The sequence below is a fragment of the Oncorhynchus mykiss genome, chromosome 2 (genome assembly GCF_013265735.2).
Source record: "Oncorhynchus mykiss isolate Arlee chromosome 2, USDA_OmykA_1.1, whole genome shotgun sequence".
Taxonomy (NCBI): domain Eukaryota; kingdom Metazoa; phylum Chordata; class Actinopteri; order Salmoniformes; family Salmonidae; genus Oncorhynchus; species Oncorhynchus mykiss.
This window is the reverse complement of record NC_048566.1, coordinates 43,187,369-43,259,457: the sequence shown is the minus strand read 5'-3', so window position 1 is coordinate 43,259,457 and position 72,089 is coordinate 43,187,369. Positions and strand designations below refer to the sequence as shown.

At 42.5% G+C, this 72,089-nt stretch overlaps 2 protein-coding genes across 3 annotated transcripts; both read left to right on the top strand.

The window, feature by feature from the left end:
* Positions 1-22,639: 22,639 nt before the first annotated feature.
* Positions 22,640-31,516, top strand: rrp15 (ribosomal RNA processing 15 homolog). 2 transcript variants are annotated; one of them, XM_021563364.2, is made up of 6 exons: positions 22,640-22,782; positions 23,396-23,700; positions 23,966-24,063; positions 27,132-27,321; positions 30,951-31,127; positions 31,262-31,513. In XM_021563364.2, exons 1-5 carry the CDS (start codon positions 22,734-22,736, stop codon positions 31,107-31,109), a joined length of 801 nt encoding a protein of 266 aa, XP_021419039.1. In that variant the 5' UTR covers positions 22,640-22,733; the 3' UTR covers positions 31,110-31,127; positions 31,262-31,513. The 2 variants fall into 2 exon arrangements, with proteins under 2 accessions (XP_021419039.1, XP_021419030.1); XM_021563355.2 differs by having other exon boundaries at positions 30,951-31,516.
* Positions 31,517-34,252: 2,736 nt separating this feature from the next.
* LOC110490140 (transforming growth factor beta-2 proprotein) lies at positions 34,253-61,870 on the top strand. The gene is made up of 7 exons (XM_021563342.2): positions 34,253-35,547; positions 55,096-55,259; positions 57,851-57,983; positions 58,103-58,213; positions 58,911-59,079; positions 59,424-59,577; positions 59,772-61,870. Exons 1-7 carry the CDS (start codon positions 35,202-35,204, stop codon positions 59,928-59,930), a joined length of 1,236 nt encoding a protein of 411 aa, XP_021419017.2. The 5' UTR covers positions 34,253-35,201; the 3' UTR covers positions 59,931-61,870.
* The last annotated feature ends 10,219 nt before the right edge of the window (positions 61,871-72,089 follow it).

Genomic DNA, 72,089 nt, shown 5'->3' with positions numbered 1-72,089 from the left:
GCATAGAGGCCAATGTCAAAATGAAAATGTATCTGAAAGAATAATACACTCTTGTTTTTAATTCAAATAGTTGTTTGTTACAGTAAAATATATGTTCACAATTACACCATGAAGGTTCCACGTACAATAATAACAGAAATGTCTATAAACAATATAGTCTATTTATTAGAAACATTGTAGAATTATTTGCAACTTACTCTTAACGTTCAGTTTGGTCGTTTGCCACAACATGTACCACAGTGATTTAAACATGAGATTGCTCAAAAACCTCTCATCCACTAAACTCACTGGTCCGTGAATGGCACAAGTTGACAGAATGTCAAAACAAATATCAATCACTACCTTATCATACAAATTATCCATCATTTAATGTAACCATTCAATTGTTTATCGTCATTTTTGTTAAACTCTTTTCAGAGAGAGATTATATTTCTATTGATTTGTTATAAACTATGAACAATCTTACAGTGGGAGTTTAAGATTTGCTTTCAAATAGTTTTACCAAACTCAATAACATTACAATTTCAAACATGAATCCTTACCTTACTGATCAACCCAGCGGATGTATCTTTGTGTACACAAAAAGCTCAATAGAGATGAAAGATTTAGCACCAGGAATCATCCCATACTGAACATGTCATCACAGTGATTCCTAGCCTGGTCCCATTTCTCAATTCAATATCCATCAATGTAAATTTAAAAAAATCATGACCGCCTTTATTCCAGGATCAGCTGTATCGTGTCCCAGGTAACTCGGGACTTTATAGCTCCTGCATAAGGAGTCTTCCGGCGCCGACAGAGATGGCCGCCTCGCTTCGCGTTCCTAGGAAACTATGCAGTTTTTTGTTTTTTTACGTGTTATTTCTTACATTAGTACCCCAGGTCATCTTAGGTTTCATTACATACAGTCGAGAAGAACTACTGAATATAAGATCAGCGTCAACTCACCATCAGTACGACCAAGAATATGTTTTTCGCGACGCGGATCCTGTGTTCTGCCTTACAAACAGGACAACGGAGTGGACCCTATGCAGCGACCCAAAAAAACGACTCCGAAAGAGAGGGAAACGAGGCGGTCTTCTGGTCAGACTCCGGAGACGGGCACATCGTGCACCACTCCCTAGCATTCTTCTTGCCAATGGCCAGTCTCTTGACAACAAGGTTGATGAAATCCGAGCAAGGGTAGCATTCCAGAGGGACATCAGAGACTGTAACGTCCTTTGCTTCACTGAAACATGGCTCACTGGAGAGACTCTATCCGAAGCGGTGCAGCCAACGGGTTTCTCCACGCATCGCGCTGACAGAAACAAACATCTTTCTGGTAAGAAGAGGGGCGGGGGCGTATGCCTCATGGCCAACGTGACATGGTGTGATGAAAGAAACATACAGGAACTCAAATCCTTCTGTTCACCTGATTTAGAATTCCTCACAATCAAATGTAGACCGCATTATCTACCAAGAGAATTCTCTTCGATTATAATCACAGCCGTATATATCCCCCCCCAAGCAGTCACATCGATGGCTCTGAACGAACTTTATTTAACTCTCTGCAAACTGGAAACGATTTATCCAGAGGCTGCATTCATTGTAGCCTTTTAACAAGGCTAATCTGAAAACAAGACTCCCTAAATTTTATCAGCATATCGATTGCGCAACCAGGGGTGGAAAGACCTTGGATCATTGTTACTCTAACTTCCGTGACGCATATAAGGCCCTGCCCCGCCCCCCTTTCGGAAAAGCTGACCACGACTCCATTTTGTTGATCCCTGCCTACAGACAGAAACTAAAACAAGAGGCTCCCACGCTGAGGTCTGTCCAACGCTGGTCCGACCAAGCTGACTCCACACTCCAAGACTGCTTCCATCACGTGGACTGGGAGATGTTTCGTATTGCGTCAGATAACATTGACGAATACGCTGATTCGGTGTGCGAGTTCATTAGAACGTGCATTGAAGATGTCGTTCCCATAGCAACGATTAAAACATTCCCTAACCAGAAACCGTGGATTGATGGCAGCATTCGTGTGAAACTGAAAGCGCGAACCACTGCTTTTAATCAGGGCAAGGTGTCTGGTAACATGACCGAATACAAACAGTGCAGCTATTCCCTCCGCAAGGCTATCAAACAAGCTAAGCGCCAGTACAGAGACAAAGTAGAATCTCAATTCAACGGCTCAGACACAAGAGGCATGTGGCAGGGTCTACAGTCAATCACGGACTACAGGAAGAAATCCAGCCCAGTCACGGACCAGGATGTCTTGCTCCCAGGCAGACTAAATGACTTTTTTGCCCGCTTTGAGGACAATACAGTGCCACTGACACGGCCTGCTACGAAACATGCGGTCTCTCCTTCACTGCAGCCGAGGTGAGTAAGACATTTAAACGTGTTAACCCTCGCAAGGCTGCAGGCCCAGACGGCATCCCCAGCCGCGCCCTCAGAGCATGCGCAGACCAGCTGGCCGGTGTGTTTACGGACATATTCAATCAATCCCTATACCAGTCTGCTGTTCCCACATGCTTCAAGAGGGCCACCATTGTTCCTGTTCCCAAGAAAGCTAAGGTAACTGAGCTAAACGACTACCGCCCCGTAGCACTCACATCCGTCATCATGAAGTGCTTTGAGAGACTAGTCAAGGACCATATCACCTCCACCCTACCTGACACCCTAGACCCACTCCAATTTGCTTACCGCCCAAATAGGTCCACAGACGATGCAATCTCAACCACACTGCACACTGCCCTAACCCATCTGGACAAGAGGAATACCTATGTGAGAATGCTGTTCATCGACTACAGCTCGGCATTCAACACCATAGTACCCTCCAAGCTCGTCATCAAGCTCGAGACCCTGGGTCTCGACCCCGCCCTGTGCAACTGGGTACTGGACTTCCTGACGGGCCGCCCCCAGGTGGTGAGGGTAGGCAACAACATCTCCTCCCCGCTGATCCTCAACACTGGGGCCCCACAAGGGTGCGTTCTGAGCCCTCTCCTGTACTCCCTGTTCACCCAAGACTGCGTGGCCACGCACGCCTCCAACTCAATCATCAAGTTTGCGGACGACACAACAGTGGTAGGCTTGATTACCAACAACGACGAGACGGCCTACAGGGAGGAGGTGAGGGCCCTCGGAGTGTGGTGTCAGGAAAATAACCTCACACTCAACGTCAACAAAACTAAGGAGATGATTGTGGACTTCAGGAAACAGCAGAGGGAACACCCCCCTATCCACATCGATGGAACAGTAGTGGAGAGGGTAGCAAGTTTTAAGTTCCTCGGCATACACATCACAGACAAACTGAATTGGTCCACTCACACAGACAGCATCGTGAAGAAGGCGCAGCAGCGCCTCTTCAACCTCAGGAGGCTGAAGAAATTCGGCTTGTCACCAAAAGCACTCACAAACTTCTACAGATGCACAATCGAGAGCATCCTGGCGGGCTGTATCACCGCCTGGTATGGCAACTGCACCGCCCTCAACCGTAAGGCTCTCCAGAGGGTAGTGATGTCTGCACAACGCATCACCGGGGGAAAACTACCTGCCCTCCAGGACACCTACACCACCCGATGTCACAGGAAGGCCATAAAGATCATCAAGGACATCAACCACCCGAGCCACTGCCTGTTCACCCCGCTATCATCCAGAAGGCGAGGTCAGTACAGGTGCATCAAAGCTGGGACCGAGAGACTGAAAAACAGCTTCTATCTCAAGGCCATCAGACTGTTAAACAGCCACCACTAACACTGAGTGGCTGCTGCCAACACACTGACACTGACTCAACTCCAGCCACTTTAATAATGGGAATTGATGGGAAATTATGTAAATATATCACTAGCCACTTTAAACAATGCTACCTTATATAATGTTACTTACCCTACATTATTCATCTCATATGCATACGTATATACTGTACTCTATATCATCGACTGTATCCTTATGTAATACATGTATCACTAGCCACTTTAAAGTATGCCACTTTGTTTACATACTCATCTCATTTGTACATACTGTACTCGATACCATCTACTGTATCTTGCCTATGCTGCTCTGTACCATCACTCATTCATATATCCTTATGTACATATTCTTTATCCCCTTACACTGTGTACAAGACAGTAGTTTTGGAATTGTTAGTTAGATTACTTGTTATTACTGCATTGTCGGAACTAGAAGCACAAGCATTTCGCTACACACGCATTAACATCTGCTAACCATGTGTATGTGACAAATAAGATTTGATTTGATTTGATTTGGATTTGATTTGAGAGGTTGTCCATGTACAGTAGATATGTCATTATTGATGGAAACAAAATATCCAGAAACAACATGTTTTCAATAAGGAAATGTAGATCCCAAATGTCCATATGAGCTCTAGCACATACGAGAGAGGCTATTTTGACCGAATGTAGAGTCTAGTGTTGACCGAGGTTACAAGCATGGAACAGTTTTTCACTGAAGCTAAACTGTGCACTAGAGCTTGGCAACATTCTCATATGAGAACGGTGATCTGAGGTTTTTGTACTGCCGTATTTCACTGTGTGGATGGAAATGTTTCACTGTGTTGACAGTAATACTGAGCTTCGTCCTCTGCTTGTACTCCACTGATAGTGAAGGTGGTGAGAGCTCCAGTATAGGAGACACTGAAACGACAGGGTGTGCACAAATACCTCTGGTTACCATCATAAAAATCATTTTGGGTGCCTGTCCAGGTTTAAACTGGTGCACCTCCATATCATTGCCAATGTCTTGTGAGGCTCTGCAGAGAATCTGTACTGTCTCCAGGCTGGGCAGAGAGGACCGGAGGGGACTGGTCCACTGTGATGATGCCCCATGAACCTAGACACACAACAAGAAAAACAGTGCTGAAAATCTTTGAAGTGTAACAAAGACAAAACACATAATGCTGTTTAGAAAAGAACATGAACTCATCAAATAAATCACTGCTTTATTGGAAGAGAAACATATCAACTATATTAGTAGGTTTAAAGGGACAATCAGCAGTTGCTACATCCATTTTTGGACTTCTAAATAAACAAACGTACCCATTGATTCTTGAAGAATATAATTTATAGACGGCCGCGACCGGGAGACCCATGGGGCAGCGCACAGTTGGCCCAGCGTCGTCCGGGTTAGGGGAGGGTTTGGCCGACAGGGAAGTTCTTGTCCCATCGCGCACTAGCGACTCCTGTGGCGGGCCGGTTGCAATCCACGCTGACACAGTCGCCAGGTGTACGGTGTTTCCTGCGACACATTGGTGCGACTGGCTTCCGGGTTAAGCGGGCATTGTGTCAAGAAGCATTGCGGCTTGGCTGGGTTGTGTTTCGGAGGACGCACGGCTCTGTCCCTTCACCTCTCCCGAGTCCATACGGGAGTTGCAGCGATGGGACAAGACTAACTACCAATTGGATACTATGAAATTTGGGCGAAAAAAAAGAGTATAAATAAATGAATAAATATATATATATCTATATATATACACAGTGCCTTGCGAAAGTATTCTGCCCCCTTGAACTTTGCGAACTTTTGCCACATTTCAGGCTTCAAACATAAAGATATAAAACTGTATTTTTTTGTGAAGAATCAACAACAAGTGGGACACAATCATGAAGTGGAACAACATTTATTTGATATTTCAAACTTTTTTTAAAAATCAAAAAATGAAAAATTGGCCGTGCAAAATTATTCAGCCCCCTTAAGTTAATACTTTGTAGCGCCACCTTTTGCTGCGATTACTGCTGTAAGTCGCTTGGGGTATGTCTCTATCAGTTTTGCACATCGAGAGACTGAAATGTTTTCCCATTCCTCCGTGCAAAACAGCTCGAGCTCAGTGAGGTTGGATGGAGAGCATTTGTGAACAGCAGTTTTCAGTTCTTTCCACAGATTCTCGATTGGATTCAGGTCTGGACTTTGACTTGGCCATTCTAACACCTGGATATGTTTATTTTTGAACCATTCCATTGTAGATTTTGCTTTATGTTTTGGATCATTGTCTTGTTGGAAGACAAATCTCTGTCCCAGTCTTAAGTCTTTTGCAGACTCCATCAGGTTTTCTTCCAGAATGGTCCTGTATTTGGCTCCATCCATCTTCCCATCAATTTTAACCATCTTCCCTGTCCCTGCTGAAGAAAAGCAGGCCCAAACCATGATGCTGCCACCACCATGTTTGACAGTGGGGATGGTGTGTTCAGCTGTGTTGCTTTTACGCCAAACATAACGTTTTGCATTGTTGCCAAAAAGTTCAATTTTGGTTTCATCTGACCAGAGCACCTTCTTCCACATGTTTGGTGTGTCTCCCAGGTGGCTTGTGGCAAACTTTAACCAACACTTTTTATGGATATCTTTAAGAAATTGCTTTCTTCTTGCCACTCTTCCATAAAGGCCAGATTTGTGCAATATACGACTGATTGTTGTCCTATGGACAGAGTCTCCCACCTCAGCTGTAGATCTCTGCAGTTCATCCAGAGTGATCATGGGCCTCTTGGCTGCATCTCTGATCAGTCTTCTCCTTGTATGAGCTGAAAGTTTAGAGGGACGGCCAGGTCTTGGTAGATTTGCAGTGGTCTGATACTCCTTCCATTTCAATATTATCTTTTTGTATCCAAATCCGGCTTTAAACTTCTTCACAACAGTATCTCGGACCTGCCTGGTGTGTTCCTTGTTCTTCATGATGCTCTCTGCGCTTTTAACGGACCTCTGAGACTATCACAGTGCAGGTGCATTTATACGGAGACTTGATTACACACAGGTGGATTGTATTTATCATCATTAGTCATTTAGGTCAACATTGGATCATTCAGAGATCCTCACTGAACTTCTGGAGAAAGTTTGCTGCACTGAAAGTAAAGGGGCTGAATAATTTTGCACGCCCAATTTTTCAGTTTTTGATTTGTTAAAAAAGTTTGAAATATCCAATAAATGTCGTTCCACTTCATGATTGTGTCCCACTTGTTGTTGATTCTTCACAAAAAAATACAGTTTTATATCTTTATGTTTGAAGCCTGAAATGTGGCAAAAGGTCGCAAAGTTCAAGGGGGCAGAATACTTTCGCAAGGCACTGTATATATATATTTAAGCTTGTTTTACTCCAATGTTTGTAAACAAAGAAAATGGAAACAAACACTATATAGCCTCAGAACATGGTTAAAAATAGTGCTGTCTATGAATTTCAGAATGGTTACATCTTTCCAGCCCCATCCTCAGCTTATTACAGAGCCAGGGGTGGGGCAACCGCTTTACTCTTGTTTCTACTTCTGATTGCCGCTTTACGTTTTGTAACTTGTATATGTACTTTTTGTCCATAGGTTTAAAAGAAATAGGAGCTGAAATGTTGACATCATGGTGATCACTGCTCAAATAACACTGTTGGGCGAGTCTGAAGTAGTTTATTCTGTTATTGAAGACCTATAGAATATATACTTTATTGTCCATTGGTTACAGTGGAAATTTGTCTCCTGCCTTTCCCATACCCACAGATATACACTTGTAGAAAAAGGGTTCCAAAAGGGTTCTTCGGCTGTCCCCATAGGAGAACACTTTTTGGTTCTAGGTAGAACCCTTTTGGGTTCCATGTAGAACCCTCTGTGTAAAGGGTTTTACATGTAACCCAAAAGGGTTCTACCAGGAACTAAAACGTGTTCTTTAAAGGGTTCTCCTATGGGGACAGCCGAAGAACCTTTTTAGGTTCTAGATAGCACCTTTTTTTCCTAAGAGTGTACACACACACATGTTGAGAGGCACAGGATGAGCTGTAGTGCAGTGCCCCTCGGCGAAGAGCAATTGTGGGGGGTTGAGTGCCTTGTCCAAGTGCACAAGGGCAGGAGATGGTACATGGGATTAGAGACCAGCAGCCTTCCAGCTGCCAGTTCAGTTCCATTCCCATGTTTGTGTTGCCTTGACTGGCTAATACCACCCTACTGCCAGTTATTTATGATTGTGATTATGCTAACAGTACAGCTACAGCTATGATGGAAAGAGGTCATTGAACCCTGACAGTTCTCGGATGCTTGGCCGGGCACTCTCACAAACTCACTGATGTGAAAGAAGCTAACAGAGTTTTTTTGTACGGCCATATTTCACTGTGTGAATGGAAGCTGTTCACTTTGTTGGCAGTATTACTCAGCTTCATCCTCAACCTGGACCTCTGTGATAGTGAAGGTGATGAGAGCTTCATTCAATAAGCCACTGAACCAACTAGGTGTGTAAGGATACTTCTGGTTACTTTCATGAATGAGGCCTCTGGGTGCCTGCACAGGTTTGAACTGGTAAAGCGTCATAACATTACCAATGTCTTGTGAGGCTCTACAGAGAATTCCCACAGTGGAACTGGAGGGGACTGGTGCACTGTGATTATGTCCCATGAACCTGCAATCAGGACAAGGAGGATACAGAGACACATTAGGACAATTAGGACACATGGTATAAAGGAGACGGACCCACTGGTTTCCCTCTAGGTTACAAATAGCTGGTAGTCCCATCCACCAAACTACCAGGTGTGAAACAGGGAAGAGACTCAGGTGGTATGCTAATTTGGTATAGAGCAAACCTAACCCACTATTAAATTAGTCCAAACAGGAACATTTTACTTCCGGCTCGAAATTAATAAGGAAATTATCTCAACAGAGAAAAATGTCCTCATGTGTGCTACCTATATCCCCCCAATAGAATCCCCATACTTTAACACTGACAACGTCATCCTAGAGGGGGCAATCAACAATTTCCAGGCCCAGGGAGATGTACTAGTCTGTGGTGACCTAAATGCCAGAACTGGACAAGAACCAGACACTCTCAGCACTCTCAGTATTCCCTCCCAAATATGTCCCCCATAGACACAACTATTAAAAAAAACGGGTCACAACTAAATAAAATTAAAACGGGTCACAACTCCAGCAGCTCTGTCACATTCTGGGTCTGTACATAGTCAATAGTAGGCTTCAAGTAGTCTCCTATGGTAGGTACATCTACAGCTCATGGAAGTAGTACTGAAGATTACTTCATCACTAACCTCAACCCAGAGTCTCTCAGAGCATTCACAGTCAGCCCACTGAAACCCCCATCGCAGCAAAATCACAGTCTAATTGAACAGAGCAATCCTCTATAATGAGGCATCAAAGCAAAAGGAACTGCACAATATTAATGCTATAGATGGAATGAAAGTAGTGTAGAAACCCACCAAAAAACTATTAGGCAAGAACAAAATCAATCCCTTTTAGAAAACTTCCTGGACAAAACATTTCACTGTAATAGTAAAGGTTTTAACCTGGCTGTATAACGTTTAAACAGTATATTTAACATTTCAGCTTTCCAATCACATCAAAAAAAGGTCAAGGTAACCTAAGAAAATTAAAAACAATGACAAATGGTTTGATAAAAATGCAAAAACCTAAGAAAGAAATTAAGAAACCTATTCAACCAAAAACATAGAGACCCAGAAAAACTGAGTCTACGCCTTCACTATGGTGAATCACTAAAACAACACAAAAATACACCACAGAAAAATCAGGGACAGCACGTAAGAAACCTTCCGCACAGACGTTTTTTCAAGCCTGTTTTCTCCACTACAATGCCCGATTCCTGCCGTAAGCCCTGGACCATTATTCCTGATCATCACAGCTAGCTAGCTGCCACCGAGTGACCCACCCCCTAGCTCTGAGCCAGGCCTACCTCCCGGGCTACTCAGTGATCACACGGCTACACAGCTGATGCCTCCCGGACTCTACCCCAACACGGCTAGAATCCACTACTCCCCCGGATCCTTGCCATAAGCTCTGGACCTTTGCATCGGATCATCGCTGCTAGTTAGCTGCTACTGAGTGGCTATAGTGGCTAACGCCCCTGCCCCGAAGCTAGCACCAGTTAGCCGCAAGCCAGGCACATCTCCCGGCTAGCAAACTAAATTACTACAACTACAATACCCCTTTCGCCATCTGGCCTGTACCCTTTGTCGACACTGCGCCCCGCCGTACCACCCCGACTGTTCTGCCGACGGAACTCCATCCGCTGTGCCATTCCCGGTTGTCGGAGCAGACGCTTCTACTAACCCCGGCCTGCTAACTTTAAATGCTGTGTCTCCCGCGTGCTAGCATAGTAACGACTACCCCGCGGCTTCCCTGTTCCATCTACTGCTGTTCACTGGACCCTATGATCACTTGGCTACATAGCTGATGCCTGTTGGACTGTTCATTAATCACGGTACTCCATTTTGTTTCTTTTTTTGTTTATCTGTTGGCCCCAGCCTCAAACTCAGGCCCTGTGTATAGTTAACCGACCTTCTCTACCCATTCATCGCCATTTTACCTGTTGTTGTTGTCTTAGCTGATTAGCTGTTGTTGTCTTAGCTAGCTCTCCCAATCAACACCTGTGATTGCTTTATTCCTCGCTTTATGTCTCTCAAATGTCAATATGCCTTGTATACTGTTGTTTAGGATAGTTATAATTGTTTTAGTTTACTATAGAGCCCCTAGATCCCACTCAACATGCCTCAGATACTTCCTTTGTCCAACTCCCACACATGCGGTGACCACACCCAGCATAACTAGCGTGCCCAGAAATGCAACCTCTCTTATCATCACTCAGTGCCTGGGTTTACCTCCACTGTACCCTCACCCCCATCTGTACATTATGCCCTGAATCTTTTCTACTACAACCAGACATCTGCTCCTTTTATTCTCTGTCCCCAAAGCACTAGACGACCAGTTTTGATAGCCTTTAGCCGTACCCTCATCCTACTCCTCCTCTGTTCCTCGGGTGATGTGGAGGTTAATCCAGGCCCAGCATGTCCCCAGGCATTCTTATTTGTTGACTTCTGTAACCGAAAAAGCCTTGGTTTCATGCGTTTTAACATCAGAAGCCTCCTCCCTACGTCTGTTTAACTCACTGCTTTAGCACACTCCGTCAACCCTGATGTCCTTGCCATGTCTAAATCCTGGTTTAGGAAGGCAACCAAAAATTCTGAGATTTCCATACCCAACTACAACATTTTCCGTCAAGATAGAACTGCCAAAGGGGGAGGAGTTGCAATCTACTCCAGAGATGGCCTGCAAAGTTCTGTCATACATTCCAGGTCTATGCCCAAACAGTTCGAGCTTCTGATTTTAAAAATGAATCTCTCCAGTTTCTTATTGTTGCTGCCTGTTATAGACCCCCTACTGCTCCCAGCTGTGCCCTGGACACCATATGTGAATTGATTGCCCCCCATCTATCTTCAGAGTTCGTTCTGTTAGGTGACCTAAACTGGGATATGCTTAACACCCCGGCAGTCCTACAATCTAAGCTAGACGCCCTCAATCTCACACAAATTATCAAGGAACCCACCAGGTACAACCCTAAATCCATAAACATGGGCACCCTCATAGATATTATCCTGACCAACTTGCCCTCCAAATACACCTCTGCTGTTTTCAATCAGGATCTCAGCAATCACTGCCTCATTGTCTGCATCCGCTATGGGTCCGTTTGATCACTGTCAAATGCGAGCAGGCCTTTCTAATCGACCTGGCCCCGGTATCCTGGAAGGATATTGACCTCGTCCTGTCAGTCAAGGATGCCTGGTCGTTCTTTAAAAGTAATTTCCTCACCAATTTCCTCACCATAAGCATGCCCCTTTCAAAAAATGAAGAACTAAGAACAGATATAGCCCCTGGTTCACTCCAGACCTGACTGCCCTCGAACAGCACAAAAACATCCTGTGGCGGACTGCTCTAGCATCGAATAGTCCCCGCGATATGCAACTTTTCAGGGAAGCCAGGAACCAATACACGCAGTCAGTCAGGAAAGCAAAGACCAGCTTTTTCAAACAGAAATTTGCATCCTGTAGCTCTAACTCCAAAAAGTTTTGGGACACTTTAAAGTACATGGAGAATAAGATCACCTCCTCCCAGCTGCCCACTGCACTGAGGCTAGGTAACACTGTCACCACCGATAAATCTACGACAATCGATAATTTCAATAAGCATTTCTCTATGGCTGGCCATGCTTCCACCTGACTACCCCTACCCCGGGCCAACATCTCAGCACCCCCTGCAGCAACTTGCCCAAACCCCCACTTCTTCACACAAATCCAGACAGCTGATGTTCTGAAAGAACTGCGAAATCTGCATCCCTACAAATCAGCTGGGTTAGACAATCTGGAACCTCTCTTTCTAAAATTATCCGTCAAAATTGTTGCAACCCCTATCACTAGCCTATTCAACCTCTCTTTCGTATCGTCTGAGATCCCCAGAGATTGGAAAGCTACCGTGGTCATCCCCCTCTTCAAAGGGGGAGACACTCTAGACCCAAACTGTTATAGACCTATATCCATCCTGCAGTGCCTTTCCAAAATCTTTGAAAGCCAAATTAATTATCAGATCACCAACCATTTCGAATCCCACCGTACCTTCTCACTATGCAATCTGGTTTCCGAGCTGGTCATGGGTGCACCTCAGCCATGCTCAAAGTCCTAAATGGTATCATAACTGTCATCGATAAAAGACAGTACTGTGCAGCCGTTTCATCAACCTGGCCAAGGCTTTCGACTCTGTCAATCACCTTATTCTTATCGGCAGACTCAATAGCCTTGGCTTCTCAAATGACTGCCTCGGCTGGTTCACCAACTACTTCTCAGATAGAGTTCAGAGTTCAGAGTTCAGGGCCTGTTGTCCGGACCTCTGGCAGTCTCTATGGGGGTGCCACAGGGTTAAATTTTCAGGCCCTTTTCTCTGTATATATCAATGATGTCGCTCTTGCTGCAGGTGATTCTCTGATCCACCTCTAAGCAGACGACACCATTCTGTATACATCTGGCCCTTCTTTGGACACTGTTATAACAAATCTCCAAACAAGTTTCAAAGCCATACAACACTCCTTCAGTGGCCTCCAACTGCTTTTAAATGCTAGTAAAACTAAGTGCGTGCTCTTCAACCGATTGCTGCCCGCACCCTCCCACCTGACTAGCATCACTTCTCTGGACGGTTCTGACCCAGAACATGTGGATAACTACAAATACCTAGGTGTCTGGTTAGACTGTAAACCATCCTTCTAGACTCACATTAAGCATCTCCAATCCAAAATTAAATCTAGAATTGGCTTCCTATTTCACAACAAAGCCTCCTTCACTCATGCCGCCAAACATACCCTCATAAAACTAACTATCCTACCGATCCTTGACTTCGGCGATGTCATCTACAAAATAGCCCCCAACACTCTACTCAGCAAACTGGATGTAGTCTATCACAGTGCCATCCGTTTTATCCCCATCCGTTTTAAGCCCCATATAAATACCCACCACTGCGACCTGTATGCTCTCGTTGGCTGGCCCTCGCTACATATCTGTCGCCAAACCCACTTGCTCCTGGTCATCTTTGCTAGGTAAAGCCCCGCCTTATCTCAGCTCACTGGTCACCATAGCAACACCCACCCGTAACACGCGCTCCAGCAGGTATATTGCACTGGTCATCCCCAAAGCCAACACTTCCTTTAGCCGCCTTTCCTTCCAGTTCTCTGCTGCCAATGACTGGAACAAATTGCAAAAATCTCTGAAGCTGGAGTCTTATATCTCCCTCTCTAACTTTAAACATCAGCTGTTTGAGCAGCTTACCAATCACTGTACCTGTACACAGCCAATCTGTAAATAGCCCACGCGACTACCTCATCCCCCATATTATTACTTACCCCCTTGCTCTTTTGCACCCCAGTAGCTCTACTTGCACATCATCATCTGCACATCTATCACTCCAGTATTAATGCTAAATTGTAATTATTTTCGACCTCTAGGGCCTATTTGTTGCCTACCTCCCTACTCTTCTACATTTGCACACACTGTACATAGATTTGTCTATTTTTCTTTTCTTTTGTGTTATTGGACTGTACTTTGTTTATGTGTAACTCCGTGTTGTTGTTTTTGTCGCACTGCTTTGCTTATCTTGGCCAGGTCGCAGCTGTAAATGAGAACTTGTTCTCAACTGGCCTACCTGGTTAATCTTGTAACTACCCATCCCGGATCCGGGAGCGTTGTCATCAACTGACAGTAATTAACATAACGCAACGGACATAAATATTACTAGAAAATATTAATATTCATGAAATCACAAGTGAAATATATTGAAACACAGCTTAGCCTTTTGTTAATCACCCTGTCATCTCAGATTTTGAAAACATGCTTTACAACCAAAGCAAGACAAGCATTTGTGTAAGTTTATTGATAGCCTAGCATAGCATTATGCCTAGCTAGCTGCAGGCAACCTGGTCACGAAAATCAGAAAAGCAATCAAATTAAATAGTTTACCTTTGATGAGCTTCGGATGTTTTCACTCACAAGACTCCCAGTTAGATAGCAAATGTTCCTTTTTTCCAAAAATATTATTTTTGTAGCTGAAATAACTCCATTAGTTCCTCACATTTGGCAGAGAATTCGACCGGAAATTGCGGTCAAGACAACTCCGAAAAATATTCCAAATTATCTCCATAATATCGACAAAAACATGGCAAACGTTGTTTATAATTAACCCTCAAGGTGTTTTTCAAATACCTATTCGATAATATATCAACCGGGACAGGTGTCTTCTTAGTAGGAAAGAGAGAAACAATGGCCGCATTTGTCCCTTATGCACAAAACACTCTGAGAGACTCCAGCTGACCACTGACGCAATGTTGACGTCCAGGCTCATTTTTCAAAATAAAATCCTGAAACTATGTATTGTGACACTAGACACATTAGGGAAGCCATAGAAAAAGGAATCTGGTTGATATCTCATTCACTGCTCAATAGGGATGCATAGGAACGCAGAGCTTTCTAAAGAAGAGTATTTTCCTGATTGGATTTCTCTCAGGCTTTCGCCTGCAATATCAGTTCTGTTATACTCACAGACAATATTTTTACAGTTTTGGAAACTTTAGAGTGTTTTCTATCCTAAGCTGTCAATTATATGCATATTCTAGCATCTTGTCTGGACAAAATATCCCATTTACTTTGGGAACGTTATTTTTCCAAAAATGAAAATTGTGCCCCCTAGTTTCAATTATTAAATAAAGGTGAAATAAATCAAATTAAAATAAAAACCCTTCCCAGAAGAGTGGAGGCTGTCACAGCAGCAAAGGGGGAGCCAACTCCACATTAATGCCAATGATTTTGGAATGAGATGTTCGATGAGCAGGTGTCCACATACTTCATTGCAAAACAATGTGTTTTAATCAGTTATTTGGAGACATGAATATAGTATAGTTTTATGTAAAAAAGAATAGCAATGTTTTTATGTTTCACTATTTTTAGGATGGTCCTCCCTTCTCTTGTTGTACCATTGAGGTTGGTGTTACTAGTTAAAATCAGAAGCTAAGTTATTTTACTCTCACTGTTAACAACTTGATCAAGCCTAAAAATATGAAACGCCCCCACCCCCCCCTTTCGCCCTCAGAACAGCCTCAATGGATGGACTCTACAAGGTGCCAAACGCATTCTCATTGTCACGTTCTGACCTTAGTTCTCTTGTTATGTCTTTGTTTTAGTATGGTCAGGTCGTGAGTTGGGGTGGGTAGTTTATGTTCCTTTTTCTATGTTGTGGTTATGTGTTTGGCCTGGTATGGTTCTCAATCAGAAGCAGGTGTCGTTCGTTGTCTCTGATTGAGAATCATACTTAGATAGCCTTTTCCCACCTGTGTTTTGTGGGTGATTATTTTTCCGTGTCAGTGTTTGTTCCACACGGGACTCTTTCGTTTATGCACGTTGTTATTTTGTATTTCAGTGTTCAGGCAAATAAACATCATGAACACGTGCTGCGCATTGGTCCGATATTTCCTACTCCTCCTCAGACAACGATCATTACATGTTGACTCCAATGCTTGCCAAAGTTGTGTCAAGTTGGCTGGATGTCCTTTTGAGTGGTGGACCATTCTTGATACACATGGGAAACTGTTGAGTGTGAAAAACCCAGAAGCATTGCAGATCGATTCTGTTAATTGTTTGCTTGTTATTTGTTATTCGTGTCTGATATTTCCATTTTGGGATAGTTGTTCTGTTCACTGGAGTAGGATTAAAACAGGTTAATATGCCCCACCAACGTAAGACAACTGTACAGAAATAAGTAAATAAAATCAATGATTAGAGAATAGTCAGATTAATTGATACATGACACGGATATAGCAGGAAGATGGCATAGCAGGAAGACCAAAGAATCAAGAGTTCAAATCCCAGATGAGGACAGATTGAATAGTAATTACTGTATAAATGAACATGCACAATGTAATCATGTATGTCGTAGTGTGTCAAATATACAGGTTGAAAACAATGTGTGTGAGTATCCCTAACCTTACCAACACAATGTAAGAATGGTTCCAAAGTTGTAACTTGACATATGAATACATTAAATACGATTTGCAAGCATGCAACTCAATTTGAGGATAAATGCAACACAATCACTAAACTTTGGACTGGTGAATCTTCTTCTGTGAATAAAAATTACATTTGCCCATGTCTAAGGGCTCCCGCGTGGCGCAGTGGTCGAAGTCAATGCATTTTTAGCTGCAAGTTGTGTCAGTCCAGTCCCTGGTTAGAATCCTGGCTGTGATGGGAAGTTTCATAGTGCAGTGCACAATTGGCCCAGCGTCGTCCGGGTTTGGTCGGGCTACGCCATCATTGTAAATAAGAATTTATTCTTAACTGACTTGCCTAGTTAAATAAAGGTTACATTTGCACACTCTGCGTTTTGTAACATATAACATGTGCCAAAATGGTTTGTGGTTGTAAATTCGGGGTTGCACATACGAGCTTCTTGCTGCGGTCCAAAGAACTGGGAACTTTGAAATCTCAGACTTCCAACTTCAGTGCCTTCAAAGACAAGTGGTAACTGAAAATAAAACTCAGACTGGGAAATATCTTTTGAAAGGTCATCCAACTCAGAATTCTATGTCGGAAACTCCGGCATCATTCTATAGCTCTGACTTTCCGACCTGAAGTTCCCAGTTGAAAGCACCAATAATAATAACTAGAGACAGCCTCTCCAAGATGCCCGATTGTTGTTTAAAACGCAATCTACCCACAGTTGCATGTACCAATTCGTGGCTGCCGCCATCTTGCTAGTTTCGATTTTACTGGGACTACTCTGCCTGTGCACTAATACATGAATAGCATGAGCCCGAGCATCTATAAGGTCTTATTTATGCATACATGTAAGCAATGACATGAGAAATATATATATCACAAGCATGAGTGCGGGAAGCTTTTGGGCATTCTGCCAGTGTTGCCAGGGACATGGATCTGCGTGGCTGAGACAAGTTTGAGGAAGGTAAATCTGTACCACAGTGACCACAACCACTTAAAAAATTTAAGGAGTTGTATGCAAGTAAATTAATGAGGACCAAATCAAATGTGCACAAGCTAGCTTGACATGGGCACCTCAGGAGACCTAGCAGTTGTATATTTTCTATTCAACACAATGCAATCACAACAATTCATAGGACTTGTTACAAAATGAATGATGAAAAAAGTTTCTGAAAAAGCTTTGCAGTTATGATTTGCCTGTTAATAATTCGAGCTGTGTCACAATTAATCAGTAAAGTTGCCTTGTATAACAAAATGTACACAAATTCAAAATGGTTGTGCATCCTTATGTAAACTTCAGTGCCTTCAAAAAGTATTCATAACTCTTGATTTATTCCACATTTTGTTATGTTACAGCCTGAATTCAAAATGGATTAAATAGATTGTGTTTGTTAACCCATCTACACACAATACCCCATAATGACAAAGTGAAAATATATATTTTTTAATTTTTAGAAATGTATTGAAAATGAAATACATAAATAAGTATTCACACCACTGAATACATGTTAGAATCCCCTTTGGCAGTTATTACAGCTGTTAGTCTTTCTGGGTAAGTCTCTAAGAGCTTTGCACACCTAGATTGTATAATGTTCTCCAATTATTATTTTCCAATTTCTGCAATCTTGGTCAAATTGGTTGTTGATCATTGATAGACAACCATTTTCAAGTCTTGCCATAGATTTTCAAGCAAATTTAAGTCAAACTGTATCTCGGCCACTCAGGAACATTCACTGTCTTCTTGGTAAGCAACTCCACTGTAGATTTGGTCTTGTGTTTTAGGTTACTGTCCTGCTGAAAGGCGAATTAATCTCCCAGTGTCTGTGGGACAGCAGACTGAAACAGGTTTTCCTCTAGGATTTTGCAGCATTCCATAAATGTTTTATCCTGAAAAACTCCCCAGTCCTTAACGATTACAGGCATACCCATAACTTGATGCAGCCACCACCATGCTTGAAAATATGGAGAGTGGTACTCAGTAATGAGTTATACTGGATTTTCCCCAAACAAACACTTTGTATTCAGGACAAAAAGTGAATTGCTTTGTCACATTTTTTGCAGTATTACTTTAGTGCCTTGTTGCAAACGGATGCATGTTTTGGAATATTTACATATTGTACTGGCTTTCTTCTTTTTACTCTGTTAATTAGGTTACTATTGTGCAGATGTTACAATGTAATATTTAGTTTCTCCTATCACAGCTATTAAACAATCTAAGTGTTATGAAGTCAATGTTGGCCTCATGGTGAAATCCCTGAGTGGCTACCTTCCTCTCCGTCAACTGAGTTAGGAAGGACGCCTGTATCTTTGTAGTGACTGGGTGTATTGATACACCATCAAATGTGTAATTAATTTCACCATGCTCAAAGGGATATTCATTGTCTGCTTTTAATTTTTATTTATTTATCTACCAACAGGGGCCCTTCTTTATGAGGTGTTTGTGATTAAATCTGTGTTGGAAATTCACTGCTCGACTGATGGACCTTACAGATAATTGTATGTGTGGAGTACAGAGATGAGGTAATCATAAAAAAATCATGTTAATCACTATTATTGCACATAGAGTGAGTCCATCCAATGTATTATGTGACTTGTTAAGCAAATGTTTACTCCTTAACTCTAGACTTGCCATAACAAAGGATTTGAATACTTATTGACTAAAGACATTTCAGTTTTAAATTTTTAATTGATTTGTAAAAATGTTTAAATACATAAATCCATTGTATATGCTAATATATTCCTATTTATCTTTATTCTTTTATATATGTAATCTGTAAATAGTTCAATAACGTTTTCATTTGTTCTAGACAAATGCCATGAAGACTTCCAGTGGTGTCAGGTTACGTACCGACTGCTGCTGGTCCACTGTCTATCAGTTCACCTCAGTTTATAAGAGGGTGGAGTTCAACGTTTAACATTGCAACCCTGAGCTATTGGTGGAGGAGGAACTCCACTTTATATGACTACAGGATGTGATTAGAGATTGGTCGCAGAGTTACAAAGCAATCATATCATAATACTGTATAGAAGGAAAATTCCACAGCTAATAACCAGGGGTGCAACTTTCACTGGGGACGGGGGGGACATGTCCCCCCACAGTCGGAAGTTGCATTTTTGTCCCCCCCAGTTTTCTCATTGGATTGTGATACAAAACGAGGCAACGTTGTGCTTTAGGACCATGGAGACCCCTCAGAGCGGTCGGGTAGGCTGTTTGGAGTGTTTATTCGGGGGAAAAAATGTCATAATAATAATTCCAAAGTTGTGCTCCTGGTAATAACTGATAACTATACTGAACAAAATGATTAGCCCAACATGCAATTATTTCTATGATTTTACTGAGTAACAGTTCATATAAGGAAATTCATTAGGCCCTAATCTTTGGATTTCACATGACTGGGCGTAGCCATGGATGGGTCACCCACTGCGGAGCCAGGCCCAACCAATCAGAATGAGCTTTCTCCACAAAATGGCTACATTACAGACAGAAATACTTCTCAATTTCATCACCTGTTCGCGTGGCTGGTCTCAAACGATCCCGCAGGTGAATAAGCCAGATGTGGAGGTCATGGGCTGGCGTGGTTACACGTGCTCTGCGGTTGTGAGGCCGGTTGGACGTACTGCCAAATTCTCCAAAAGGTCATTGGAGATGCCTTATGGCAGAAAAATTAAGAGTAAATTATCTGGCAACAACTGGTGGACATTCCTGCAGTCAGCATGCCAATTGCACGCTATCTCAAAATTTGGGACATATATGGCATTGTGTTGTGTGGCACTAACTGCACATTTTAGAGTGGCCTTTTATTGTCCCCAGCACATGGTGCACCTGTGTAATGATACTGCTTTTATAATCAGCTTCTTGATATGCCACACCTGTCAAGTGGATGGATTATCAGAAATGCTCACTGACAAGGATGTAAACCATTTCTGGGATCTTTTAATTGAGCTCATGAAACATAGGACCAACACTAAACATGTTGCGTTTATATTTTGGTTCAGTAATTATGAGCAGATATTAAATAATGGCTGTTGTGTCCTCCAGTCTCTGCGTCTGGGGCGTAGTGTCTATCAACAGGATGCAGATATCATCGGCCTGAAGGAGGAAGAGGAGTTACTGGATGATAAGGGATGCATGTCAAAATATATTGGGATGAGGATTGTAGTGAGCAGACTATGTCATTGTAAATCAGACACTTAGTTGTGCAACTAGAACGATACTGAATAAATACATCCACATCTACCATTATGAGCAAAAAAAAACATAGGAGAGCTCTCTTGCTTGTGTTGAGTTGAGAATCATCAGAGAATACTGACCACTTCATTAGAACTTGATCAAGAAGGCCGCAATATCCACGTGCTGTAGAGGACATACGAGGAGAGGAGAAGTGACAGAGAAGAGGCCAGGAGAGACAGAGGGAAGGAGCGAGAGATTTAACCTCATCATGACTTGCCCAAAGACTGATGATATCCAAGCTGTTCCATATCTAGGATTTTCACAAGGTCACTTTCATCACAGTGTGGGTGTTTTGACAGAAACCAGTAGTCCAATTCAGAGTTACCAGTTGGATTATTTTCTGTAGGAAAGGGACCAACAACAGTTTTAAAATAACTTTCAGAAAAGAGTATGTTAGATTTACACACAAGTACCATTGTCAATCAAAATGTAGAGAGTAGAATATAACATTTCATCTTTGTATTTAACCAAAGTGCTGTACTACTTACTGCACCATTAGTGATCTGCTGCATGGTTTGTCATATTGGATCCTCTGCTCAGCTGTGGGAACATCGCCTGGTGACGTCATTGGCCTGCAGCTCCACTGTAGTCAGCCAGGTATTTCTCTGGTTGAGAGGCAAGGAATCAGCAGCGGTGGCATCATTGCTTAGAGACTGAAACACACAGGAGGACCTCAGGTAAGGGCATGTGAACACAAATGGTAAACGACACTCACGCCAATAAACAGCACACCAGTGGCACACAATATCAGTAACAATGGAGCAGTAATCATAGTTCAATGTTCATAGTTAAATTCACAGTCGATGTACAATAACTACTCACTCAGTAATGTTAAATAGTTAGGTTGCAGCTGTGACAGTGACGACAGACGCACCTGGATCCAATTTACTGACTGTAAATTGCTCTCAATAAAAGCGTCTGCTAAATGACCACCATGTAAATACAAAAATGAACACTTGCAAAGCACTCTGGGTATTTTTTTAATGTGCTCTAGCCCTTAACAAGACCCAATTCTGTCAGGCAGGACCAAATCGGAACCAACCCTAGGCAAGTCTATGTTTGGGCCAAATCAGGGCCGGTCCAGACCGGACCAAATCTGAACCAAACAACGTCTGTGGTTATAGTCGTCTATACATTTTCTCACATATTCACAGTCCACCGGTTTAAGAAAGTACAAAACATAATATATGTTTACGTTATTAACCTACAGTGCCTATAGGTATTACCCCCTTGGACTTTCACATTTCATTGTGTTACAAAGTGGATTCAAATTGATTTAATTTAGATTTTTTTCATGATCTACACAAAATATTCCAAGCAGAAACATTTTAAAGTGGAAAAATTATTCTAACATAGAAATTCATAAAAAGATAAAACAATAATACATATTGATTGGATAAATATGCATCCCGAGTCAAAACATGTTATAAACACCGTAATCAGTGATTAAAGCTGTAAGTCTTTTTGAGTAAATCCCAAAGAGCTGTGCACATCTGGATTGTGCAATATACTTGACAAAATTGTGTGTGTGTGTTTGGAACAGTAAAAGACCCTCAGGGTGGCATGCAGGCAGTTCTTTTTGTGTAGCTAAAAATATCACGGAGTCAGTCAAGTCAACCCATGATCATTTTCAGTCAAGTTACCCTAAAGGTCGGCAGATGGCGATATTGAAGTATGCTATACACTAATATCCCTTGTGGACTGGTTCGTACATAAAACATTCTCCATTCAGGCTGCATACTTTCTTTATGAAACACCATTTTCCACCACCATGCTAGAGTGGCTAATGCTACTTCCTGATGTTGCACCCCTCGTTCAGCCAGGGGTAAACAACAGACTGCTGCAACCTGAATGGGTGAACGTGATTCGCAACATCCGGATCTAGCATTCCTAGGCATTAGCCACTAGCAAGGTGGTGGAAATGGTGTTTCATAAAGAAAGTATGTATATTTTACCAGCTTTCACAGCTTTTTATCCATAAAATTTAGTTAAGGAGGAAAATCGACGCCTTTGTAGTCGGATTGGAGAATGTTTTATGTATGAACCGGTCCACTAAGGATACAAGTGTATAGCTGGCTGCATGTGTTCCCTTTGGGCGGTAAGAGGAAACGGCTCAATATCGCCATCTGCCGGCCTTTGGACTAAGGTCAAGTCAAGTGGGAACTTTTTACACGGAACGGAACTTTATTCACGGAGTAGTTTCAGTGCTGCACAATAATGGCATCTGTGGAAAAGGCACATGTGGAGAACTCAGCAGGGATGTTAGGTACACGAAGTATTTTTCTTAGAATTGTTCAAAAGAAGTAGCCAGCTAGCGAGATGATTAACCTTGTATCGTTTGTCTCTCCCAGACCCAAGCTGGTAGCTAGGCTAGCTATAGCATTGGCACTAGCATGATCAGATAATATATGGCTGCACGTTAGGCATAGTTGGCTAGCGTTAGGTATCTAAAAAGTTACATTTACATTAAACCCTATGAAGTTAAGTACAGATCAACTAACTAGCTAGCTACAGTACTTGCTTTCATTCGTCTTCACTCTGCATTTGAAACGTCAAACGGCATTAACGTTAGCTAGACTATGCGATGTAACTTGGCTAACATATGGAGCTAACTTAGATAATTGGCTAGAAAGCTGTCTGTAAGCCACACATTTGATCGAATCAATAGTTAATATAGTTAATAGTTAATGAATCAATAGATTGTAGCTAGTGTTTTACAGAGAAGCATGAATAATGATAATATTAGAGGGTGTTAAATGTCTATTAGGTTAAGCTAGATATGAAGTGGCAGAGCTAAATTGTTTTGAATTTGCAACCGATTAGGCCTAGCTATTATTTGTATAAGACAATATGATAAATGCCTTGTTTTCACACATCAGAAGAGCCCCAGGAGGACCACAGCGCTGAGAGTGATGATTCTGACAGAGGGAGCGATGGAGAGGGATCAGAGGTTGAAGGAAGTGAAGAGGAGGATGGGGAGAGTGAAGGGGAGAAAGAAGATGGTGAAGGCAACAGGGAAGTAGATGATGTAGACACCAACCCCAATGCTGGATGGGCGGAGGCCATGGCCAAGATTCTGCAGAAGAAGACACCGGAGAGCAAACCCAGCATCCTGCTGAAGAACAAACAGCTGGACAAAATGAAGGAGAAGGAGAAGAAGGAGAATCTGGAGAGGAAGAAACAGGTACTGTGTGTTTTTTCATGTCTGTAAATGTTTGTGTGCATAGTCCTACTTGATTGTTTTTGGATGTACCTACCTGTATGTCAATTTCTTGCTTTAATGAAAACCGGTCTTAAACTGATGCTGGTTATTGAAATCAGATAGATGATTGCCTGATAACAGAAATGGCCTAAGATCAATTCAGCTGGAGTTGACTTGCACCCTAGACATTTATTCAGTACAGCTTGCCTGTATGTGTGTGCATAATTACTTTTTTCCTGGCTGACAGACGGATAAAAAGCGAGCATGGGAGATGATGTGTCGAGAGAAACCAGACTTAGTAAAAGACCGAGAGAATGAGAGGAACCTGCAGAGAGTTGCTACCAGGTACATACACACTTGTGTGCTGCTTACAAACCTACAGTGCCTTCAGAAAGTATTCACATTCCTTTACTTTTTCCAAATTTAAAGCCTGAATTTCAAATTGATTACATTGAGATTTTTGGTCTCTACAAATTAATTTAAAAAATGAAATGCTGAAATGTCTTGAATCAATAAGTACAGTGCATTCGGAAAGTATTCAGACACCTTTACCTTTTCCACATTTTGTTACGTTACAGCCGTATTCTAAAATGTATTAAAAATAGTTCTCCCCCCCCCCCCCCAATCTACACACAATACCCCATAATGACAATGCAAAAACAAGGTTTAGAATTTTTTGCAAATGTATATTTAAAAAAAAATGCAGAAATGCCTTATTTACATAAGTATTCAGACCCTTTACTCAGTACTTTGTTGAGGCACCTTTGACAGTGATTACAGCCTTGAGTGTTTGGTAGAACGCTACAAGCTTGGCACACCTGTATTTGGGGAGTTTCTCACATTCTTTACTGCAGATCCTCTCAAACTCTGTCAGGTTGGCTGGGTAGCGTCACTGCACAGCTATTTTGAAGTCTCTCCAGAGATGTTCGATCTGGTTCAAGTTGGGCTCTGGCTGGGCCACTCAAGGACATTCAGAGATTTGTCCCGAAGCCACTCCTGCGTTGTCTTGGCTGTGTGCTTAGGGTCTTTGTCTTGTTGGAAGATGAACCTTCGCCTCAGTCTGAGATCCTGAGTGGTCTCCCAGTCCCTGCCGCTATTTAACCTTTATTTAACTAGGCAAGTCAGTTAAGAACAAATTCTTATTTACAATGACGGCCTAGGAAAAGTGGGTTAACTCCCTTGTTCAGGGGCAGAACATTTTTTTTGTCAGCTCAAGGATTCGATCTAGCAACCTTTCGGTTACTGGCCCAACACTAACCACTAAGCTAGCTGCCGCCCAATGCTTCACCGTAGGGATGGTGCGAGGTTTCCTTCAGACGTGATGCTTGGCATTCAGGCCAAATAGTTCAATCTTGTTTCTCATCCTTTAGGCGCCTGTTGGCAAACTCTAAGCAGGCTGTTTGGCCGGGCAGCCAGCTCTAGGAAGAGTCTTGGTGGTTCCAAACTTATTCCATTTAGGATTGATGGAGGCCACTGTGTTTTTAGGGATCTTAAATGTTGCAGAAATGTTTTGGTACCCTTCCCCAGATCTGTGCCTCAACATAATCTTGTCTCAGAGCTCTACAGACAATTCCTTTGACCTCATTGCTTGGTTTTTGCTCTTACATGCACCGTCAACTGTGGGACCTTATATAGACAGGTGTGTGCCTTTCCAAATCATGTCCAATCAATTGAATTTCCCACAGGTGGACTCCAATCAATTTGTAGAAACATCTCAATTTCGAGTCTCAGCAAAAGGTCTGAATACTTATCTAAATAAGGTTTCTGTTTTTGCTTTGTCGTTATGGGGTATTGTGTGTAGATTGAGGAATTTGTATTTATTGAATCTATTTTCAAATAAGGCTGTAACATAACGTGGAAAAAGTCTAGGGGTTTGAATACTTTCCGAATGCACTGTATTCAACCCCATTGTTATGGCAAGCCAAAATAAGTTTAGGAGGGAAAATGTGCGTAACGAGATAAGTTGCAAGGACTCACTCTGTGCAATAATAGTGTTTAACATAATTTTTGAATGACTACCTTATCTCTGTACCACACACATACAATTATCTATGACCTCCCTCAGTTGACCAGTGAATTTCAAACACAGATTCAACCTCTGAGACCAGGGAGGTTTTCCATTGCCTCGCAAAGAAGGGCACCTGTTGGCAGAAGATTACTTTTAATATCCCTATTGGATGGTGTATCAATACACCAAGTCGCTACAAAGATACAGGTGTCCTTCCTAACTCAGTTGCCAGAGAGGAAGGAAACCGCTCAGGGATTTCACCAAGAGGCCAATGGTGACTTTAAAACAGTTCGAGTTTAATGGCTTTGATTGGAGAAAACTGAGGATGGATCAACAATGTTGTGGCTACCCCCACAATACTAACCTAATTGACAGAGTGAAAAGAAGGAAGCCTGTACAGAATACAAATATTCCTAAACATGCATCCTGTTTGCAACAACACACTAAAGTAATACTGCAAAAAATGTGGCAAAGCAATTCACTTTTTGTCCTGAATACAAAGTGTTTGTTTGGGACAAATCCAATACAACACATTACTAAGTACCATGCAGCATATTTTCAAGCATAGTGGTGGCTGCATCATGTTATGGGTATGCTTGTAATCGTTAAGGACTGGGGAGTTTTTCAGGATTAAAAAATAAACAAGAATGGAGATGAGTACAGGCAAAATCCTTTCCGCCAGACACTGGGAGACAAATTCACCTTTCAGCAGGAAAATAACCTAAAACACAAGGCCAAATATACACTGAAGTTGCTTACCAAGAAGACGGTGAATGTTCCTGAGTGGCCGAGTTAGTTTTGTTTTAAATCTGCTTAAATCTATGGCAAGACCTGAAATGGTTGTCTAGCAATGATAAACAACCACCTTGACAGAGCTTGAAAAATTTAGAAAAGTATAATGGGCACATATTGTACAATTCATGTGTGCAAAGCTCTTAGAGACTTACACAGACAGGCTCACAGCTGTGATCAATGCCAATGGTGATAATAACATGTATTGATTTAGTGGTGTGAATACTTATGGAAATAAGTTATTTTTGTATTTCATTTGCAATAAATGAGCGAATATTTCAACAACAAAAAATTAACTTTGTTATTATGGGGTTGTGTGTGTAGATGGGTGAGGGGGGGGGGGGGGCACTTTAAACCATTTTGAATTCAGGCTGTAACACAAAATGGAATTCAAGGGGTATGAATACTTTCTGAAGGCACTGCATATCTCTTAATGATGATAGTGCCTACCAGATGAAGATGGGGATAACAAAATTATTAAATCAGGAAAAAATCTTGTGCATTATGATTTATGCTAAATATAAGCATCACAAAATATTACAATTAATCTTAAAGTGAATTGGCTTGAAATTCTACCAGAAAAACAGTGTCTTGTGTGTACCTCTCTTCACAGGGGAGTAGTACAGCTGTTCAACGCTGTGAGGAAGCACCAGAAAACAGTGGATGAGAAGGTGAAGGAGGCGGGCGGCTCGGAGAGGAAGAAGGCCAAGCTCCTCTCCTCTGTCTCCAAGAAAGACTTCATCAACGTGCTGCGGGGCACAGAGGGGGGCAGCGAGGTCGTCATCAAGACAGAGAGACAGACGGTGAGTTTCATCCCCCTCTCTCTCCCACTATTGATATGTTGTTTTCCCGAAGTTGGTCTTCGGGCAGGGGTTAAAGTCGTCATGTGTCGTCGTCGCCCCCCCCCCCCCAAGAACTGTCCACATTTATTTTTTCTCAGCCAACAAGACAAGTAAACCAACATTAAAATCACTAGCCTATGTCAATTTTCTATACCCTATAGTAATAAAGTTAACCTAATCTATTGGTTAGCTTGTCGTTCTGTGTGAGAAATAAATATTTGAAACAGACTCTGGGACAGTTGTGGGACGATAGATCCCAAATTCATACAACCACTACACAATTTTTTTTTTTTTTTTAAAGCAACAGAAGATTTCGATAAACTATGATTTTTTACATTATAAGCAATGCGCACACGGCAGTAGGCTTCGCGCAAATGTTCCGAATGTTCCAACCCAAAAGTAAAGAAAAGTAAAGACGCCTTCATAAAAAATGACTTGAGTAAAAGTCTAAAAGTATTTTGTTTTAAATCTACTTCAGTATCAAAAGTAAATGTAATTGCTAAACTATACTTAAGTAAAACTATGCATTTTTTTAAATTCCTTATTAAACAAACCAGATGGCAAGATTTTCTTGTTTACATTTTTTTACTGATAGCCAGGGGCACACTCCAACCTACACATAATTTACAAACTAAGCATTTGTGTTTAGTGAATCTGCCCGATCAGAGGCAGTAGGGATGACCAGGCATGTTCTCTTGATACATTTGTGAATTGGACCAGTAAAAAGTAAATTATTTTCTTTAGGAATGTAGTGAAGTTAAAGTTGTCAAATATACATTGTAAAGTACAGATACCCCCCACCACCACAAATAAAAACGATTTAAGTAGTACTTTAAAGTATGATGAAAACCTGCTCCAGAGCGCTCAGGACCTCGGACTGGGGCGAAGGTTCACCTTCCAACAGGACAGCGATCCTAAGCACACAGCCAAGACAATGCAGGATTGGCTTCGGGACAAGTCTCTGAATGTCCTTGAGTGGCCCAGCCAGAGCCTGCCTTGAACCCGATGGAACATCTCCGGAAAGACCTGAAAATAGCTGTGTAGCTATGCTCCCCATCCAATCTGACAGAGCTTGAGAGGATCTGCCAAGAAGAATGGGAAAAACTCCCCAAATACAGGTGTGCCAAGCTTGTAGCATCATACCCAAGAGGACTTGAGGCTGCTTCAACAAAGGACTGAATACAGAATCTGAATACTTTAAAAAAAATAGGTAATATTTTTTTACTAGCAAACATTTCTAAAAACCTGTTTACCTTGTCATTATGGGGTACTGTGTATATATTGGGGTGAAAAAACATTGATCGATTTTCGAATCAAGCTGTAACCTGGAAAATGAGTTCTGAATACTTGCCGAATGGCCTGTATTTATTGAAATATAGGCCTACAGTGCCTTCGTGAAGACCCCTTGACTTTATCTACATTTTGTTACGTTACAGCCTTATTCTAAAATGGATTAAATACAATGGTTTTTCTCAGCAATCTCCACACAATTCCCCATAATGACAAAGTGAAAAGTTTTTTTAGACATTTTCGCTAATTTATCTAAAAGAAAAAACTGAAAAACCTTATTAACATACAGTCAAAAGTTTGGACACACCTTCTCATTCAAGGGTTTTCCTTTATTTTTACTGTTTTCTACATTGTAGAATAATAGTGAAGACAAACTATGAAATAACAAATATGGAATCATTTAGTAACCAACAAATCAAAATATATTTTAGATTCTTCAAAGTAGCCACCTTTTGCCTTGATGGCAGCTTTGCACACATTCTCTCAACCAGCGTCACCTGAAATGCTTTTCCCACATATGCTGAGCACTTGTTAGCTGCTTTTCCTTCACTCTGCGGTCCAACTCATCCCAAACCATTTCAATTGGGTCGGGTGATTGTGGAGGCCAGGTCATCTGATGCAGCACTCCATCACTCTCCTTCTTGGTCAAATAGCCCTTACACAGCCTGGAGGTGTGTTGGGTCATTGTCCTGTTAAAAAAGAAATTGTATTCCCACTAAGCGCAAACCAGTTCGGGTGGCATATTGCTGCAGAATGCTGTGGTAGCCATGCTGGTTAAGTTTGCCTTGAATTCTAAATAAATCACTGACGGTGTCACCAGCAAAGCACCATCACACCACCACCTCTATGCTTCATGGTGGGAACCACACATGCAGAGATCATCCGTTCTACTCTGCTTCTCACAAAGACACCGCCGTTCGAACCAAACATCTCAGATTTGGACTCATCAGACCATCGGACAGATTTCCACCAGTCTAATGTCCATTGCTCGTGTTTCTTGGCCCAAGCAAGTCTCTTCTTATTGATTTCCTTTAGTCGAGGTTTCACTATCCAACGTGGGAGAAAGCGCATTTGTTATAAGATAATATAATTTTTTATTAATGTTGCAGCATGGACTGTGCCATCCCCACAGCCTCCGCAATGGATCAGTCCACAGGTGTCTTGTACACCATGATTTTTGTTTTTTTGCTACTTCTCAACTGAAGAAATATCGGTCGACCAAACAATCGACCAGTTGACTAAATGGGGTCAGCCCTCTTTGCAACCCAATTCACCTGGTAAAATAAAGAATAAATTAAATAAAAAACTATTTTAGCTTGGATATAGCATCTAATAGACTGATTCTCAAGCAAGAGGGTACTTGACTGAAGTAGTTTGATATGGTGGTAGTTATGGTGCAGAGATCCACTGTGTTGAATGGGAACATGGCCGTAAAGGGGAACATAGGCCAAATCCATCTCACAGCATCTGTATAAATATATAGACGACACAATTGCTGCTCTCATAATAACAGCAGCACCATAGGGACGGTCTGTTGACATACATGTTCATATACTAACAGGGCCTCTGAGCTTCAGGGTTAGAGTGTCAGTGTTATTGCTGGGCTGGCACTGGGGATTGAAAGGCTTAGATTGATGTCAATCCCCAAACTACCATCTATTATGTCTGGAAAAATTTTCCCACGCACAAACAGGATTTTTTTATTTTGACAAACTTGGGATTTTAACCGTAATAAACTGCGTAATGTATAAGGCAGGTCTGTAATAATTGCCATCAAAACAGCTTATTTAATTGCATATAATTGAATAAATACTCTCTGGAGTGTCCTGTTGTCTTAATTGTAGTTTCCCCTGATGTCCACTTGGTGGCACCGTTGGCTTTGGGATGTTGTGAAACTTTCTTGGAGATAATTTTGTATTTATTTTTATTTAACCTTCATTTAACTAGGTAAGTCAGTTAAGAACAAATTATTATTTACAATGAAGGCCTATACTAGCCAAACCTGGATGACGCTGGGCCAATTGTGTGTCACCACCCTATTGGATTCCCAATCACGGCCGTTTGTGATACAGCCTGGATTCAGGGTGTCCGTAGTGACGCCTTAAGCACTGAGATGCAGTGCCTTAGACCAGACTGATGAGTTGGGAGTTATAGTGGTGGTCTATTCCTCTGTTTGACCATACACCTGAAGCGGAAATATATTTGATATAAGAAACAGATAATTTATGGATCATAAGTACCATCTTTGTAAAAAAAAAATATATATTAAAAAAAAGTGAATATATTTTGTTTGTGTATAGACTGGCAGGGAGGCAGAAGAGAAGCCAGCTTGGAGCGTGCTGAGAGACGACTTCATGATGGGAGCCTCCATGAAGGATTGGGACAAGGAGAGCGACGAGGAGGGGGGCGAGGAGGAGGCACCAGGGGGTGCAGAGGACTACAACAGCGAGTCGGACTGAGCAGACAAGCCCATCTGTGTAAGTATGTGTATGACTGAGCACACCCAGGAGTACACAAGACCGTGCCTTTGAGTCCACTGTGAGGAATGGAGCTGAAGGGTCCTGCTTCGCTGAGTACAGCTCAACCCAGCCTCCCTCTCCTCTTCCCACAGAGGTAGCCTTACCAGGCCCAAAGACTCCTCTTTTGAATTTTCTATATGGAACCAGGAGCTGAAGAAAGACTGGGGTCAAGGTCCTGTTCTGGCGCACAATTATTTACGGCAGGATCCCTAGTTTGTTTAATGCTGGTGCTCTCTGGCTTGTAAATGTCCCACTGAACATTTTTCTGTCTGAACTCTGTTGTATATAGACCTTTTTTTTCAAAACAGTTGCATGTCCCTCAATAAAAAGCCAGTTGATAAACATTTCCTTTTTCAGTTTTGGGATTCGTTTGTGATTAGTTCTAATGTAGCCTTTCACTGAATACTAATTTAGTTATATTACTAGTTATAGCACTAGTTTATCTAAAGACTATCAATGTGTTTATACACTGTGTATAAAACATGCACACCTGCTATTTCCATGACAGACTGACCAGGTGAATCCAGGTGAATGCTATGATCCCTTATTGATGTCACTTGTTAATTCCACTTCAATCAGTGTAAATGAAGGGGGGAGACAGGTTAAAGAAGGATTTTTAAGCCTTGAGACAATTGAGACATGGACTGTTTGTGTGCCATTCAAGGGGTGAATGGGCAAGACACAAAAGATTTAAGAACTGAAACACTGCTGGGTTTTTCCCGCTCAACAGTTTCCCATGTGTATCAAGAATGGTCCACCATCCAAAGGACATCCAGCCAACTTGACACAACTGTGGGAAGCATTGGAATCAACATGGGCCAGTATCCCTGTGGAACGCTTTCGGCACCTTGTGGAGGCTGTTCTGAGGTCAAAAGGGGATTGGTGCAACCCAATATTAGGAAGTTGTAGTTAGTGTTTTGTACAGTATCTAGTTTATTTCATCAATTATATATACTGTATATATATTTGTATGTTCTGTGGTTGTAGTTATCATATGACAAACAAAATACATGGTAGACATGCTCCCTGTCTGTCAGAGAATATGAGATGCGCTACTTATGACCCCTCAGAGAGGAAATGTGTGTGTGCCAGAGAGCACGGAACAGCTGGTGACATAAAGATGCTGTCCCACTACATAAACTTCTCGTTTTGTGACGCTCACCCCGTTTTACACACTGCTTGCCTGTGTGTGTCTACTGGACGGTTGCCAAGGTGACGGCCCTCGCCTCGGAGTGACCCTGAGTGCCAAGTTGATGTGGAGAATGCCCAGTGGCAGTTTTGCTGACTCCTCTTTTCTCTTTCTCTCCATTTCTCTTCTTTCTTTTTTAAATTTTTTTTTTACTCCCTCTCTTCCTGTCTGACCCTTGCCACACACATACAAGTAGTGGAAATATTTGCAGAGCGCCCTTATCGCCGCAAGGAGAATGCCGCCACGACTCAGCCGACCTGTCTCCACTGCGTAGAACGCTCATTTGTCATGGCAACACTGCGACCTGCCGCTATGGAATGCCAGGGCTCTCCTGGCTCTGTTGACACGCTGCTAGAGAACCAGCCTGCTATGTCATCTCATCCTCTTCAGTCTATATGGTATTTCCCTCTGTCCCTCTTTATTAGGTCCAGCAGTCCCTTTGTTGCTCTAACTTGGGCCATGTTCATTAGGCACAGAATGGAAGGAGATGTAGGTAATCAGCAAGGCACTACCTGAATTTGCCCAATAAGACACTTGTTTTTGTTGTCCGTCCTTTTGTCGGTATGCCTAAATTAACACGACCCAATGGTTTTCCTGGGCCGTTGTACAGGGATTGTAGAGAAGGAGTTAATAACACAGGTTCACTGTGTGTAAAGTAATGATATAGGGTTATCTGCAGGTGCAGAAGGGGATTAAACATGACAGGGTCACTCACTACACATGTTTAGAGGGCTTCAAGTAATAATGGTGTTCTGTCTGTGTTACTGTACCGTATACACTGACTGAGGTCATGGTGTGTTCAACACAGTGAACAGGTGTTGGAGAGGACATGCAGGAACTGCCCTCCCTGTGTGAGATATCTACCTCTACTTCCCATGCACCTTACACACACACTCACACCTCTTGTTGGCCTAAGATGTCTGTGTGGGTACTGATTTAGTGACATCTGGTTTACACCAGTAAGGCTGGGCTCTGAGAGAGTTTCTGAGAGGCTGTCACAGCTGATGAATTGCAGGCTTTGGTTTGGGTGGAGTGGTGTTGGAGATGTGGGGGCAGGGTGAGAGGGGGAGGTTTGAGCAGAGACAGGAAAAAAGCCTTGGCAAAGGATGAAAACAGTGGGATTTTCTTGGGTGCGTAAATGTAAATCAACCTGGTGCATTATGACTGTGGGAGTGAGAATACAAGAACATAGATAAATCGAGTGGATGCGGGAATGTCCATGGACTCTCATGGCTGACACGGTACAGTCCCCCTAAGACAGGTGCAGGGATGAAGAGAGAGCTGTAGTGTACCACTCCCTAACAAAGACCCAGGGGAGAACCATTCTAAACATCCCCCATTTAAGAGCTGCATAAAGGGTTTAAAAAATAACACCTTCAGTAGTGATGTCGTTTTTATTTAAGTTATTTAAACCTATGTGAAGCAGTATTCTTGCCAACTTCTGTCGTGTTATTAAGGAGGATTGAGAAAGGAACAGGCTTACCCAGAGCCCACAAATCAAATCGGCCTATATCATTTCTTTATCCAGTTCATATCATTTCTCAGAAAGCTAAATTGCATGTTCTTGTAATTTCGGAGATTTCATCTGCAATATGTTTCTTTAGAGCCATCCCAACTCGAATCTTAAATATTTCTGGTCTACTTTGTCCATTGCGTAATGCGGACACCGGACTTGTGGATATGGTTATTTAGCTAGTGGACGCCAAATTATCCATCTGGCGTTAGGACCCCGTGGTTGCGCGCAGGGACATTACCCGCTGCACTGTCCGGATGGGCACACTAAACACTCGTTACAATAAATCGTCTCGTAACCTGAAGTTGAAGGAGTCCCCCGGTCAGAAAGTGACGACCACAACATCAATTTGAAGAAGGGGGAGCACGTGGTTAAGTAAGTCTTATAAATATCGCTCTACAACCGGCCGCATGCTGTTGTGCCACTGGCAACATCAGCTCTGTGGACCGATTTTCAGCAAGAAGGGATGGAGGAACGCGTCCACGGTTTACCATTGTATTAAAAGGAATTATCTTTATAATTCAACGTACTTGCCATACTTTTGATTTTAATAATCCCGCACTTTCTCCATTTATATTGACCCAACACATGCGTTATAACAACTTTAATAGGTTATAATCTCCTCGAGACGACACCTTGCGAGTACCAGGACGGGTTGATTTTTGCACTGTTGTATGTTATTCTGTCAAGAACCGCAATGCAACTGCTCAGCGAAGCCCATCTTGAGATAGAGAAATCAAAGACGGACTTGTGCTGAGCGCGGTACTGGCCACAGTTGGAAAGCTCGCAGCGCTCTGATGCGGTGGAGGTGTGCGCTAACCCACAGGCTACACGTCTGTTCTGTACAACTGGAGATAGCGAGCTAGCTGGTTGTAGTTTGTTTTACTTCAAGGTTTTTGTATTAAACTTTCATTGCCATTTGATGGCCACAATTTGGTCTTTTTGTTTGGACAATTGTAACTTTACGCGCGTTTAGTATGCGTTTATTGTGAAGTGATTGGTAATATATATAGCCTACTGCTGCTGTCTGCTCCCCGTATAACGGATTTTACAGATTATTTCCCTTCCATGGTTGTTAAATGGATTTCCAGGTACATTTTGAAATACTGTGCTGAAACTGGGATCACAAAACTACCACGTTTCCCAATATTTAGGCTACAAGTAGTTAAGTGTGTAGGCCTATATTTAGTGGTAAAAAAAATACAATATTTTGGCTTTTTTTCATGTTTATATTGCCATTCTGTTATATCTAAATTCCCTTTCCAAGGCCGCTTTATCGTTTTTTGTCAAGATTTCAAGACGCTGCTGTAGTCTACTTTTAGAGTTCACAATGAACTACTGCGTTTTAAGTCTTCTCCTGACCTTGGATTTAGCCACTGTGGCCGTCAGTTTGTCTACATGCAGTACACTGGACATGGATCAGTTTATGAAAAAGCGCATAGAAGCCATCCGGGGACAGATACTGAGCAAGCTGAAGCTCACGAGCCCCCCGGAGACATACCCCAAACCCGAGGAGGTGTCGCGGGATATCATCGCCATCTATAACAGCACGAGGGACCTGTTGCAGGAGAAAGCCAACGAACGGGCAGCAACGTGTGAGCGCCAACGAAGCGAGGAGGAGTACTATGCAAAAGAGGTTCACAAAATCGACATGCAACCCCCCTACCCCTCTGAGAGTAAGTGTGTGTGTTTGTGTGCGCGTCTGAATACGTGCCAGAGCGCCTGCGCACATGTGTAATGGTTATGGTTAAACGCCTAATTTAAAGTCCAATAATCGGTAATTACCCACTGGGCGCAGAAGTCAGTTCAATGTATAGTTTTGATCTACATTTGGTTGTTGTCAACTAAAGTGAAATCAACAAAACATGTCACTGGATTTAGGTTAAAAGTTGGATGACTGCAGTTTTCCACTGAGTTTTTGGGTTGAAATGACGTGGAGACGTTTTTGCCCAGTGGGTAGTATTATCTGCAAAGTATTCAAAAATCGCCATTCCCTTTATGTATGTCATCATGTGCGTTTGTGGAAACTATATAAACTATTCCTGGCACTGATGCATCCAGACAGGTAAAACAACGATGATGCGGGCATGTGCTGCTAGAGCGATCATCGAAAAAAGTTGCCTGACATGAACTTCTCGTGAGAGTAGGGGGATCGATTTCCTTCTAGGCTGACTCCCGGCACCGGTTTGACAATGTGTTATTGCATAGTTATGAGGTAGTAGAAGCAGACGACAATGAAACACTGATCTAAGACCCCCCCCCCCCCCCCCCCCCCATCTCACTCTAAAGAAGGAGTACCTTGTATTGCGTATGTGAGTACATTTTTAACTGAACACGAAAGTTTTCCCTAATTTTATGTTAATTCAGCTTGTCCTTGCCTGAGTCTCTCCAGCCTAGAGCTGCTGTGTAGATAGGGACAGGGCGAGCACCAATGGCAAATGACTCATTAACACATAGAGTATTTATATCACATTGAAAGAGTGGATGATATCAGTGATAACCTCTTATTCTCAGTGGATGCCTCTGAATTCCTGTTTTCTCTGACTGCTATATAGCACTAAGAGCAGGGCAATCTAATATATTGTCAGAACAGGTTTGAGATATCAAGTTTTATTCCTTTCATCTCCGGAGGCAGGGGGTGATATTGAGAAAATGGTGTGTGTGTGTTTTTGTGTGACCTACACTCCCAAATTGGATTAATAGGGGTCTGGGACTGTTAACCCTGGGCTCCCAGAGTCACTGCAATTACCTACTTTAAAGTTGTTTTTACCCCCTCACTGCTTTCAAGTACTAAACCACTGTGTTAATAACTACATTTTTACATAGTCATTCATATTTTCAAAGTTATGGTTGTCTAAACACAATAATACTATTAAACACTGCTATTGTGCCATTTATTCTGTAATATATTTTTCTCCTCCAGATCAAATGTGAGTACACGGCATGGCGGAAAAATTAATTAGGAAATATTTTATATGCCCCAAAGTATATTTTGCATTAAATATTATCCTTGGCCCTGCCTGTTGTATAAATACCCGAAATATGAATAGATCAGGCAATGTGCCAAGCGCAGTCAGGAAGGCATTTATAGGGTATAAATAATCCTGAGTCAACATCCAGAGAAAAAAAAGACAGATTATTTATTTTATTTTTATCCTTTTTGCTTTTCACTTCTGACACTGCTTCACTCTAGCTCCTGGGAGGAAAGATGACAGAGAGAGACGTGAGAGAGGGAGAGGGAGTCAAACCACCAGTTGTTAGTCCCATAGTGCACAGCCAAAGACGATACAGGTGGCTCTTTTTTTTAACAGTTGACTGTGTGTGTCATCCAGTGTCAAAGTGTGAATGTCCTTGCCAGCTAATAATGCACACAAACACACAAGGGTGTCAACCTTATTTGGTAGGGTGCCAGGAAGTCCTCAGAGGCAGCACTGCGGGGCACCACGACACTAACTCAAACTAAAAGGGGCGGAGGATGGGCTGTGGAGGGGAGGAGTCGGCCAGAGCAGGGGGAGATGGGTGGGGTTTGGGGAGGGCGTAGTGGGGTCAGAAAGAGAAGCCTGACATGGCCCACAGTGCACAATTTAAACCAGCAAGCTGGCATTGTACATATAATACTGAATGCTACCCTGGGCTCTGCTCTGCCACTTGCTCCATGGAAAATTCCAGCTGGATACCCACTGTTGCTGGGCTGTGGAGTGGTTGGTAGTAAGAGAACCTATCCTTCCCCCATCCCAATCTCGTCCTCTCTCTTTCTCATCTCCCCACTAATTTTTGCCCCTCATTGATACTCGTTGGCCCCCAATTAAACTCCTCCCATGTTTGCCTTCTCTCACCCCCACCTGCCCTTTCCCAATCTCGTATGTGTGTGCATTCTGCATGCATTGCCTGTGTGTGCTTTCTGCGTCTTTTTCAATCTTGTCACCTAGGCTATGTCATGGGACAGTCTCTCATGATGCTGCATTAGTCTCGTTCATAATGGACTGTACACGCTGATACAACATTGGCCTGTTAGCATTCCCTCATTGCCCTATACATAAATGCTTGTTTAGCATAGCCCTGCCTACTCTCTAAGTTATTGTATGTCTCCAGTGTGTTATAGCTCTCCTGTGGACTAAAGGCTTCCAGGAACACAGTGACCCTTGTGTGTGTGTGTCTGTCTGTTGGGGGATAGTTGTGCCATTCCCTTTACTGTGGCACATGGTTTGTGTATTACACTACGCTATCTTTATGATTTGTGTATGTATGTTTAAACTATATGTGTTGCTTGCTTTTATAAAATGGGATTTAGATGATGTCATGTACACAGCATTGTTCAAAGGCAGGGGTTAAACTAATAGCCTTGTAATTTAGCAGCACATTCATTGACTTGTCTTTCATGTAAAAACCTTTATCGACTATGATAATAGTTGGAGAGGAGAAAGCATTATAGCCTAGACTTAGAAAGGTGGCATTGTGAGAGTAGCATCACCTATGCGGTCTTGTCCTTGTGATAAGACAGGAATGCTGGTTGGTTGATATTTAGCAGTGGAGGGCAATGTGCAAATTGTCATACTTGAGTAAAAGTAAAGATACCTTAATAGAAAATAACTCAATTGAAAGTCACCCAGTAAAATACTACTTGAGTAAAAGGGATTAGGAGGACACATTTCAGTTGAATGCATTCAGTTGTACAACTAACTAGGTATCCCCTTTCCCTAAAAGTATTTGGTTTTAAGTATACTTAAGTATCAAAAGTAAATGTAATGGGTATATTTTTCAAACTATCAAAATGAAAGTAAAACTATAAATAATTTAAAATCCTTTATTTTAAGCAAACCAGTCGGCACCGTTTTCTTTCCTTTTTTTTTGTGGGATTTACGAATAGCCAAGGGTACACTCCAACACTCAGGCATAATTTACAAACAAAGCATTTGTTCTTAGTGAATCCGCCAGATCAGAGGCAGTAGGGAGGATAAATGTGTGCATTTGACAATTTTCCAGTCCTGATAAGCATTCAAAATGTAATGAGTACTTTTGGGTTTCAGGGAAAATGTATGGAGTAAAAAATACATTATTTTCTTTAGGAATGTAGTGAAATAAAACTAGGCATAGCCCCCAAAAAACTTTGAAGTATTTTTTACTTAAGTACTTTACACCACAGAAATAAGTAACAACTTTACAATGCAAACTGTTACAGCTATACTTGAATATAGAACATTCTACTCATTATATACTGAACAAAAATATAAACACAACATGCAACAATTTCAACGATGTTACTGAGTTACAGTAATATGAGTACATATGAGGAAATCAGTCAATTGAAATACAGTGCCTTGCGAAAGTATTCGGCCCCCTTGAACTTTGCGACCTTTTGCCACATTTCAGGCTTCAAACATAAAGATATAAAACTGTGGGACACAATCATGAAGTGGAACGACATTTATTGGATATTTCAAACTTTTTTAACAAATCAAAAACTGAAAAATTGGGCGTGCAAAATTATTCAGCCCCCTTAAGTTAATACTTTGTAGCGCCACCTTTTGCTGCGATTACAGCTGTAAGTCGCTTGGGGTATGTCTCTATCAGTTTTGCACATCGAGAGACTGACATTTTGTCCCATTCCTCCTTGCAAAACAGCTCGAGCTCAGTGAGGTTGGATGGAGAGCATTTGTGAACAGCAGTTTTCAGTTCTTTCCACAGATTCTCGATTGGATTCAGGTCTGGACTTTGACTTGGCCATTCTAACACCTGGATATGTTTATTTTTGAACCATTCCATTGTAGATTTTGCTTTATGTTTTGGATCATTGTCTTGTTGGAAGACAAATCTCCATCCCAGTCTCAGGTCTTTTGCAGACTCCATCAGGTTTTCTTCCAGAATGGTCCTGTATTTGGCTCCATCCATCTTCCCATCAATTTTAACCATTTTCCCTGTCCCTGCTGAAGAAAAGCAGGCCCAAACCATGATGCTGCCACCACCATGTTTGACAGTGGGGATGGTGTGTTCAGCTGTGTTGCTTTTACGCCAAACATAACGTTTTGCATTGTTGCCAAAAAGTTCCATTTTGGTTTCATCTGACCAGAGCACCTTCTTCCACATGTTTGGTGTGTCTCCCAGGTGGCTTGTGGCAAACTTTAACCGACACTTTTTATGGATATCTTTAAGAAATGGCTTTCTTCTTGCCACTCTTCCATAAAGGCCAGATTTGTGCAATATTTGTGCAATTGTTGTCCTATGGACAGAGTCTCCCACCTCAGCTGTAGATCTCTGCAGTTCATCCAGAGTGATCATGGGCCTCTTGGCTGCATCTCTGATCAGTCTTCTCCTTGTATGAGCTGAAAGTTTAGAGGGACGGCCAGGTCTTGGTAGATTTGCAGTGGTCTGATACTCCTTCCATTTCAATATTATCGCTTGCACAGTGCTCCTTGGGATGTTTAAAGCTTGGGAAATCTTTTTGTATCCAAATCCGGCTTTAAACTTCTTCACAACAGTATCTCGGACCTGCCTGGTGTGTTCCTTGTTCTTCATGATGCTCTCTGCGCTTTTAACGGACCTCTGAGACTATCACAGTGCAGGTGCATTTATACGGAGACTTGATTACACACAGGTGGATTTTATTTATCATCATTTAGGTCAACATTGGATCATTCAGAGATCCTAACTGAACTTCTGGAGAGAGTTTGCTGCACCGAAAGTAAAGGGGCTGAATAATTTTGCACGCCCAATTTTTCAGTTTTTGATTTGTTAAAAAAGTTTGAAATATCCAATAAATGTCGTTTCACTTCATGATTGTGTCCCACTTGTTGTTGATTCTTCACAAAAAAATACAGTTTTATATCTTTATGTTTGAAGCCTGAAATGTGGCAAAAGGTCGCAAAGTTCAAGGGGGCCGAATACTTTCGCAAGGCACTGTATATTCATTAGGTCCTAATCTATGGATTTCACATGACTTGGGCATGGGCACAGCCACCCACTGGGGAGCCAGGCCCAGCCTATCAGAATTATTACAGAAAAAGGGCTTTATTACAGACATTAATGGGCTGGCCTGGTTACACGTGGTCTGCGGTTGTGAGGCCGGTTGGACGTACTGCCAAATACTCTAAAATGACATTGGAGGTGGCTTATGGTAGAGAAATTAACATGACATTCTCTGGAAACGGCTCTGGTGAGCATTCCTGTAGTCAGGATGCCAATTGCACCCTCCCTCAAAACACAAAACATTTGTGTTATTGTGTTGTGTGACAAAAATGTACATTTTAGAGCGGCCTTTTATTGTCCCCAGCACAATAATATTTTATTTCAGCTCATGAAACATGGGACCAACACTTTACATGTTGTATTTATATTTTTGTTCAATATAGAAGTGTTATCCTCGTTCAGAGCAGCCTACTACTCCCATGATTTTAGTCATATCACTGGGAGTGTTTGTATAAAACTATGTATAGCATGTCTAAAGCATTCACATTAATGTTAACTTTGGAAATGTACATTGTAGAATAGAAGCGTACATAGTGTCGTAAATTGGACTACACTATCTAAACTACACTCAATGCATTAGACATTGATATATTTTACTTGCAGCAAATCACTTGACGTATTTCCAATTTATGAGACGTTGGGCAAACATTTCCGTGTTTTAACAGAAGTCAGCTGTTAAGGAGCTAACACAGTGAGTGGGAAGCATCTACCTGTTGTACCAATGTAAATAGAGACCGCATGTTGTTTCTGCCTTTATCTAGTAATGACAATTCGATGGAGCACTAATTACCTCGCCTTTCGATAACACATTACACTTCGAACAGGTTCTGAACATTAAACTTTACATGGTTGAAATGAAAGGCATTATGGCAAGTTTGAATCACTTTAGATTTGGAGTGCTTCGGTGCTGTTTGCTCATAAAGCCTCCTTTTTGTACGCTGTAGTTTAGTATAGTTAAGTAACACTTTGTTTGTGCTGTAACAGCTCTACTAAGGTAAATTAATTGAACATGAATGTGATAGAACAATGTCCATGTTGCTAATCTGTGGCAAGCTATGATGCTGATTAATAAAACCAACAAAATAAAACCAATCTAGAATCAATAGGACCCTGAACAGCTTCTACCCCCAAGCCATAAGACTGCTAAATAGTAAGTTAACCAATAGCTACCTGGACTATCTGCATTGACCCTTTTTCCACCAACTCTTTTGACTCATCACATACGCTTCTGCTACTGTTTTATTATCTATCCTGTTGTCTTTATCACTACCTACTTTATATGTACAGTGCATTCGGAAAGTATTCAGACCCCCTTTTCCCACGTTTTATTAGGTTACAGCCTTATTCTAAAATGTATTGAATAGTTTTTTTCCCCCCTCATCAATCTACACACAATACCCCATATTGACGAAGTGAAAACAGGTGCATTTTTGTTGTTGTTGTAAATGTACTAAAAATAAACAAATACCTTATTTACGTAAGTATTCAGACCCTTTGCTATGAGACTATTGAGCTCAGGTGCATACTTGATGTTTCTACAACTTGATTGGAGTCCACCTGTGCTAAATTCAATTGAATGGACATGACTTGGAAAGGCACACACCTGTCTATTTAAGGTCCCATAGTTGAAAGTGCATGTCAGAGCAAAAACCAAGGCATGAGCCCGAAGGAATTGTCTGTAGAGCTCCGAGACAGGGTTGTGTTGAGGCACAATCCTGCATTTTCTGCTGTTTTAAACTTCCCCAAGAACATAGTGGCCTACATCATTCTAAAATGGAAGAAGTTTGGAACCAGACTCCCCTAGAGCTGTCCGCCCGGCCAAACTGAGCAATCGGGGGAGAAGGGCTTAGTCAGGGAGGTGACCAAGAACCCGATGGTCACTCTGACAGAGTTCTTCTGCTCTGTGGAGATGGGAGAACCTTCCAGAAGGACAGACATCTCTGCCGCGTTCCACCAATCAGGCCTTTATGGTAGAGTGGCCAGGCGTAAGCCACTCCTCAGTAAAAGGCACATGACAGCCTGACACATGACAGTTTTCCAAAAGCCACCTGAAGGACTCTCAGATCATGAGAAACAAGATTCTCTGGTCTGATGAAACCAAAATAGAACTCTTTGGCCTGAATGCCAAGCATCAAGTCCGGGGGAAACCTGGCACCATACCTACGGTGAAGCATGGTGGTGGCAGCACCCTGCTGTGGAGATGTTTTTCAGCTAAAGGGACTGCTAGACTAGTCAGGATCAAGAGTAAGCTGAACGGAGCAAAATACAGAGAGATCCTTGATGAAATCCTGCTCCAGAGCACTCAGGACCTCAGACTGGGGCGAAGGTTCACCTTCCAACAGGACAACAACCCTAAGCACACAGCCAAGACAACACAGAAGTGGCTTTGGGACAAGTCTCTGAATGTCCTTGAGTGGCCCAGCCAGAACCCGGACTTGAACCCGATCGAACATCTCTGGAGAGATCTGAAAATAGCTGTGCAGCGATGCTCCCCATCCAACCTGACAGAGCTTGAGAGGATCTGCAGAGAAGAATGTGAGAAACTCCCCAAATACAGGTGTGCCAAGTTTGTAGCAACATACCCAAGAAGACTCGAGGCAGTAATCTCTGCCAAAGGTGCTTCAACAAAGTATTGTTTTTACTGTTTTTGCTCTGTCATTATGAGATATTGTGTGTAGATTGATGAGTGGGGAAAAAAAACAATTTAAGCAATTTTCAAATAATTCTGTAACATAATAAAAGCATTTCACTTAGTCTACACCTGTTGTCTGCAAAGCATATGAGAAATACAATTTAATTCAATTTTTATTTGTTACTTTGCTTTTGTGCAGTTTTTTGTTCTTCATAATATAACTCTCCTAAGGTGAGCTAGCTAGCCTAGCACTGTGTAGAGACATTCTTCTGGTGAGAGTTTGCAGAGGGTCACTATAAAAGAAAAGCTCAGTGTGTATGTGTCAAGTGTTTTAGTTACAGAATGACTTCTAATTCAGCTTTTTAAACTGTCTGCAGGAAGGATGTGTCACGTGTATTATGGGAAGCAGAGAGTGTCAGACTTACATAGGACTTAAAGACAAGTGCACATTTATGAATAGCACTGCTTGTATTAAGATTTAATGGTGTGTATTGTGTACATGCATGTGTGTGTGTCCGCCCGTGTTAGTGTTACATGTGTGCTTGCGTGCATTCAAGCATGTACAATACCAGTCAAAAGTTTGGACACACCTACTCATTCAAGGGTTTTTCTTTATTTGTATCTTCTGTATACCACCCCTACCCTGTCACAACACAACTGATTGGCTTAAACACATTAAGAAGGAAAGAAATTCCATAAATTAAGTTTTAACAAGTCACACAAGTCACACCTGTTAATTTAAATACATTCCAGGTGACTATCTCTTGAATCTGGTTGAGAGCATGCCAAGAGTGTGTCATCAAGGCAAAGGGTGGCTGGTTTGAAGAGTCTAAAATATAAAATATATTTTGATTTGTTTAACACTTGTTTGGTTACTACATGATTCCATATGTGTTATTTCATAGTTTTGATGTCTTCACTATTTTTTCTACAATGTAGAAAATTGTAAAAATAAAGAATGAGTAGGTGTGTCCAAACTTCTTACTGGTACTGTATGTGCTTGTGTTCTTGTCTGTGTGTGTGCAGTATGGATGTGTGCCTGTCTGGTATGCTAAAGGTCCAATGCAGTTGTTTTTATCTCATTATCAAATCACGTTTGGGTAACAAGATTGGTTTAAATTCAAATGGTCCAAAATAAACAAAAATAGCTTCTTAGCAAAGAGCAATTTCTCAAGCAAGATTTTCTCTAGGACTGTCTGGGAGTGGTCTGAGTGGGGAGGGTGGAAAACAAGCTGTTATTGACAGAGAGGTTTGGAACTCTCTTTCTTATTGGTCTATTAACTCATTTAACGCCTGGTGATGTCACCAGGCAGGTCAAAACTCCATCCCACCAAAACAGGCAGACATTTCAGGCGGTCTTTTGAACAGCTCTTACACTAAAAGAGCGTTATCATCATTTGCACTTTTTCACAGTATTATTCCCTCATAGTGCAGAAATACGAAGGACAGGCATATCTAGTTTTTGACTGCATTGGGCCTTTTCTATAATATCAGCATCTTCGTTAGTTTGTGTTTGACTGCTGGTGTTTGTGTGTTCGAATGTGTTAGCTCAGTGTGTTGAGCCTGGTGTGGCTCGACGTGTGTGATGGATTGTGTTTAGTTAGTTTAAGTGAACACTCTTGCCTATCTCCCCTGAACCTCTGTAAATACCATTGGTCTTGTGGCGCATGTGTCCGTTTGTGCGTTCGTGCGTGTGTTGCTGCTTCGCGAGGAGAGGGCTGTACAAACAGCCAAACAGGAAGACAAACACACTGTGGAGAGCGGGCCCGTTTGAACTATTTGTGGGCGAGACAAAGCCTCACGCTGTGTTTGCCACTATTATTAGCTGCAGCTGACTTTCACCAAGCTGTTTCAAGGGAGAGTGATTTTCCTGGGTTTGGTGCCACTGTACCTCAAGCAATTGCACATCAGTCTTGAAGGGATACTGTCCGAAAGCAACTACTATAGTCGATGTGTTTCCCCTGTATCCCTGTTTCAGGTATATGGCTGTGATAGGTAATCCTGTCTATGTTGTTGCTGTGTCATGGAGCTGAGTTCTATCATAATGAAACTGTGTTTGATATGTAATCATAATGCCATGTAGCTTTGGTGTTGTGTGGTTCTTTGACTGAGGTATCTGCAGTAGGTCTTTGTCGGTGTCAGTTTCTCTGCTGTTGTGCACCCTGTTGATGTCTCATTTGTGTTTTTCGAGAGGGAGAGGGAGAAGGAGAAGGAGAGAGGGACAGAGAGCCAGGAGGTATCAGCATCGGCAGCGCTGTGGGATTGTTGTTGAGAATGGGGCTCGATCCTCCGCTAAACTTACGCAAGACCTGGACGCTGCTGCCATTTGAACTGGAGGACAACCGTGGCCAAGCAGCATTGCATAACCGAGGGAAAGATTTAAAAAAAAAAAAAAAAAGAACCGGAGAAAGAGTACGCAAAAGAATAACAACTGTTTCTCCGACTTTTGGTATTGTTTACAACCATGGGACAGGTTCCCGTGTAAGATGATACTCTAACATGAGTAATAGACGGGAGTGAGAGCTAGTGCTGCTGTTAGTGGAGGGCAGTTTAGTGAATGTGTCCTGCGGAGAGGCACGTTTTATGGGACTGTTGAATGTGTGATTGCGGTTTGTAATGTTACGCAATCATCGAGCAGAGTATGGTGTATTGCAGTGTGTGTCATAGTGTTCCGAAGGTTTATGTATTCAGCGATTAATGAGGTGAGGTATTCTCCCACTGAGTTTGGACCAGGCCACTGCTACCCAGCATGCATGCACACCCTCGCTCTCTTGCTCGCCCTCTCTTGCTCTCTTTTGCTCTCGCTCGCTCTCTCTCTCTCTCTCTCTCATACACACACACATTTAAACACAAACACACACACACCGCCATGAGGTATCTCTCTCTCCTTCCCTCTTTCTCTATATATCTCTCTTCCACTATCTCTCCTCATCTTTCTCCATCGCTGCTCTGTTATGCTGCTGCCTAGTTTGCTTGTTTTCTGGTTGCCATAGAGCAACAGTGGAGAGGGACCATGTGTCTGACTGGTGGCTGAAGCCCAAAAGCCCCTCTCATCTGAGTCTCCCTCCTCTCTCTCTCTCTCTCTCTCTCTCTCTCTCTCTCTCTCTGTGTTTCTGTGTATGTGTGTATATACATTTCTGTGTGTGTGTTGGTCTGTTGCTGGGAAAGAGGCCTTTGGAGACTGACAGGCCTTCGTGGAAGGGGCTTCAAAGCACCGGGTATTTTTAGTTCCCAGGGATTATGTGCAGAGTTGTTTTCAATTTGCTATTGGCAGGTGAGTGGCTGGGTGGAGGCGTCTGAAGGGAACGAGACAGGCGGGAGCTCTCTTCCGTCTCACATTCCCTCTCTCTCTCTCTCTCACACTTTCTGTCGTCTTTTTTCCCCCTTTACTCTCACTCTCCCCCCACTCTGTCCTCTGTGATCTCCTGTCTGTCTGTCCCTGTTTCCTTCTCGACTTCTCTCTCTATCGCTGTCTCATTGTTCTCTTATTCCATCTGTCAAGTTTGACTTTCTCAGCCAGTCGACTTTACCTCTCCTCTCACCTTTCCTCGACCTCTCCGTGACCTTTTCTTGACAAATATTTCTCTCCGTTGTCATTGCTCATGCCTTTAAAAAAAAATATGTTATCCTTAGATGGTCGTCTTGATTCCACACAGGATCTGTCTCTCCCTCTCTCTCCCGCTCACCTTTGCATTCCTCCCTTCTATCTTCGCTCTCTCCTCTCCACGTCTCCTCGTCTCAAAAAACGTTTTATTTGTCACATGCTTGGTAAACAGCAGGTGAGGACTAACAGTGAAATGGTTACTCACGGGCCCTTCCCAACAATGCAAAGAGAAAAATATAGAATAATTAATAACACAAGGAATAAATACACAATGAGTAACAACAACTTGGCTATATACACTGGGCACCAGTACCGAAGGGGTACAAGGTAATTGCGGTAGATACAAGGCATTCGGAAAGTATTTAGACCACTTCCCTTTTTACACATTTTGTTACATTACTGCCTTATTCTAAAATTGATTAAATAAAACATTTTCCTCATCAATCTATACACAATAGCCCATAATGACAAAGCAAAAAACAGGTTTTTAGATAATGTTTCAACCAAGCCATGAGGAATTGTCCGTTGAGCTCCAAGACAGGATTGTGTCGAGGCACAGATCTGAGGAAGAGTACCAAAAAATGTCTGCAGTATTGAAGGTCCCCAAGAACAAAGTAGCCTCCATCATTCTTAAATGGATGAAGTTTGGAACCACCAGGACTCTTCCTAGAGCTGACCACCCAGCCAAACTGAGCAATCGGGGGTGATGGGTCTTGGTCAGGGAGGTGACCAAGAACCCGATGGTCACTCTGACAGAGCTCCAGAGTTCCTCTGCGGAAGCCACTCCTCAATAAAAGGTACATTACAGCCCGCTTGGAGTTGCCAAAAGGCATCTAATGGAATCTCAGACCATGAGAAACAAGAATCTCTGGTCTGATGAAACCAAGATTGAACTCTTTGGCCTGAATGCCAAGCGTCATGTCTGGAGGAAATCTGGCCCCATTCCCACGGTGAAGTATGGTTGTGGCAGCATCATGCTGTGGGGATGTTTTTCAGTGGCAGGGACTGGGAGACTAGTCATGATCGAGGGAAAGATGGACGGAGCACAGAGAGATCTGTGATGAAAACCTGCTCCTGAGCGTTTAGGACCTCAGACTGGGGTGAAGGTTCACCTTCCAACTGGATAACGACAGGAGTGGCTTCGGGACAAGTCACTGAATGTTCTTGAGTGGCCCAGCCAGAGCCCAGACTTGAACCTGATCGAACATCTCTGGGGAGACCTAAAAATAGCATTTCAGTGGCACTCCCCATCCAACCTGACACAGGTATAGAGGATCTGCAGAGAAAAATGGGAGAAACTCCACAAATACAGGTGTGCCAAGCTTGTAGCGTCATATCCAAGAAGGCTGTAATTGCTTTCAAAGGTGCTTCAACAAAGTACTGAGTAAAGGGTCTGAATACTTATGTACATGTGATATTTCAGTTTTTTCTTTGTAATACATTTTGGGTATTGTGTGTAGATTGATGAGGGGAAAAAACGATTTAATCCCTTTTAGAAAAAGGCTGTAACGGAACAACATTTTCAAAAAGTCAAGTGCTCTGAATACTTTCTGAATGAACTGTATGTACATATCGGTAGGGGTAAAATGACTAGGCAACAGGATAGATCATGAACAGTAACAGCAGCAGCGTATTTGATGAGTCAAGAGTTAGTGCAAAGAGGGTCAAATGCAGATACTGCAGATAATGCAAATGCAGATACTCTATGCTGACTTTTTTTTTTTTTTACAAGGAGCACGTGTGCGCCTAAGTGGAAGAATGTAGGCGGACACAAAGAACTGTTGGAGCACAATGATAAATATTTAAGGCAAATTTTTACAATTTTTTAGGTCGCACAGAAAAATGTTTGGGCACATATATGAGTAAATGGTCGCACTGTAAAGTCCTGAGATAGTCCGGGTAGCTATTTGGTTAACTATTTAGTAGTCTTATGGCTACTCCTGGTAGAAGCTGTTCAGTGTCCTGTTGGTTCCCGACATGGTGCATCGGTACCACTTGCCGGTCCAGTGTGTGTGTGTGAGAGAGCAGGCTGTCTGTCCATAGAGTAAGTCTGGGGAATCTGAGAGCATGTCTTAAAGAAGTAGTAGGTCAAATCATTTCCCCTTCGGTCTGTCCCGGTATCTCGGCCCTGCAAACCAATATTTGGTCTCAATTTCCATTTTCAAATGGTGAAAATGACTCTGAGGTAGCAAACAGTTGCATCCAGTAATTTTACAAAGTAATAAATCAGACTTTTGGGAAATTTGAAAAAACATTTTGATATTTTCCTGGTAATTCATGGCTTGTAGGACCATTCCAACAATAAAGAAAATGAATGTCTCCTCGTAAAATATATACCACTTAATGTCATATTTTATTAAAGCCACATGTTATGCCATAAAGGTCTCCAGGCAACTCAAATGTTTTAATATTACACAAAACACCCTATAATATCCCTGTGTGTGACTGTGTGTGTGTGACTGTGTTTGCATGCACCATGCCAATTTATCTGCAAAAACACTTGCTGGTGTTGTTTTGAAATCCTAATAGCCTGTGCTAGTATCACAGGTTTTTATTGAAACCACAGTTTTTAGCCTGGTCCCAGATCTGCTTGTGCTGTATAGCTAACTTCTGGTTGTTGTCATGCTAAATGTTTGGCATGACAATGATCATTGGCAAGACAGCCTACACAGATCTGGGACCAGGCAAGTTTTCTCCAGAGCAGAACCTTGTGAGTTAGTTATTTTTAACTTTTGTAGGCACTCTTCAGCTGTTTCTCAATGATTTGCACTGTTTATTATCAGGCAGTGAAGGCAGGAAAAATCAAGTTGTCTTCAGTTAAGGAGACGAAAGAGCTTGTTGAATGAGATTTTAACATTGTGTGTAGATCCTAAGTAAAAACTGTGCAGACATTTTTATTGGCTGACCATTAGCAAAAGGAGTCAAAGTCAAGTGCTGCTGGAGCTGTGGGCTCAGCCGAAACCAGCACAGACCAACTCCAACTGAAACAGTTCGGCCTTAAATAGTTTTTTCCTTTCTCGAAGGTCAAATGTTTGCCTACTTCAGGTGTTTCACTGACCTGTGCCAAGCACCATAAAGGCTCTTTCATGTAAAAATAAAATAAATCAACCTCTCCTTAATGTCGCTCTGTAATGTAGAAGCCAGACACAGTTTGAAACATCACCATTTGACAAACAGTCTGCATTTAAGGGCAGTTTTAGTGTCATTACAGTATAAACTGAGAGAGTTTTGGCAACACACACACACCACGGTGTACTGTATAAAACCTGCATGTGTACTGTATAAAACCTGCATGTCTGGAGTGCATTAAAAGATAAAGATGATGCTGGCTGCAGTTCTGGAACCGCTCTGGGGACAGGAAGCAAGGGGGTGGAGCCAGGGTGCAGGAAGTGTGTGTAGGGTCAGTGACAGTGTGAGGAGTGAAGGACCCTGGGAGGGGTTGCATTGGTTGGCACAGGTCCCTGTGACTCTGCTGTTTAGATAACTGCACAGCAGACATTGAGCAGTTCACAGACGGAAAGATGCATATTTAATGTAAATCCCCCAGGATAAACGCAAGTCAACATATTTTCTTTGCATTATTTGAGGTCTGACAACGCTGCATCTTTTTTTTTGTTAATTTGACCAGTTGTCGTTTTCTGCAAGTAAATGATCTAAATGACAATATTTTGGGGGGGAATTTGGGAGAAATGTTGTCAGTAGTTTATAGAATAAAACAGAAATGTTAATTTTATTGGACCCCCGCGACCCCTCTGCCGACGCCAGAGTTTGGGAACCACTTCTCTATAAGACTCTTCTTGTGAGGAGAGTATATTAATGCCCTTGATTTTGGAATGAGATGTTCGGTGAGCAGGTATATACAGTGCCTTCGGAAAGTATTCAGACCCCTTGACTTTTTCCACATTTTATTAGTTTATAGCCTTATTCTAAAATGTATTGAATTGTTTTTTTTCCCACTCATCAATCTACATACAATACCTCATAATGACAAAGCAAAAACTGTTTTTTAGAAGAAAATACAAAAATAATAATATTACATTTACATAAGTATTCAGACCCTTTGCTCAGTACTTGAATCACCTTTGGCAGCAAATACAGCCTCGAGTCTTCTTGGGTATGACGCTACAAGCTTGGCACACCTGTATTTGGGAGTTTTTCCCCATTCTTCTCTGCAGATATTCTCAAGCTTTGTCAGGTTGGATGGGGAGCGTTGCTGCACAGCTATTTTCAGGTCTCTCCAGAGATGTTCTATCTGGGTCAAGTCCGGGCTCTGTTTGTCCACTCAAGGACATTCAGAGACTTGTCCCGAAGCCACTCCTGCGTTGTCTTGTCTGTGTGCTTAGGGTCGTTGTCCTGTTGGAAGGTGAACCTTCACCCCAGTCTGAGGTCCTGAGCACTCTGGAGAAGGTTTTCATCAAGGATCGCTCTGTACTTTGCGTCGGTATCTTTGCCTCAATCCGAACTAGTCTCCCAGTCGTTGACGCTGAAACACACCCCCACAGCATGATGCCTCCACCATCATGCTTCACTGTAGGAAGGTTTCCTCCAGACGTGACGTTTGGAATTCAGGATCAAGAGTTGAATCTTGGTTTCATCAGACCATATAAACTTGATTCTCATGGTCTGAGAGTCTATACGGTGCCTTTTGGCAAACTCCAAGTGGGCTGTCATGTGCCATTTACTGAGGAGTGGTTTCCGTGTGGCCACTCTACCATAAAGGCCTAATTGGTGGAGTGCTACAGAGATGGTTGTCCTTCTGGAAGGTTCTTCCATCTCCACAGAGGAACTCTAGAGCTCTGTCAGAGTGGCCATCGGGTTCTTTGTCACCTCCCTGACCACGGTCCTTCTCCCCCGATTGCTCAGTTTGGCCAGGTGGCTCTAGGAAGGGTCTTGGTGGTTAGAAACTTCTTCCATTTAAGAATGATGGAGGCCACTGTGTTTTTGGGGACCTTCAATGCTGCAGACATTTTTTGGTACCCTTCCCCAGATCTGTACCTCGACACAATCCTGTCTCTGAGCTCTACGGACAATTCCTTCTTCTACTGTTTTCGCTTTGTCATTATGGGCTATTGTGTGTAGATTGCTGATTATTTGTTATTTATTTAATCCATTTTAGAATAATGCCAAACATAACAAAATGAGGGGGAAAGTCAAAGGGTCTGAATATTTTCCGGCACTGTATGTTTCCGAAGGTTGTTATGAATAAATGTTATAAGCTGATGTTTGAAGTATCCCAGGACAGGTTTCTTCCTCCCCGCGCAGGAAGAAAATCATGGTGTGTTATTATGAAACAGTGTGATCCCTGAAAGATAAGCCCAGTTTTTTTCCTCCCTCGGTTGCTTGAATGTGACTTGCCACATAACTGATTTGCCCGATTGAAAAATGTGATAAGAAGTATAACTATGTACTTGTTGTTTATTTTTGAAAAGTCCATGACAATCATTGCTTGCCTTCTGAATATCCATGGGGGCAGGATAGTATTTTTTTTCTCCCAGCAGCACATGCCCGACTATTTTGTCATTGGCCTGTAATGTCATGGAAGTGATGAGTAATGAAGGGAATGATTAGAGGGATAAAGGGGGCTGTCTATTCACAGTGTGTGACAGTGACATCAGGCTCCCCTCTGGGAGGAAAGGGGGAAGAAGGGAGGCCTTGGTCTGCTTAATGAAAGTATAGTGCAGCCCCTCTAACCAACCCCCTCATCCCCTCCCAATGAGCCCGCGCTTGGTGTGTTCCGTTCCGTGTGTGACATCACCACTGCCTCCTCGCGTCTCAATTCCCTGAATGAGCCCGGGTGCAGTGCACACAGACAGACCACAGCGGCGCCAGTTGTGGTGGATCATTTTGGTGTCATGTTCATATAAATCAGTGTTACCGTGGTCTGACTCGGCTTGAGGGACGATGTATTACTGTATTGTGTGTGTCTGCTTGACTGTTTATGTTTTGTTGAGTAAAATGACCTATTGTGCAGTAGTTGTGTGTGTGAGAGAGCATTCCATGTGTATATAACGGATATACAGTAGCTTTGTGTGTGTGTGTGCTTGCGTGTGTTTGGTTTAGTTTATTACGATCCCCATTAGCTACTGTATATGCAGCAGCTACTCTTCCTGGGGTCCACATAAAAAGTACAAATACGTAACGAAGTACAGAACAGTTATGGACAAGATACATTAAATTATACCTTTTTTTTATTAAATAAGAGTTATATAGGAAAGACAGGTGGAGACAACAAAAAATACTATTTACACACAATTCATATATACATATTCATATTCTTATATACAGTACAGTTAAATGACATCTTTAGAAAGAGGAGTCGCTGTGGTGCACAGTGCATTTTTTATCCGTTTTTTAAAGCTAAACTTGCGTTTTGCTTAAGTAACATCTGGTGGAAGAGCATTCCACGATGACATGGCTCTATACATAACTGAGCAATGCATTAAATCTGTTTTTGGTTTGGGTACCATGAGGAAACACGTTGTGGCGTGTCTGGTGGGGTATGTATGTCTGTTTTGAAGTGTATGCAAATAGATTGTATGTGTGCGAATGGATATCCAGACCTGTACATTAGGCGAGTGTGTGTTCATTGTGGTTAGTCCAGCTGCACTATTTCCTGTGCCCTCGGTCAATGCAGCCAGTGTTGTGTTAAGCACAGCGGCCTCATTCATGAGGCAGTGCTGCTGTGTAGAAGTTACACACGGCCTTATGCTGGCCCATTGGGACTTGGAAGTGTGACTTTCTCTGTTGACGGATGGGAAGGAAGCGAGTAAGAGCGTAGTTAGTCTTGGCTCATCTGACTCTCTGGTCACACAGAGAAGGGTTAGTGTTGGCGCGCCCAGACCATTGGTCACTGGCGCAACACACAAGAGCGAGAGAAAAAAGATTGATAGACTGATAAAAAAAAAAGACAGGAACTGCTCTGAAACATGACGCTGGGACGGGTATTTGGTAGGTGCCTGTGAGAGACCTGAGTGGGTATCTCACTGAGAAGGTCAAAGGTCACATTAGACACAGTCACCTCACCCATGCTCCCTCTGACACAAGAGCATTGTCACAGCTTTGTGTTTAACACGCATACAAACCGCACACACACGCAAGCTATTATAATTCAACTAATTGTTGAGTAAAATAAATTGTCTTTTGTCTGTAGTTGTCCATTTAGGTCTGGCTCCAAGTACAACTAACTGCTTAGCAGTTTCTCTCCCCCTTCTCTCCCTCCTGTCTTGATGGTCGTTGCGGTTGTATACTCTCTTTAAACAATCCATGGTGGCTGGCTAATCCTGGGCTTCTGCCTAACGCTGCAGCCATCAATTTAAGGCTCCGGGTCTCCTAATACACCGTGGTGTAGGGAACTGTCAAACACACACCACCGCACACATGGTTCCCAGCATTACGCGTGTTGCGTTACTTTGTGCGCCCAAGCACGGCTGTCAGGCGCAACACTACACACAGGGTTGTCAATGTTAAGTGTGTCACCCGGTTCCACTGTATAAGCTTCTGTCAAACACACGCTTCCACCACACATGGTTTTGAGTTGTGTGTGTGAGTGTTACAGTACTACTGTGCAGATGCCGTATCAGATAGTTACACAGAGCTACACACATGTTCGGGAGTATTCAGTGAGTGTTACCATAGTACCGGGTTCCTATAGGAACCATATGAACTGCAGCATTACCCCCAAGTGACCCTTTCGAGAGACAGGGAGATGTGTGTGCCGTAACATTGCAAGAGAGCGAATGGCATCAATTCTAATCTGGCGTGTGAGACATTTTGATAACTGCTGTGGTTTCTCATAGAGGAACTGTGATAATTTGATCGTTCTTTGAAGTAGCAAAGATTAGAGTGATTGTCATTTTGCCTTTTTATGACCTCTCAGCTTCACATAGCGAGTGAATAAACTGGGGAAGAGTAAAAGTGGGGAGGAAATTCCACCCTGTCAGCCATTACATTTGGATTGGTCTTGTCTTTACACACACACAATCGTCAGTCGTGTTGCTAAACTCCGTCCTCCTTCCTGTGTTTCAGATGTCATCTCTCCCACGCACTACAACCCATACTACAGACGGCTCACCTTCGACGTGACCTCCATGGAGAAGAATGCCTCTAACCTGGTCAAGGCTGAGCTACGCGTCTTCCGCCTCCAGAACACCAAGGCCCGCGTGTCTGAACAGAGGATTGAGCTGTACCAGGTAAATCTCCCTTCTGTCCATCTCTAACCAGGTTTCCATCCAACTTTTTTTTTTTTTTATTTATTTTTAAATAAATGTTAACCCCCTTTTTTCTCTTCAATTTCGATCTTGTCTCATCGCTGCAACTACCCAACGGGCTCGGGAGGCAAAGGTCCAGTCATGCGTCCTCCGAAACGTCACCCGCCAAACCACACTTCTTAACACCCGCCCTCTTAACCTGGAAACCATACGCACCAATGAGTCGGAGGAAACTCCGTTCAACTGACATCTGAAGTCAGCCTGCAGGCGCCCGGCCCGCCACAAGCAGTCGCTAGAGCGCAATGAGCCAAGTAAAGCCCCCCTCCCGGCCAAACCCTCCCTTAACCCGTACGACGCTGTGCGTCGCCTTATGGGACTCCCGATCACGGCCGGTTGTGATACAGCCTGGGTTCGAACCTAAGTCTGTAGTGACGCCACTCCAACCTTTTTATGCGACTGAAGTACTGTACATGTTGGATAAAAAATGTACCGACAAGCCTGATGGAAACAGAACATTTGTCGGTAAGCATCTTTTTGTGTCAGTATAATTAATTATGCGAGAAATGTCGGTGGAAACGCTTTTATTCACCAATATTGATATAATAACCATCATATCGAAGTAAAGTTGGAGTCACGCGATGACATGTTGTGTGGTACTCCCACTACGACTTGTCCCAGAAAGCATGCAGTTTATTAGGTTACGGATTAAATAAATGAAGATGAACTTCACAGGTTGGCGAAGGTGCAATGTGATGACCTTAATATGCTCCTTTCCAATAAATATTGAGGGTCTTATTTTGGTGACATGATCATCGATGCTTGGCGTTTGACAAATAAACATAAACTCTTTTGTCCATAATAATCTCATCGTGTAGGCTATATGCCTAACCGCAGTGTATCTGCGAGCTGCTGGCTAGAGCGCAGGTGTCAATACCAGAGTGGGCACACTCGCTATGTAACGCAACATCTTTTGTGAGAAAAACATCAGTAGAGTTGAAAATGCATTGGAGACCCATTTAACGTTTTTATTCGGTACTATGTGCACTATGTCATCACGCACAGCTATTTTTATGAAAATCTTTAGCCAATTGGATGAAAACCTAGTTGATGAACCACTCTGAGCTGCATCTAGTGTCATTTCCACTGAAGGACAAAACAGACCGTGCCAGCGAATGGTTAAAAGCAGTGAGTGGCCATCTTATCACCTCTGACCACAGAACAACAGCTGTCATTTTCTGTTCATTTCCCGATGATTCTACATGTTCAATCGCCACCGTTCATCGACACTCAGCAGGTGATTTACTGTGCACAGCTGATGTACGGGATGGTGTGTATTTTTCTTTATCCTTTACTCAACCACTCCATACTATATACATACAGTGTCTCTATTAGCACAGTTGACATAGCATGAATGACAATATGGTGGTATTCCACAAAGACACTATTGCGTGCACACACACACACACATACACACACACACACACACACACATTATGGAGCTCAGCGTGGGCCTGTTAGAAATGTGTGAGTCAGTAGTGTCGGGAGCCGGGCGGCTCTTGGATCAGTCCAGCGTTATTTGTGCGTCGACAGAGAGGAGTATGGAATGCAGAGCGGTGATTTAGACCCCGGTGCTGAGTCTCCAAAGGGCTGCTCTACCGGCCCAGCCAGCCCAGTGTCTCCTGCCTCCACACGGTGTAGGACCGTCGGCACTAGCCCATTCCCAGGCCGTGGTGGTGTTTATGTCCAGTCAGCGGAATGGCCTAAACACAGCTCAACATGAAGGATTTTCTCACGCGAACACAGGCGGTTGAAAGCGTGTTTGGGAGGACGGATGGAAAGTTTCTCCAAGGAGATCAACTGACAACCTTCAGTAATACATTCAGATACAGAGTGAAATTGAGCCTATCATAATTATGTATTTTTCAGAGATACAGTGATACTATACATTAACTACTAGGAAGGTTCTCTCTTTGCCATGACTGTTGAGGAGTGATCGGGCCCTGAGATGGTTCACTCGCCAGGGCCTAGTGAAGACTAACCAGGGCCTAGAGGAAAGATAGCTAGGGCCTAGATATGTTGAAGTAAGTGACCATCCAGGTCGATGGGCCCCCCATGTCTGTCTCTCATCTCAAGGGTTTGTAAGCAATTGGCCACAGTCTCTGTAGGCTTACTTTTCAGAGATTTTGACTGGTCTCAACTTCATTTTTCTCTCGCTCTGCCTCTCTCTCTCTCCCTCCCTCTCTCGCTTCTCTCGTCAGGCTTCCCTGTAGCAGCAGTAGATCTCAGTGGCATAGCAGACAGTGGTGAAGTAGAGGAGCAGTGTTTTTCACATTAAGGAGAGCATGGCCAACAAAAATACATGGTTATGAAGGACAGCAGAATAACAACGCTCTGTCCGGCATCTGTTTCCGGCCCAGCTCGGCTCCTCCTAGACCTGCTCAATCGATCAGGGAGAGAGCAGTCTGGAAGACAGGGGGGACCAACCAGGAGCGACTTCTGGGACTTGCCAGAATTTTCCTCCAGGTTGTTCTCATACATAGGACCTGTGTTGTGCGCTTGATGTGTTTCCACAGATTTTAAGTCACAAGGACCTGGCTTCCCCGACGCAGCGCTACATCGACAGCAAGGTGGTGCGCACGCGCATGGAGGGGGAGTGGCTGTCTTTTGATGTGACAGAGGCAGTCAGTGAATGGTTGCTTCACAGAGGTAGGACGCAGAGGTTTTGACCTCCTATACTACAGCTGAGTCACTGATCAGACAGTTCATGGTGCTGAAATCTCATTGGCCTGTTGTGTATGAACAATCCTGTCTATTTTTCCCCCCAGACAGAAACAGTGGATTCAAGATCAGCTTGCACTGTCCGTGCTGCACGTTTGTTCCCTCAAACAACTACATCATCCCCAATAAGAGTGAGGAGCTGGAAACCCGCTTTGCAGGTATGTATTGGACAGTATATGTGTGTTACTCTACAGGTATACAGATGCTATCTTAATTTGACCAGTTTCTCACAGCAGGAAAAGGAAATGCAGCAACAGGAAATGTGAATTATTATGGACAGTTTTGAAGGGGTTGATACATTTTTCATTTGGGAAAATCAAGTCCGACATTTTTAAGTGGAAATTACAAACTTTAGAAGCCTTTTTTAACCCTCCTGCTGCACAGGAAAATTATCTGCGACAACAGAGTGATCAAATAAAGATATCTGCATATTGATAAATAAGTACATTGTATTTGACTTTTATTCATATGTAGATAACTGACATGAATAGTTATGCAACAATGTGTTTGGCAAGTGTAAATAAGAAGTCCAGTAAGTAGCAGATATGTAGTTTGTGTGATTCACTGGTACAGATCATTTTGGTTGCATCCCAAGTGGCACACCAAGTCACTATATAGTGCACTACTTTTGACCAGAGCCCTATGGGTCCTACACAGATGGTCTATCTTAATTTGATCACTCTGTTGTCACAGAGAATATTCCTGTACAGCAGGAAATGCAAATTGTAGTGTATTCAAGTTTTTTTTTTTATGTGTCATTTCCACTTTAAAATGTCACACTTGATTTCACCTAACTTGATTTGACATTGTATGAACATGATGAATATTGATGATATGTATGTGTGTGATTGACAGGTATAGATGACAGCTTCCACCACAGCGGAGACCTGAAGGTGTATAGGAAACGGCGCCACAGCGCCCAGGCTCCACACCTGCTCATGATGCTGCTGCCCTCCTACCGCCTGGAGTCCCAGCACAAGAGCCACCGCTCCAAACGAGCCCTGGACGCTGCCTTCTGCTCCAGGTACTGACCCATACTGATCCCTACTGACCCCACTGATCCTCACATGACCTCAACACCACTCTGCTGTCGGGAACTCAACACACACATAAGCATGTGCGCATACACACACATACCTAATAGATACTTTACATACCTAGTAAATAGTTACCTTCTCTGTCAGCAGCTCACCCTCTCAGTGACACACACACACTTGGCAATTGTTCTTATTGCAGAACTCTCTCTGCTCACAGCTATGCATGTATTCACTCTCTTACACCCACACACACATACAAACACACACTTGTGGCTCCCACAGAATCGTATCCATCCTTCACTCCTAACTCTCTCTGTCTTCCTACGCACAGAAACGTCCAGGATAACTGCTGCTTGCGGTCGCTCTATATCGACTTCAAGAAGGATCTGGGCTGGAGGTGGATCCACGAGCCCAAGGGTTACAACGCTAACTTCTGCGCCGGGGCCTGTCCCTATCTATGGAGCGCCGACACCCAGCATTCCAAGGTGAGAAGTCAAAGGTTAAATAATCCACAGTTTAGAGCCAGCAGAGGTCAGAGTGGTAGTGGAGTTATTCTGTAGATCGTCTCATTCCTCTTTTTTGTTTTTTCTTAGTTTCAAGCAGCACTGGTCAAAGACCATTGCCTTTGTCAACATCAAGCCTCATACTTGACCTCTGTGTGTGTGATTCTTCGCTTCAGGTGCTAGGTCTGTACAACACCATCAACCCGGAGGCGTCAGCATCGCCCTGCTGTGTGTCTCAGGATCTGGAACCTCTCACCATCCTCTACTACATCGGCAAGACCCCCAAGATAGAGCAGCTCTCCAACATGATCGTCAAGTCCTGCAAGTGCAGCTAGGAACTGTTACAAGGCAACACACATGTGCATACACACACATTCATACACACGTGCATATTCAGTCACACACACACACACTTGGATACACACAAATTCAGTCACACACACATGCGTACACACGTGTATGCACCCACCCACACCTACACACACATGTACACACACACACACATAAATACACATACTGTACATATACACACATTCATCCACAAACACATACTGTACTCACAGTCAGTCACACGATCACTCTCCTGCACTATAGTAAAGACATATTTGATCTCCTACAAGCACAAATGGAAAAGGTGCTGAGCAGATCTAGGTACAGAAAACATGTCTCCCGAAACAACCATACACACACACACACACACACACGCGCACGTGCACACACACACACACACAGCTGTGGCTTTTGTACAGGCGTGCCTGTGTTTTTGTGTTTAGAAAGGCCCTGTTAACATGCCTCACCTCACACACTTGTCACACAAAGACGCAAGAGTACGGCAAACACTGGAAAAAAGTATACGTGTCTATATGTGAAATAATACGTCTGAGAAACAAAGACGACCGACCCCGGTTTCAACACTCAAAGCAAGCCATCTTCTTGATTTTCTTTGTCTCGTTTTGCATCCTTTTGAACCTATTGTAATTTTATATTTTGTTTTGATTTTTGATAATTGTGTTGCCTATTTAAAATCCAGTGTTTTATGGTTAGCACCCAAATTGTTTTCAAACTCTCTCGAGAAGAGGTGGATGAATCCACTCCCCATTGTCAGTTGACTAATATGTTATAACATAGTAATGTTATAATCTCGTCCCATATGCTGTTTATATGTGCTGTAACAGCCACGTAAAGGCAGAAAGAGGCTAGGAGCCTGTAAGAGGGAGACTGCAAGAGAGAGACAGAATGAAAGAAAATAAGCACACCTAGTATGCCTACCTTTTCAACAGAGACTCATCCTCACACAGGCATATTCATTTTAAAAAAGCACACACCCATCCCAGACCCTGCAGCAGGCAACATATTCAGACTGCTGGAATGAACAGTTCTGACATTTTGATTAAAAAAAAAAAAAGTGTCCCAAAGTACTGTTGATCTCTGTTTACCTTGTGCATTGAATCTTGAATGCTTTAGGGAGCCCAACAGTGATTCCATCAACTACACAAGGTAGGTCATCATAAACACACATTTAAGATTTCTGTGGATATGTTGGATTGTTCTTATTGGAACAGGGTTGTCCTTGTCTATATGATGCAGTGGTATGGGAATGGGGAGGTATAGTAGTTGGGGAGGTATAGTAGTGTTGTAGTGATAATTAGAGAGAAGGGATACAATAGGTGAGAATGGACAGTAGATGGGACCTGGTTCAGAGATTCTCCATGAACCTTTGATACCATTCCATAAGGTCTGAGATTGCTTTAGGTCGGAGGTCAAAAGGTCATATTTACAGGTGTGCAGTAGTTGTTATGGACACCAGCGTTGTATCTGCTCATTTGCATCTGAAATACTTCGTCTCGCCCGCCTCCCTCAAAGTGTAAAGCCATTATTCAGTCATAGTTTTTTTGTCCTTTGTAGGAATAAAAATTGTTGGATACAAAGAATTGCACTGACGCTATTTTGATTGTTTTTTATTTTTTTATTAGTCGTTACTTCCCCCTTATTAAATGAGGAGTGTTGATGATGTGACTTAGAGCAGGAAGTGTAGGTGACACTACCCCGCCCCTAACTCCACCCACCTTTGGGCACCCGCGCCAGTGGACTTCCTGGAAAACCAGGAAGAGGAGCGAGGCACCAATATTGTCATGATAGAGCTATTATTTTTCGTTGTTGTTGTTTATAATAATTATGTTTTTGTTGTTGTTTGACCCACTATGATGTATTGTAACACATTATTGTTGTTGTACTCTAGTGGTAAATAAATTATTTAAATTACAAGGGAATAACACAATTCGCCTTCTTCTTTTTTCTGTTAATCTGTGTTAATCGAAGCGTGATTTTACGTACATATTATCAAAGCTTGATAGAGATATTGAGAGAGAAGTTTCAAAAACAGATTTGTTTTGACACTCCCATTGAGCAAAACAATAACATTATGATTTTCTTATGTTGCATGAGTGTGCTGTCATTTTCATCTCCAACACCAGCACTGAATGCATCTCTCTCTAGTTCTTACTGTGAAAAGCTATGGAGGTAAGCTAGAATGGCACGTTGTTAGTACTCCATGAATATATATTTACAGTATTTGCCAGAATGTAATAACTCTCCAGAAGAGTAAATGCCAGATATTGACGAAGGGAATGAAAGGGGGTCTGCAGATGAGGAGGGAAGAAGAGGGAGTGTGTGCACAGATAGGGTGCAGGAAAGTAAAGAGAGATGGAAGAAGTATGAACAGTATGTGGGAGGTGTGAGTCAGTCTGTTCTGGTATGACCCTTCTCACCTTGAAAGTGAGAGGGAGACAGGCAGGCTGCCCAGGGGGAAATATGACATGGCAGATACCTACGTAACCTCTGAGATAAATAAAGACAGTGTGGTCCCAGGCAGAGCTGGGCTTACTGTGTGGTAACTAAGGAAGACATGCACACACCCTCTAGTCTAGGCCAACCTAGTGCCTGGCTCCACTCTAAAGACATCTGGCCCCTTATAAAACATGTCTCAACATCTCTGCTGGACCCAACTAGACTCTGGCAACATCTGAGCCTGAACCAATGGGGGGGTCAGTTCTATTCTCAAATGATCCCTTTGGACATGACTGCAATGTTCAACACATCATTCTCAATGCATTTTATGCACACTTTGAAAACAACAATATCGAGCCGGGTGTGAGGGCCGTCACCAACCCAGAGGACTCGGTGAGCTTGCTCTGCAAGGACGACGTGAGAAAGGTCTTTAATCAGGTCAACACCCGCAAGGCCGCGTAGCCCAGCGGTTTTCCAAGGCGCGTCCTCAGAGCAGGCGCAGAAAAGCAGGGAGGCATATAAACTCAGCAAAAAAAGAAACGTCCCTTTTTCAGGACCCTGTCTTTCAAAGATAATTTGTAAAAATCCAAATAACTTCACAGATCTTAATTGTAAAGGGTTTAAACACGGTTTCCCATGCTTGATCAATGAACCATAAACAATTAATGAACATGCACCTGCGGAACGGTCATTAAGTCACTAACAGCTTACAGACGGTAGGCAAAGAAGGTCACAGTTATGAAAACTTAGGACACTAAAGAGGCCTTTCTACTGACTCTGAAAAACACCAAAAGAAAGATGCCCAGGGTCCATGCTCATCTGCGTGAATGTGCCTTAGGCATGCTGCAAGGAGGCATGAGGACTGTAGATGTGGCCAGGGCAATAAATTGCAATGTCCTTACTGTGAGACGCCTAAGACAGCACTACAGGGAGACAGGATGGACAGCTGATCGTCCTCGCGTAACAACACCTGCACAGGATCGGTACATCCGAACATCATACCTGCAGGACAGGTACAGGATGGCAACAACAACTGCCCGAGTTACACCAGGAATGCACAATCCCTCCACCAGTGCTCAGACTGCCTGCAATAGGCTGACAGAGACTGGACTGAGGGCTTGTAGGAATGCTGTAAGGCAGGTCCTCACCAGACATCATCGGCTACGACGTCGCCTATGGGCACAAACCCGCCATCGCTGGACCAGACAGGACTGGAAAAAAGTGCTCTTCAATGATGAGTTGCGGTTTTGTCTCACCGGGGGTGATGGTCGGATTCGCGTTTATCGTCGAAGGAATGAGCGTTACACCGAGGCCTGTACTCTGGAGCGGTATCAATTTGGAGGTGGAGGGTCCGTCATGTTCTGGGCCGGTGTGTCACAGCGTCATTGGACTGAGCTTGTTGTCATTGCAGGCAATCTCAACGCTGTGCGTTACAGGGAAGACATCCTCCTCGCTCATGTGGTACCCTTCCACCAGCCATTCTGCTAATTCTTCATGCAAGACAGGAATGTCAGTGTTCTGCCATGACCAGCGAAGAGCCCGGATCTCAATCCCATTGAGCACGTCTGGGACCTGTTGGATCGGCAGGTGAGGGCTGGGACCATTCCCCCTATAAATGTCCGGGAACTTGCACGTGCCTCTTTAAAGACAGGGTCCTGAAAAAGGGGCGTTTCTTTTTTTGCTGAGTTTATGTGGAGGTCGAGTGGAGGCCTGAGGGCACACACTTAATATTTTGTGAAATCTGTTATGAATGTATTGTAATGTTTTTAAAATGTACAGGTGCCTTAATTTTGCTGGACCCCAGGAAGAGTAGCTACTGGTCCTCTAGGACCTCTATATCAGGCGGTGTGAAAAGAAGGCCCGGAAAATCGTCAAAGACCCCTACCACCCAAGCCATCGACTATTTTCTCTGCTGCCGCATGGCAGGAGGTACCGGTGCATCAAGTCTGCCAACAGGCTCTTGAACAGCTTCTATCACCGAGTTTACCTTGTATCATAATTTACCTTTTATTTCAATATCTCTATGCACACTCACAGAGCCCTACACACTCACACACAAACACTCGATCCATCACTTGCTTGCTCACACATAATATGCACATACATTTGACTGTACACACCCACACACCCCCTTACATGCAAGCTGCTTCTACTCTGTTTATCTAATATCCTGTAGTCTAGTGCCCTTACATACATACATACATACATACATATCTACCCCCATCACTCCAGTATCCCTGCACATGTAAATATGCTATTGGAACTGACTTCTTAAATATTTCCTTTATATAGTATGAATACTTACTTTATTGTGTATTTCATATTTCATATGATTATTTCTTGTGTTTCTTTTAGTAATACATTGTTATTGATTATTGCATTGGATTTTTTTGTTTGCAAGAATGGCAACTCACTGCACTTGCCCAAGTGACATTAAAACTTGAAACTAATAAGTTGCAATATGGGTTATGCAATTAACTATTTACATGGAACTATTTATATGCAACAATATATCATTAACTACAGTACGCAATGACCTTCTCACTCAAAGTCAGAGATTTGCAAACCAATTCTTAGGCACGTCTATAGAATACCATCCATAGCAGCATTCTGGTCCTTTATGGAGAACACAGGCTGTTGATAATAGCAGACACTTCCTGTGATTGAGACAGAGTTGTGGTTAGAGAGATAAATGCTCTACGAACTGATGATGTCACAGTTCACAGCAGTGCAAAAATCACTGAACAGTATCGAGTTTCTTCCAGCAGTCCCTCCCTGCCCACCTCAATCATTCCTAAGCATCAAGAGGGCATCATAATTACTCATATGAATTATCAAACGGAGGACAACTGAGTGGCAAACCGTTTAAGCCATTAGAAATAATTATACTTATAAAGTATTAGATAGCATTTAGATTATTGCAAGAGCTAGGTAAGAACTTCTAACCTGTTATGGTTGGGACACTTTAATGCAACTCCCCTTATGTATGCATTTATAAAGTCTTTATAACAGCTACATAAGACATTATAACATCTGTCATAGGCAGTCATAAACATTATAAACAATGGCACAAGAGTACCAATGGTTGATAGGTGCAGGGCTATGGGATTCAACTGAGAAACACTAACACACAGCTCAGGGAGTATTGTGCTGTTGGGCTTTAGACAAAGACCAGCTGTGGCAGCAGGATGAGCAGTGAACAGCAGAGTCTAATTGGGTTGTCGTTTCCTCTTTGTTGTGATTCTTACTGTGTCCAGGTGTGGCCTCTCTCTCTCTCAGGGTTTGTAACCTAGGGGGAATGCTGGAGATTTCAAATTCACTTCTGAGACACTGTTTAATGTCTTATCTGCTTCTCAGCTTCCTCCCCGCCTGGCACACACATACAAAAACGTATATACACACATGCACACTTGTCTGCTCTAACACACGCATACTTATGCACATGCACGTAGACCTTCGATCTTTCTCACAGATGCGTATGCACACATGCATTATTTTTTATCTCTTACACACATGCACACCCATACTGCAAACACCCATACTGCCCACACCACACACTGTTGGATGTCCACAATACCTCAGAAGTGTTCTCCCTCCTTGGCCTTCATGCACAAACACACAGTGAAAGCCTGAGAGTATCCAGCAGATCAGAGCGAGGGGTTTGGGGTGAAAGGGCTCCTCGTCCCGAGGGAGTAAAGCAATTTGGTGATTCAGCCGCAGCTGGCGGCACACAATAATATGAAATCAGAGAGAGGCACTCTGAACGGTGACATCAGCATGGAGCAATGCACAGGCCCTGATTATCACAGAGAAAATCTCAGGCTACTCGTCAGAAAATGTATGTCTGATGACAGTTTGTTTGTGTGTGCGTGTGTGTGCGCGCGTGCGCTTGTGCTGCTACCCAAATGGGTACTGGAAATCCCCGAACGTCCCCACAAGGATAGTAAAAACAGGAACATTCTCCCTCGTGGGTATCAAGGCACAAGGTGAGACCCAGATGCAAACACAGGAGGTAGATGGTTGGAGTCTTACAATGTTTAATCATCCAAAGGGGTAGGCAATAGAATGGTCATGGACAGGCAAAAAGGTCAAAACCAGATCAGAGTCCAGGAGGTACAAAGTGGCAGGCAGGCAGAATGGTCAAGGCAGGCAGAATGTCAGGCAGGCGGGTTCAAAGTCCAGAAAGAGGCAAGGATCAAAACCGGGAGGACTAGAAAAAGGAGAATAGCAAAAGCAGGAGAACGGGAAAACCGCTGGTTGACTTGGAAACATACAAGACGAACTGGCACAGAGAGACAGGAAACACAGAGATAAATACACTGGGGAAAACAAGCGACACCTGGAGGGGGTGGAGACAATAACAAGGACAGGTGAAACAGATCAGGGTGTGACAGTGGGTTAGGGGTTAAAGGGAAACTTCACCGCTAAACATTACTGCTTGGAATGTTTTTTCAGTCTGCCTATATGAGTGATGAGAGGCGTTTCAGACATAATTATGCACCATAGTAGTATTTTAGAATTGTTGCGCTGGGAGAGTTCAGCCAATGACGTCATTGGTTGATTGAGCCTGCTGTCTGATCTAAAATTGAATGGAGTCATGTTTTGTAGCAATTATGCTGGTCTCTGTGTGTTGTCGATTGCACAATCACACTAGCAGTGCATAAATATGGATGTCCTTGTTCAATAGAGCCACAACATGCGGACTGCAGCCTGACAGCTGTAAAAAGGCTTCAAAACGGGGCGGACAGTTCTTACTGGAGAGGGTCACAGCAGACCCTATGGATCGTGTGCCTGTGACAGACCATCACAGTTTCGATGAAGATGTAGATAGAGGTGTGTTGGAGACATTCTTCAGAACCTCCATGATCAACTGGTGGTATTTTTTGGATGGTGTATCAATATACCCAGTCACTACAAAGATACAGGTATGCTTCCTAACTCAGTTGTCAGAGAGGATAGAAACCACTCAAGGATTTCACCATAAGGACAATGGTGACTTAAACAGTTACAGAGCTTAATTGCTGTGATGGATGAAACCTGAGGATAGATTAACAACATTGCAGTTACTCAACCATATTAACCTAATTGACAGTGAAAAGAAGCACATATTAAAAATATTCCTAAACATGCATCCTGTTTGCAACAACAGACTAAAGTAATACTGCAAATAATGTGGCAAAGCAATTAACTTTATCCTGAATACAAAGTGTTTGTTTGGGGCAAATCCAATCCAACACATTACTGAGTACCACTCTCCATATTTTCAAGCATAGTGGTGGCTGCATCATGTTATGGGTATTCTTGTAATCATTAAGGAATGGGGAGTTTTGGGGGGATAAAAAATAAACTAAATGGAGCTAAACACAGGCAAAATCCTAGAAAACCTGGTTCAGTCTGCTTTCCACCAGACACTTGGAGAAGGATTCACCTTTCAGCAGGAAAATAACATAAAACCCAAGGCTAAATATACACTGTAGTTGCTCACCAAGAAGACAGTGAAAGTTTCTGAGTGGCTAAGTTACAGTATTGACTTTAATCTACTTGAAAATCTAAGGTAAGATCTGAGAATTGTTTTCTAGCAATGATCAACAATCAATTTGACAGAGCTCGAAGAATTCTGAAAAGAATAATGGGCAAATGTTGCACAGTCCAGTTGTGAAAAGCTCTTAGAAACTTACCCAGAAAGACTCACAGCTGTAATCGCTGCCAGAGGTGCTTCTACAAAGTATTGATTCAGGGTTCTGTAATTCATTTTCAATCAAGTGTTGTCAGAGGAAGGCCCAAAAAATTGCCATAGACTGTTCACTCTGCTACCATCCGGCAAACTGTACCGGAGCATCGGCTCTCGGACCAACAGCTCCGAGACAGCTTCTACCCCCAAGCCATAAGACTGCTAAATAGTCAATTAATGGTACCCAAATTATCTACAATGACTCTATCTTGCACTGACCCTACGCACACTCATTCAATTTTTATATACACACCATATACACACTCACACACACTGTCAGTCCTACACAAATTTCTCACACATTCAAACACTACATACGTATTCACACATAAAACACACACTCGCATACCGACACAACACAACACAAACATACATACACTTTTACACTCATCATTTGCCGCTGCTACTCTATTGTTTATTTTGCTCTTATTACTATCTATCCGGATGCGTAGTCACTTTACCCTGCCTTCGTGTACATATCTACCTCAAGTACCTTGTACCTCTGGTACTGGTACTCCTTGTATATAGCTCCATTCTTGTGTATTTCATTTTATTCCCCTTCTGTTAGTTACTATTTCATTTTGAATTATTTTTCTTTAAACTCTGCATTGTTGGGAAAGTTTCGTAAGCAAGCATTTCACTGCAAAGTCTACACCAGTTGTATTTGTTGAATGTGTTAGCTGTTGATGTTACTCTTCAATAACACAGACCCCAAAGCAAATCAGGGGGAGGAAAATAGGTTTATTCAAAGAAAACAAATCATGCGGGGAGGTAGATGTTCATTCTCCCCGGTCCTCAGTGATTCTCTCCACAGAACAAAGGGACAGGATGTAGTTTTATAACCCAACCCTAGCCTGTGGTTGACCAATTAGAATTCCTTGCAATTAGCTGGGACAATGGCCAAATAACAAGTATCATATTTCAGGCTCAATGTATACACAATTTGGACCAATGAGAACTTGCCATGTAGCTATGAGTCCCGGACTGAAATTCCTCCCATGTCTCTGACCCATTGATAATGGAATTTATATGTTTAAATTAATGATTAGAATATTCCACCCTGAAACCATATACTTGTATAAAATTGATTAGAATCATGAAATTATTCTAATGATGTGTGTGGTTTTAGTCAGTAAAATTATATATCTGTGAGTGTAGTTTTAGTCAGAATTAGGGTAAAACAATGTATCTGTACAATATGTCTTTATCGCATCTTAAACACAGACTGTCTGAGCAAAATTCGGTACCAACCTGACTAGAGATTTGGGAGAGGACAGGGAGTCTCAAGGTCTCCCTGATCTTTGTCGGCTGGGTAGTGATACAGTATGTGTGTAGGATACCTACTGTTTGTGTGTGGAAGTATGTGCGCAGCAACAAAATGGATGTTTTTCTATTATTGAGTTTAGAACGTTCTCGTGAATAAACTGCACTAACCCTTTGCATAATAATAATTATTAAACCCATGGTCTTACAAACCTCGGGGATTGGTCAAAGCTATTGATTGATTGTTATTATCATTTGGATTGAAAATTCTCGTGACACCCATTGATCATTAATCCCCTACTACAGAAAAAAAACACAATTTCCATTGATCGTTAGTACTCTATTGGCTTTTAGTCCTCTTGACCGTTAGTACTCTATTGGCTTTTAGTCCTCTTCACCATTAGTACTCTATTGGCTTTTAGTCCTCTTCACCATTAGTACTCTATTGGCTTTTAGTCCTCTTCACCATTAGTACTCTATTGGCTTTTAGTCCTCTTCACCATTAGTACTCTATTGGCTTTTAGTCCTCTTGACCGTAAGTACTCTATTGGCTTTTAGTCCTCTTGACCGTTAGTACTTTATTGGCTTTTAGTCCTCTTAACCGTTAGTACTCTATTGGCTTTTAGTCCTCTTCACCATTAGTACTCTATTGGCTTTTAGTCCTCTTCACCATTAGTACTCTATTGGCTTTTAGTCCTCTTGACCATAAGTACTCTATTGGCTTTTAGTCCTGTTGACCGTTAGTACTCTATTGGCTTTTAGTCCTCTTGACCGTAAGTACTCTATTGGCTTTTAGTCCTCTTGACCGTTAGTACTCTATTGGCTTTTAGTCCTCTTGACCGTAAGTACTCTATTGGCTTTTAGTCCTCTTGACCGTAAGCACTCTATTGGCTTTTAGTCCTCTTGACCATTAGTACTCTATTGGCTTTTAGTCCTCTTGACCGTTAGTAATCTATTGGCTTTTTGTCCTCTTGACCGTTAGTACTCTATTGGCTTTTAGTCCTCTTGACCGTTAGTACTCTATTGGCTTTTTGTCCTCTTGACCGTTAGTACTCTATTGGCTTTTAGTCCTCTTGACCGTTAGTAATCTATTGGCTTTTTGTCCTCTTGACCGTTAGTAATCTATTGGCTTTTTGTCCTCTTGACCGTTAGTACTCTATTGGCTTTTAGTCCTCTTGACCATTAGTACTCTATTGGCTTTTAGTCCTCTTGACCGTTAGTAATCTATTGGCTTTTTGTCCTCTTGACCGTTAGTACTCTATTGGCTTTTAGTCCTCTTGACCGTTAGTACTCTATTGGCTTTTTGTCCTCTTGACCGTTAGTACTCTATTGGCTTTTAGTCCTCTTGACCGTTAGTAATCTATTGGCTTTTTGTCCTCTTGACCGTTAGTAATCTATTGGCTTTTTGTCCTCTTGACCGTTAGTACTCTATTGGCTTTTAGTCCTCTTGACCGTTAATACTCTATTGACCTCTCGTCCTCTGCATTGTGTATTTATCTTCTAAATATTCTTACACTCCCCCCTAGACCATTTTAAAAATAAATATACTTTAAATGTATTTTTAGAAAACATGAAAAAATAGACAGTATAAAAAACATTAGCAGTAAGCATAAAATCATTCACATTAAACACCTTGCATTTCTATAAAAACACAAAGGGCATATTCTACTTGGTTTACAATAAGAAATAGATTTCAAACAAAGTTATATAAAATAAGTATTGAACATGTGTAATGATGATGTCGCTTACGATTCCTACCACATGTATAAGCAGGAAGACAATAATATTAAATCGTCCAATTGGCAAGTCTTTTAAAAGTGACCAGCTCTTCCACACTGGTATCAATCCCACATAGATAACTATTAGAAATTATGTTCGGACAGTCTGCTGGTAGTGAGGAATTCTTCTTCCGTTCCACTGGTTGATAAGGACTGATCTTGTATCATGTCAAGTACAGTCCTTGGGTCAAGGAATATTGCTTCAGCTTCAGACGGTAGATTCTCATAACCTATAACAAAGGTAACAAAAGAGTGAAAGTAACATGTCCTTGTTTCAAGAGGAAATTATATTTCACATAGATTTCCCTAAGTAAGCATGTCCCAATGTTCAGGAAAAAGTTGAACATTTCACCTAGATATCCCTAATATGATGACTGCGATATACAACATAGAAGCTTATCAAGTTTTGATCATCTTACTATGCTTCTTCACCCGAGATTGGCCCCCGATTGCTAATCAATCAGTTCTTTATTCTCCAGGCTCCACTTTGTTATCAAAATGGACAACCTTGCAAATAGTGACATGTATTCATCGTGATTTTCCCTGGACTTTAACTCGTTATTAGCAAAACTTGATAAGGACCTTCTCATTTTGTCCCTAATGTCTCTGTTACATATTTTTTTTTACCATCACCCACTGTCTTGGTACTACGTCATGTCCCCCCTCGGGAGTTATTCCCCACGACTCTTTTTCTGTCTACGATTTCTCAAATCAGAATTTTAGCTGTGTGTTGTGCAGTTCCATTTTTTGGAGAGTAGGCTTCAACCCATCGTGAGAAACAATCAACAACAACCAGCACATCTTCGTGTCCTTTACATTTGGGCAACGTGATGTAGTTGTCTGAAGGATCCTGGTGGGACAGGCGCTCGTCGTGTCTGTACTTTCACTCGTCCCTTGGTGTTGTTTTCCATACAAATGTTGCAATTCGCCACAAC

What these genes read in the sequence shown, in the direction of transcription:
- rrp15 (XM_021563355.2), top strand. Translation starts at nt 22,734, where the DNA reads ATGGCATCTGTGGAAAAGGCACATGTGGAGAACTCAGCAGGGATGTTA. An exon ending in ATCTGGAGAGGAAGAAACAG is followed by an intron (nt 23,701 to 23,965) that starts GTACTGTGTGTT and finishes CCTGGCTGACAG; the next exon opens with ACGGATAAAAAGCGAGCATG. An exon ending in TCAAGACAGAGAGACAGACG is followed by an intron (nt 27,322 to 30,950) that starts GTGAGTTTCATC and finishes GTTTGTGTATAG; the next exon opens with ACTGGCAGGGAGGCAGAAGA.
- LOC110490140 (XM_021563342.2), top strand. Translation starts at nt 35,202, where the DNA reads ATGAACTACTGCGTTTTAAGTCTTCTCCTGACCTTGGATTTAGCCACT. An exon ending in TGAATGGTTGCTTCACAGAG is followed by an intron (nt 57,984 to 58,102) that starts GTAGGACGCAGA and finishes TTTTCCCCCCAG; the next exon opens with ACAGAAACAGTGGATTCAAG. An exon ending in CCGACACCCAGCATTCCAAG is followed by an intron (nt 59,578 to 59,771) that starts GTGAGAAGTCAA and finishes TCTTCGCTTCAG; the next exon opens with GTGCTAGGTCTGTACAACAC.